This window comes from Diabrotica virgifera, chromosome 9 (assembly GCF_917563875.1).
Source record: "Diabrotica virgifera virgifera chromosome 9, PGI_DIABVI_V3a".
Classification (NCBI taxonomy): domain Eukaryota; kingdom Metazoa; phylum Arthropoda; class Insecta; order Coleoptera; family Chrysomelidae; genus Diabrotica; species Diabrotica virgifera.
Genome location: NC_065451.1, coordinates 97,343,544 through 97,415,632, shown reverse-complemented (window position 1 = coordinate 97,415,632; position 72,089 = coordinate 97,343,544). Strand labels below are relative to the sequence as shown.

At 31.4% G+C, this 72,089-nt stretch overlaps 1 protein-coding gene across 1 annotated transcript; it reads right to left on the bottom strand.

The window, feature by feature from the left end:
- Positions 1–32,714: 32,714 nt before the first annotated feature.
- On the bottom strand, positions 32,715–44,363 carry LOC126891159 (uncharacterized). Its single transcript, XM_050660341.1, has 2 exons — positions 44,303–44,363; positions 32,715–35,323 (listed from the first exon to the last, which is right to left on the bottom strand). Exons 1-2 carry the CDS (start codon positions 44,361–44,363, stop codon positions 32,715–32,717), a joined length of 2,670 nt encoding a protein of 889 aa, XP_050516298.1.
- Positions 44,364–72,089: the final 27,726 nt, after the last annotated feature.

Sequence of the window (72,089 nt, the reverse complement as noted above, 5' to 3'; positions counted from 1 at the left end):
CGTTTATCGTTGACAGACTGTCTCCTTGTCTTACTTCAAGTTCTATTTTGATGTCATTTGTATCGCCCTCATTTGTTTTAACTTTTGCTGTTGAGTCTTTTATTGTCATTCTAGTTAGTCTTATTAATTTTGCCGGTATCTCCATTTTTTTCATTTCTTTTAATAATTGTTGTCTGTATATGCTGTTGAAGGCCTGTTGGAAGTCGATGAATAGTATGTGTAATTCTATGTCATGTTCATAGCTTTTTTCAATTGTTTGTGTCAGTACGTGTATTGCATCTATTGTTGATCTTCCTTTGATCTATTGTTCTAAAACCCTGTTGATATGGTCCTATAATTTTTTCTGTGTATTGATTTAGTCGGTTTCTTATAATTGTGGTCAATATCTTATACGTTGTATTTAGTAGCATAATTGGTCTGTAGTTGCAGCACTTAGTTGGATCTCCTTTCTTAAAGATTGGTGCGATGTGTCCGTTTTTCCATTCTATGGGCATGCTTTCGTCCTTCCAAATTGTAACCATTAACTTGTGCATTCGCTTCGTGAGCTCCTCTCCGCCGTTGATGATCAGTTCGTTGTTGATTTCATCTGGCCCTGGCGTTTTGTTTACTTTTAGTTGTTTTAATACCTCCATGAATTCCTAATAAGTACGTGCGACTTCCTCTTCATCTCTGTTATCTCTTATATCCTCATCCTCTGAATATGCCTTATTGTCGTTTTTGTATAGGTCCGTGAAATGTTTTTCCCAATCTTTTTTGTTTATTTTTGTGACAGATTTTTTGGTACTGTGTTGTTGTTTTATCTATTCGAACAATTTCTTGTTGTCTTTATTATTCGTTTCAAATTCTTGCATTTGTTCAGAGATCCATGTATTCTTCTTTCTTCTATAGAGTTTCAATGCTTCTTGTTTTTATTTTCTATATTGGTCCAGTTGTTCCTGTTCGGCACTTTGTAGCCATTTGTTTCTTGCGAGGTGCTTCAGTCGACTTTTTTGGTGACATTCCTCATCAAACCATTCTTTCGATTCTTTGTTTTTTTGGAATCCTATTATTTGTTCTGCTGTCTCTATTATGCTGTTCTTTATGTTTTTCCATTCTCCTTCTATTTCTATGTGCTCGTACTGACCCAATTTCTGTTCCAGTTGTTCTGTATATTGTTGCTTTGTTTCTTGGGTTTTCAGATTGGCTATATTCCATTTCCTCCTTTTTCCTTCCTTATGATTATTTGCTTTGATTATTTTCATCTTAAGTTTTGCTATCAACAATATGTGGTCAGTGCCTCCATTTGCCCCTCTATATGACCTTACGTCTTGTACTATTTGTGTCCACTTTTTCGAAATTAGAGTATGATTTATTTGGTTTCCATCCATTCTTCCTGGTATCATCCATGTTATTTTGTTTTCTTTTTTATGTTTATGCCCAGTACTAACTATATATGTATTTGTTGCTGCTGCTAGGTTGCAGATTTCTCCTCCATTATCATTCGTAGTTTCATGAATGGTTTCTTTGCCAGCTACATTACGATTATAGTCCTCCTTTCCGATCTTTGCATTGAAATCACCCAATATTATTAATATGTCATTCCTCGGAATATTTTCACAGGTTTCTTTCAGGATGTCTTAGAGTTCTGTTTTATCTTCTTGGTTTGCTTCTTCGGTGGGTGCATAGCAATTGACTATCGAGATGTGGGCTTGTTTATTTTCTTATGTAAGATATCCTTTCATTAACTGCTTTGAATTGTATCAGTTTTTCCCTCATTTTTTTGTTCACCATAAATGCCGTACCATTCGTTCCCTGTTTGTTTTCTCCCGAATAATACATGCTAAAGTTTTTCTTCTCAATTTTTCCTTCTTTCTTCCATCGTATTTCCCGTACGGCTAGGATTTCTAGTTGGTATTTTTTCATTTCAAGAGCTATTTCTTGCATCTTACCTGCTGCCAGCATGGTTCTAATATTCCAAGAGCCCATTCTAATGGGTTTTGTTATTTTCTTCTTATTGAAATTCTTTCTTTATTTTGTGTGCGTTATTTTGTTTTCGTTAACCGTTTGCATTTCCGAGTCTTTTTTTGCCATGTCAATATCATATTTCAGCCGCTGTTCTTCGTTTATTAGTTTTTTGAATTTTCTATCAGCTGTTCTCTCTCTTCGTCCCATATCTAGATTTTGCCATTCACTATTAATTTCTTGTAGCCGATTTTCGTTTGCTTACCTTTGCTTCTTTCGTCCTTTGCTATTTTAGTTATTTCCTTTTGTATTTCTTTTTCTTTCGATGTCCAATCGTTGTTTATATAGATACGATCTTTATGCTGTTTTAGTTTACGTTTCTTGTTTAGGATTTCCATTTTATCCGTGAGGGCTTCTGTTTCTATTGCGCATACTGTTTCTCCTATTTTTTTTTGCACTTCTTAGTTTTATTTGTATTTGCAACTCTTGGGCTCTGAAATTTTCCATTTCTTCTTTTAATTTCTTATAATTATTTGTTTCTACTTTCAACCCAGTTACGATCAAGCTTTTCTTTTTGCTAAATTTCTCCAGTTGCTAAATTCATTCATGTAGCTGTTTTACTTCTTTTTTTAATTTTTGTTTCTCTGCTTTTACACCCATTAACTCTTTATTGGTTTGTTGTTATTCTTTCCTTATTTGTTTTATTTCCTGAAGCATTTCATCGTTTTTATTCATTAGCTCTTTCATTATTGTAATCATAACATTTTCCATGTCTTCCTTGTTTTCGTTGCCTGCTTTGATTGGTGACCGTTTTTTAATTTTACTTCTATTAAAACAATCATCCAAGTTTCCTCTTTTGCGTTTCGTTTCATCATCGGTTTCACTTCCTGTGACATTTTTTCCATTTTCTAGGAGTGCAGCGCTAAATACCTGGAATACCGATATTAGATTATCAACAATACTTAAAAAATGAAAGTTACCAATTCACCGGTAGTTAATGCGTTATTTAAAAATTACCTGCGCACCAGAGTTGCCAGTTGGTCGTCTGTAATTAGGATGGGGATTAAAATAGATACGAATTCACCGGGACCCGGAAATATGCACACCCTGATATTCTAGTTACGTAAGCTCGTCCGATTGGCGCATGACGTTAACAACAGAGTAAAGCATAGTTCCGTCTATGCGTTCGTAATACGAACGCGAATGAAATTTGAGAATAGTACAAATGAATGAATTATGACTAAAAGAAACTAAGTGATTTTTATAGTTTAGAGGAAAATTATTAAACTATTTACTTTTATTTAAATTGATTTTCAGTTATTTGTAAAGTTCCCAGTTTCTTGATTATATTGGTATCCGGAAAATAAAAATATTCATATAATCGATATCTACTAAAATTATTATATTTCGTTAGTTGGCAAAAATTGATTAGTGGCCTACACATTAGTAAATATAATTTTTACCAAGGGGAAGAAAAGCCCCAAAATAAAACCATAAATTTAATGGATTGATAAAAAAACAAAATTTTTTACTTTTTAAATAATGTATTTTATCAGATTTAAGTAAGAGGCTTGGAAAGACAAAAATAAGTTTTACAGTTTTCATGCCATGCACTTTATTTAAATTTTGTGCATGTGAAATAGACGTACATACAGCAACTATGTAGCAGTTTTCATAATTTTTCTTTTACGCAATGTCAGGTTGTTAAGAGACTTGTTTAATTCTTTAATTCGGAAGTACATCAGAGACCTAAAAAATAACTTGTTCGCTTTGTTAGAACAGTCTACAGTTACACTTTTGGACATAAGGTTTTCTAAATAATTTTTAGTTACCAAAATGGAATCACCATTCATGTGGAAGGAAAAATTGTCTCCAGTTACTTAATATATGACAAGAGAGTGTCTGATGGTTTACATAAACCACACTTACTCAAATGATCAACCCACGTGTACGTTGAAACATCTTCGGATTGAATACTGGAGTCCTTCAATTTATGGCAGATATAACCAGCCAAATTCTCCAAACCATCATACTCGAGGTCACTAATGTTTTTTCATTCTAACTCTCATTGAAAACTTGAAAATCCACAACTGTTTCGTTGTTAGAATCCAGCCTTTGGATCAATTGTCCAGAAATTGGTAAATCTGGGATGTCGTCTGTTTAAACGTTCGAAAATTCGTTCCGTTGTCTCTCCTACCCGTATATAACTTTTATAAAATAAAATAAAGCTTTTTGTTAACACTTTAAAAAATTTTTAATGGGTTTTCCCCGAAAAGAGCTTCATTTTTTGGTACTATGTATCACGTTAAAATATTTGATTTGGAATTTGAAGGATAAGATCGTCTTTTTATGAGCTACAAATTTACTTTTACTGGTTCTATAGACTAAGAATATACCATTTTTTCGTTTTTTTATATGCTACATTTTTTCCAAGAATATTTTTTCGATATAATACTTACTTTTTGAGTATTTGCGAAAAACCGCCGAAAATCGTGTTTTTTTTTTGTTGAAAAGTAAATATTTCTAGTCGCAAGTGACTCTAGTACCTACTACTAAATTAACCTAGTACCTAAGTTAAAAAACTCTATAGAACAAAAGTTGCTTAAACTTAGTCAGATCTGTTTCCGGACTTATTTTAAACGTATATTTTTTCACCCTCCAAGTAAAAGCAATCAACGGCACAAATTCAACTTTGAAGTGGGGGATGGGTAGAATCTAAATCCAAATTTTCATGCAATTAGGAGTTGACCCTGAAAATTATGTGTGTTTCTTTTTATCTTTTAAATCATTTTACTTAATAGTAGATTATACCACGAGTCAATAATGATGGCTATTATTCCCGAGGAATATTTACGAACCGAGCCGCGTTAGCGGCGAGAGAATAACATTCCGAGGGAATGAGAGCCATTATTGCGAGTAGTATACTCTACTTTATCTACGACAAATTAATTAATTTAAGATTTTTAATGAACAACTTTATTTGTTAAAAACATTAAAATTAGTAATAGTACAATTAATAAACTGAATTGGTTGAGAATCATCATTAACTTTAGTAGAGTTTTTAATACAAATATTTGGGATCTCGATTGCTGTAGAGCAAGAAGATGGTACATTACTGTTTATCTCTTTAGCGATAGTATCTGCTGTAGTTGTCTTGTTTCCCATAGACTGATCAATGTATCCTTCAGCTACCTGTGTTGACTTCCAGCCCCCATGTCGCTTTAATCCAGTTAAATCGCCTCCTCCATCAATATACAGAGTGGCAGATGATCTGCGATAACAAAGGCCGGTATAACTTTGAGGATTTGGCAAGTTTAAATATTTGGCAATCTGCCTACCAATATCTGCAAATTTGTTCTTTCCTATACGTTGTATTGTACATTTAGATTTTTGATAATTTAGAAAGAATGAATTTATTTTCACATATGACGGACGGAGATCGATGTATTTTTATACGGTTTATATTTTGCACTTAATTCAGCGAAATAGGCCAGCAGAACATTTTCGGAAAATGATTTCGCGTTGTTTCGAACACGCCATTCGTTGAAGGTTGCGTACGTTTTATTATAAATGGATTTCGATGTTTCAGGTATTAAGGTAGATGCTGTTGCTGTAGGTAGTTCTACAATTTCTGGTGGTGTACAATTAGGCATTCCAAATCACGTGATATAATATGGCTGCTGGATGGCAAAACTGTCATCCATAGGCGTATCCAATTATTAAACCACTTCATATTTAATTTGCTATCACAATTTCACAGATTTCGCTACACAATTAACAAAAAACAAAACCAAACAGGATATTCTTTACAAATTTGTCAATATTTAATGTAAACATTAGATACGCGATGACCACCCCCCTTATCTATGTCTATGGCCATGTCAGTTTAGCCATCCACCGGCCACCACTGACAGTTCATTGGAATCCCTAATTAAAAGATTCTTCATGTTCGTCCATCTCAACACAAACTGTCAAATATACTATTCGTTTGACAGTGACACTTTTTGAGGTTGATTATTTTGTTTCCGTGGTGAATTTTGTGATTGTTGTGCCAGAGGGATTAATAGCTATTAATCCCGCATTATTAATCCCTAAGGGATTATTATATGGCATTATAGTGCAAACACCACAAGTATAATACATATATTATGTATCAGTCGTAGATAAAATCATTTTTTAACTATCAAATAATAATTACATATTTAGTTATTTTATTTTTTAAACTTTAACAATATGTATAAAAAAATTTACTTTCTTGTAATGTATTTTTAAAACAAGCAATCATTTAAATAATTATTTTGTAACAATTTGTATTATTTAAGAATATAATAATTACATTTTGGTTTCGTAGTAAGTGTTTTTTTAAGAATATTAATGTATAGTTTTAAAATATTGTATTGCAAATAATTATCATTATTAAATGGTTATTATTTGTCAAGTATTCTTTTTCTTTTTTCACACCCTTATGTATGTAATAAAACTAAGGGACTTTCTGAAAGGTCAATGGTAGACTTTAAAGACACAAAAGAAGCGATACTTAAAAGTTACGCCCATTATATATCTTTATATCGTGGGAAATATACAATACAACACGAGCTCCAACCGATCGACTAATACTCTTTAGAGCTGGCATCAGTGTGTGATCTCGCGTTGAACGGTAAATATCTCAAATTTCGTATATAAGTCCTCCCCTTTACTTTTCAGCGACGGATCTCGTTTCGCTGTAAATTTATCAGAAAAATTTAAGTACAAAAATCTTTTCCCCTCTAAGTGTGCCATGATTAATATGTTAATTATAAAGATACTTATGAACAATATACTCCAATAATTAATTTCCTATTGGTGGATCTCGGGTTGTCCTCGATTTAGTCGGATCTCGCCTTGATATGAAGACGTATATATATATATATATATATATATTGCATTTGCGTCCCTCGTGGCTTCTGTATAGTTTTGACTCTTCGTGACTTCCGATCAATATACAGCGTGTATATTAACAAGAATTATTTCATACAGTTAGCGCTCGCTTTGGCATCCGTTATACTGGCAACAATGTACTTATGGTATGAAGTAAAATATTTAACCTTGGTCGTGTTTATGTGAGAATTTAGTTGAAGAACCCAGACAAATTCTATTTATAACTTTTGCCAACTAGGTGGTTTTGCTCGGATATATGATAAGGATTTGCTGTAAATTGTTTGTTTTCGTTTTTATGCTCTTAAATCAGGTTAGAAAAACTTATTTCTTGGGTGTAGTTATGGATAATGTATTTTCTAAACTTTTAAATTGTCTATTTTATTTCGATGGAAAAAGATTATGGATCTCGGAAGATTCGATGGAATAAGTTATAATGTAATATACTTAACAATACCACTATATACCCTTGACAAATGTTTATTTTTTAAAGTTAAATTGTTTGATGAGCCTTTCGATAGGTTAGGTTTATTATTAAATTTTATTTTTTTATTTTGATAAATAATCGGTAATGTTTCTCTCCCTCTCTCTCTCTCTCTCTCTCTCTCTCCTCAGCGCATCCTTTTCTGTTTTATTCTTTCGAAATTTGCTATACAAGTATTTTCCATTGCTCTCTGTTTCTCGCTCTCTGTTTGACTTCTCTCCATCTCAACGCCAATTCTTTCATGATCTCTTGTTACAGTTCTTCTCCAGCTATTATCAGGTCTTCCTCTTCTTCTTCTTTCGTCTGGTTGGTATTCGAGTGCTTGTTTGGTTATATTATTTCGATCCTTCCTCAGAGTATGTATAATCCATTTTCATTTCCTTCTTTTAACCGTGACTGTTATTTTCTCTTGTTTTGTTCTTCTCCGTAGATCTATGTTTTTTATTTTATCTGGCCAGTATATTTTTAGGATTTTCCTCAACTATTTATTTATAAAGGTTTGTAATTTTTTGCTAGTTGTCTCTTCCTCTCTCTAAGATTCTGCGCCATACAACAATATAGTCTTAAAACAGCTGTTAAAGATTTTGATTTTGGTTAATTCTGATATATCGCGTGTGTTCCAGATTTTCCTTAATGCATTATATGATTATACAGGGTGTCCCGAAAAGAATGGTCATAAATTATACCACAGATTCTGGGGTCAAAAATATGTTGATTGAACCTCACTTACCTATATACAATAGTGCACACAAAAAAAGTTACAGCCCTTTGAATTTACAAAATGAAAATCGATTTTTTTCATATATTGAAAATCCTTCGAGATTTTTCATTAAAAATAGACATGTGGCATTCTTATGGCAGCAACATCTTAAAAAAAAATTAAAGTGAAATTTGTGCACCCTTTAAAATTTTTAAGGGGGTTTTGTTCCTTTAAACCCCCCCAAACTTTTGTGTACGTTCCAATTAAATTATTATTGTGACACCATTAGTTAAACAAAATGTTTTTAAAACTTTTTTGCCTCTTTGTACTTTTTTGATAAGCCAGTGTTTATCGAGCTATTTTGAATATTTGTCGAATCCACCATATATTTGTATATGGTTAAGTACGATTATAGAGGCCTGTTAATGATCTGAAAATGTATTTATAATTTACATTTTTAGGTATATTTTGAAAAAGAAACCATATCTCGATAAAAGGTGATTTGTCAAAAAAAGACTTAAGAGGCAAAAAAGTTTTAAAAACACTGTGTTTAACTAATGGTATCACAATAATAGTGTAATTGGAACGTACACAAACATTTGGGGGGTTTAAAGGAACAAAACCCCCATAAAATTTTTATGTAAATATATTAAAAAAGAAGCCGCATCTCGATAAAAAAATTTTTTATTGAAAAAATACTAAGAGGCAAAAAAGTTTTAAAAATGTTGTTTTTAACTAATGATACCACAATAATGAATTAATTGGAACGTATACAAAAGTACGGGGGGGGGGTTTAAGGGAACAAAACCCCATAAAATTTTTATGGGGTGGACAAACTTCACTATAATTTTGTTTTAAGATGTTACTGCCATAAGAATGATACATGTAAATTTTCAATAAAAAATCTCAAATAGTTTTCGATATATTGAAAAAAATCGATTTTCATTTTGTAACTTCAAAGGGCTGTAACTTTTTTATGAGCACATTTGTACTAAGGTAAGTTAGGTTCAATCGAACTATTTTCGACCGTAGAATGTGTGGTATAATTTATGACCAATCTTTTCGGGACACCCTGTATAATGAGTGCATATTGTGCCTTTACTATCCTTTTTTCTACATCTGATCTACTAGCGCCTTTTTTTCCATAATTGATCCCAGATATGTAAAGTTATCTACCTCCCGTATTTGTCTTCCTTTTATTTTAATTTTAGTTTATTGGTTACTGTTTTTTTAAGTTTTGTTTTTTTGTCTTTATCTTCAGGCCCATTACCTTGGAGTATTTTGCAAGCGTGTCGATCTATTTTTGCTTATGGCTGCTATGTTCGGTTAGGGGACAAATGTCATCTGCGAACTACAAATCCTCCAACTAGTTATGCAATTTCCATCTAATACCTGTTTTATTATCGCTTACTTTCTGCATGATCCAGTCCGTTATTATTAGAAATAATGTCGGGAATAGCACACATCCTTGTTTAACTCCGCTTTGTATAGCTATATCTACATACTACCATTTTTCCCGCATGTTCTAGTCTGGCTCTATATTTCTTGTAAAGTAGTTTGATTAAGTTGATGTATTTTATCGGTAGTCCATATAGTTTTAGAATCTTCCACATTTGTTTTCTGTTTATACTATCGAAGACCTTTTCAAACTCAAAGTCAAAGTAAACATGTTTATATTTTTTTGCCATTCACTAGCTTGTTCCAAGATAATTGTAGAGTACAAGAGATACAGCGGTACAGGTACAAGATACAGAGGTACAGATAGAGTACAAATGTGGTTGATAGTGGAGCGTTTTGCGCGAAAACCTTCTTGGTTGTTTCTTAGTCTTAGTTTCTTGTCTAGTTCTGGCTTCAGTCTATTCAATATGATATTTGACATTATTTTGAATGTGGCACTTAGCAGTGTTATTGCTCGCCAATTCTAGCATTTATTTAAATCGCCCTTTTTTGGTATCTTAATGGTTACACCCTCGTTCCATTTCTGTGGGAGCTCCTGGTCGGCCCATATCTTGTTAAAGAGTTTGTGTAATATTTCCACTGATTCGTTTGCGTCCGCCTTTATTAAATCTATCGGTAGGTTGTAGCTTTCAGCGGCTTTGCCATTTTTTAGTTGATTCAGTGTGTTTTGTATTTCTTCTTTCGTAATTTCAACTGTTCTAATGTTTATTTCCTGTATTACATTATCTTCGTTTATATCTGATGTTTGGAGTATATTTCCTCGCAGTGTTCTTTTCAGCTTTGTATTATTTTATGTTCTGATGTAATTATATTTCCTTGTTTATCTTTGATTTGTTTATTAATGTTTAGTGTTTTTGCCCTGTCAAATTTCGGATGATATTGTACTGTATTTTCAGGTCGTTTTTTTGCGCAGCTTTTTCTGACGTTTTTACCATATGATTTACATAGTATCTTGTCTTTTCTGGGTCGCTTTTTAACCGCTATATCTTTTCTTTGTATTTCCTTTCTACTGCTTTTCCTTCTTCGGTTGCTTCTTTTTGTAACATTTCTTCTTTAAGTTTCTTTCTTTCTTCTCTTAGTTAGTTATAACATTATAACATTACTACTATTACATTATAAATACAACAATGCCCGTCAGAGTTCGGACGAGAATTTTAGTTATTAACAAATAAGGGTCAAATATGACAGTTTTTTCGTTTAAATCGCTACAGGTAAAAATAAGGTAATTAAATATCTTATTTAGATTATTCATTTCTTAGTAGATAAGCAAAGGTTTAAAATGGAAGTTTTTAAATTTTGATCCGATTATTTGTTACTTGGGAAATTGCAAAATAAAACTAAATTTCGAAAATAAAAAATTGCTATAACTTTTGCAAAAATGAACTTAAGACTTTGATATTGCATGAAATGTTGAGTCAAATGGTCCACATAATGCACAAAAAATTTCCAGACGATTTGTCAATTAGTTTAAATTTCATTCGATTTGTTTATCACAAAGAGCTTTTTTTGCAATGTTTGTTGTTCATAAAATAATAATGATACAGCAATTCTGTGAAAACCACAGGAGAGAAGAATACTTATATTTTCAACTTATTTAAAAAATCAATAAGAAGTCATTTTTACCATTCTGACAACATTTTACGAAAGTAGAATCATTTTTGGCTTATAAACAATTTGAATAACCATATTAACATATTGACTAAATCTGCGTTGGGATTTGAAAAGCTGATATTTTTACACGAATTTTCAAAAAAAAAACCTTTCGCCTAGGTTAATTACGAGCAAAGTTAGCCACGTTATTTTTAAAGATATATTAACCACTATGTTCAAGTTTACTCAAACTTTTACACATAAACTATATACATACCTTGAACTTCAAAATAGCGATAGTTAGGTTTCTTAATTGTTATGAACAAACTAGCTGTGAATTAAATAAAAAAAAGTGGCTAACTTTGACCGTAATTAACCAAGGTAAAATTTTTTTTAACATTTATGTAAAAGTACACATCGAAAACAATGTGATAACTACAGGGGTATTTCCGTTACACCAACAATCAGCAAAATATACGGAAGGATCTTAAAAAACCGAATAGAAGACGAATACAAGGAAATGGAAGCAGAAGAACAAGCAGGATTTAGAGCCGGAAGATTTACAATTGATCACCTTTATGCAATCGCACAAGTCATGGAAAAGTAAACAGCGATTAACCAAGAGATTTATTTCGTATATTATATTGATCTGAAAAAGGCATACGACAGTGTACCTTTGGTAAAGTTGTGGGAGGCAATGGTGAATACAAATATTAACATAGAAACGTGAAAAGTGAAAACTACCCCTAATTGTAAAAAATTATAAAACAACATTTTATACTTTAATATTGTCAACATTTGGTTTTTATTAGGTACATAATGATCGTTTTATGCTTTAAGATATACTATCATAATATTTCAACCCTTAAAACCACCCTTCTTGGAGCTATATATAAAAAATTTACTTATCCTAAAAGAGTCATTTCGGCTTGCATCGATTTACATAAAAATTTGGGATTAGGCCATCTCACCCTGTACTTCATATTCTATATCATGCTTAAGGGCGTTGATTATTTTAGGGGTGTAACCTACCCCTTATTAACAAAAATTATATAAAAACATTGTAAATTTTAATATGGGTAAAATTTGGTTTTGATTGGTTAACTAATTATTGTTTTATACTTTAGGATAAAATATCATAATATTTCAACCCTTAAAAACCACCCTTAATAACATCACAATTTTTATAAGTAGATAATTTAATAGATCTATACAGAAAAAAAGTAGAATTAAAGAATTACAAAAACATTTATTTACACAAAAATACGAATTTACAAATATGTACAAATACAAATACAAATAGTTTTTTAGTCATCTTCTAGTATACGAACCGGTTCTGTGGTATTATACATACATTGAAAATGATCCATAAGTGGACTATTCCAATTTTTCAAAAAAATATTGGTTTTCTAAACATAGCTCCTTCATTTTTGGCGATAAAAAGTTTTTTCAAAAATAATTTTGTAGGATTTTTAAAGAGTTATAAGACTGTGAAAACTAAATTCTGTAAGAGCTCTTAGTTTTAATTGGGGTGGGTTTAAAAGAATAAGGGGGTGTTTGCTCGAAAATAGAGGTTTTAAATAGCTATAGTATCTCGCTAACTGTTCACTGTAATGAAAATCTATGCAGAAGGGAATTTTACTTATTAAATAATAAGCTACAATTTAGTAGTCCATAATTTTTTTCGTATCTCCAGTATTCGTTACTCCAATTTTTCTAAAATTAGGCCTTTTAAATAGGTCAAACTTCTTGGGTATATTGATAATACGAATATAAAGGGAATGACAGAAAGGTGAAGACCAATTTTTAATTAGTAGGGTAGTTAGGGGGTTGTTTTCACTGATTTTTTCATAGAGAATAGCAGGTACCGACTGTTTTCATCATAAGTCGCTTAATTTTCATACTAGAGGAGCTTCATATTATTATTTTTTGAAAGGTCTAACAGTATACTTGAAAAAAGATTATTTAAGTTTAATTTAATTTGTGTTACTAAAAGATACATTTTTGATATCTACAGTTTTTTTTATTAAATGCATATTTTTCGAGGTATTCTCAAAAAACCCTCTAAAAAAGGCGATTTTTTCGTCGAAAAACTGTTACTTTCAAGCGCGAATAACTCGAAAAATATTAGTTTTACGAAGAAAATTTAAAAAACATTTTTTTTAGAATTACTTTTTACATCGATTTACATGCAATAAAAAAATTCCCGTCCCCGAGATAGGGTGGCAACCACCCCAAGTTTTTAGCGTACAGCGGCATGATATAGAAAATGATTCTTGTACTATTCCCTACCTTCTGTGAAAATTTCAAGTAAATCCATGTTGGACGAAAAAATTGCGAGCCAAAATGCTTCACTACCTCGACTATAGAAGGAGGAGAAACAATCAGTAAATGTTACGAATATAAATACCTGGGTATAAAAATCACGAATGATGGAACACTGGACGGAGCCATTAAAGAACGAAATACTCAGGCCAGGAAAGCAATTAGGCTCCTAAACTAAGTACTCTGGGACAAGCAGATAAACAACCAAAACAAGAAAAAGATCTATAACGCCGTAGTGAAAAGCATTATAACATAGAGCTGAGAAGTATGGCATATGAAGGAAAAATCAAAACGAATGTTAGATGTCACCGAAATGGACTTCTAAAGAAGAGCTGCAGGAAGATCAAGAAGAGAACATGTCACCAATGAACGGATACGAGAAATAATGAAGGTTACACATACAATAAATGACGAAATCAACGAAATACAACTACGATGGTTTGGTAACGTACAAAGAATGCATGAAGACAGAATCACAAAACAAGTGCAAAACTAGAAACCGCAAGGTAGAAGAAGAAGAGGTAGAAAGAGGAAAAGTTGACAGGCAGGAATAAACAAAGTCATGGATGAAAGAGGTCTGAAAGTAGATCAGTGTGCGGACGGAGAGGAGTGGCGAACGGGTATCGGAAGACGGAGAACGTTATAAACCGATAATACAATAATAATGTAAAAGTACCAGCCTTTTAAATCCTAAAGTCTAGGGATGGCGGTTGTTGAACAAAAAACCGGTTTTCGGTTATACCGTTTTTTTTACTTACGGCTTAACCTGACGGTTAAAACCGGTCAAAAACCCGGTTGTTCCAAAAACCGGTTTTCGTTTTTTTTATCAAAAGCAAATACTCAATAGGTTATAATGTTACATTTATATTGCACTTTAGTTTGCTCAATTTTCCTCCCGAAAAATTCCCCAACTAATTCAACCTATACAAATTTTCCCAGGCGCTTTCAAATTACCCTAAAAATGGATGAAAGTACCCCAATCTCTGATTCGTCGCTCGTTGTAGACGGCGTCGGCGTATATTGCGTTGTCAATAATTGGGATATTCCCAAAAGTGATGATCCTACCGATCTACCGAAATGTCCCTTGGATCTATCAGGTTTAAAAAATATCCAAATGACATATTTTACTTAAAAATAAATTCGATAAACCAATTCATTATTTACTTCTCTATTGCCATCAAAAAATTTCAGTAGGTAATATTTTTTAATACGTTCGTATAATACCTACCTTTTATATCCTAAGAATTATTTATTGTTTAAAAATTACATAATGGAGGTTCCTAATCGGTTTTCGGTATTCAAATTTCTTACAAACAAGAGTCTCAAGTCTCAAGTACTCAAGTATAAACAATTTTTTAAATGATGGTTGGAATATCAATTTCAAGCAGATCACTTACTTTTTTATGTAAATATATTATCATCTAAATCTAAAAATAACTATTCCCAAAATTGTTTCATAAAAGCTGATGTGACACTTTCGTCCAGTTCTCTATTAGCAAATAAAAGTTGAATTATGGTTGTTTGGGTTAATTACTTCGCATATTATTTATAACGCATATAATATGATTGAGATCGAAAATAGATAGAAATTTTTTCATTTTTCTCTAAATAAATTTTTTTCCACAGGTAACTTTTTCGGTTTTTCACCGGTAATTACTTTAAAAAGAAAAAACCGGTTATAACCGGGACAAAAAAACAACCGGTAAAACCGGTTGCATCGAATTAAAAAAACCGGTTTTAGGTTATAACCGGTAGGTCTTTAGCATCCTTAAGTCGATTAATTTAGTTTGCAGTCAATTCTAACAAAGTTATTCAAATTGTTTATAAGCCAAAAATGACTCTATTTTACTAAAATATTTTCGGAATGATAAAAATGACTTTTTATTATTTTTTTAAAAACTTTGAAAACATAAGTATTCTGTTTTCATGTGGTTTCCACAAAATTGCTGTATCATTATTATTTTATGAAGAAAAGTATGCTTCATCATTGCAAAGAAAAGGCTTTTTTTTATAAACAAATTGAATAAAATGTAAACTAATTGACGAATCGCCTTGAAATTTTTTGTATATTATCTGGACTGGACATGGACTGTTCGACCCAATATTTCATGTAATATCAGTCTTAAGTTTATTTTTGCAAAAGCTATAGCAAATTTTTTATTTTCGAAATTTAAGTTTTATTTTGCAACTACCGAAGCAACAAATAATCGTACGAAAATTCAAAAACTGCCATTTTAAACCTCTGTTCATCTACTAAAAATGAATACTTACTCTATCTGATATAAGATATTTAATTACTTATTTTTACCTGTAGCGATTTAAACGAAAAAACTGCCATTTTTGACCCTTATTTGTTAATACTAAAATTATCGTCCGAACTGTAACGGACATTTTTGTATTTATAATGTAATAGGTATATAGTGTCCAAAAAATCCATTTGAAACCTGGCCGGTCAAGTGTTCCGAACGTATATTTTTGATATATTTCTCTGGAGTACAATGTGTTTCCGGTTATCCATTTCTTTTCTCTTTTTTTCATCCCTATAATTTCGTTTGCAGTTTTTGCATAATGTCCTTGAAGTTCTTCCATATTTCTTCCACTGTTTCCTCATGTTGGGACAGTGCTGTTTGGTTTAATTTCAGTCTTTTTGTGAATTCGATTCTTGTGTTTCTTGTTTAAGAGCTTCGACATTGTATCTTCTTCTTGTGTTTACTTTCCGGTTTTTGTCTTTGACTAATTTCATCTTTATTTTGGCCCTTACTCGCATGTAATATTTAGTATTCGCCATAAGTGTCTCCACTTGACCTTGTCGAACGCTTTACGATAATCTATAAAGCATATATACAGTGGAATATTGAATTCCCTAGATTTTTCGATTATCTGTCTTATATTCAACAGGTGTTCTCGAGTACCTCTACCTTTGGTAAATCCAGTTTGCTCTTATGGAATTTCTCTTTGAAAAAATGTTTTTGTTCTCTCATTGATTATATGTAGCATTATTTTAATTTTAATGGCATGTGATATAAGAGAAATAGTTCTATAATTGTCGCATTTATGGAAGCTGCCTTTTTTATGAATCGTTTTTATTGTAGATTTTGTCCAGTCTTTAGGCCATTGTTTAGAATGCCATATTTGGTTACAGACTCGATGAAGTAATTTTACGCCAGTTTCTTCTGTGGCTTTGAGTATTTCTGGTGTTATCATATCTGGACCTGGTGCTTTATTATATTTGAGCTAAATGATCGCTAGTCTTACTTCATTTTCAAGTATATCAGGTTCTTCTTCTACCTCGTCAAAGATTTGGTTAACAGGTTCTTGGCGTTGATCATCTTTATATAGGTCCCTGCAATACGATCTCCATGTCTCTGCTATATCTTCTCTGATTGTTCTCAGAGTTCCAGTGTTGTCTTCAATGGCCCAAGTTCTGGCTTTGAAGTATCTTGTTAAGTAGCGTATTTTTCTAAATAGATCTCTCGGCTGATTATTCTGATCATGTCTCTCAATTTCTTTGCATATATTTTGATAGTAGAGTTTTTTATCTGCCTTGAATCTTCGCTTTGCTTCTTTATTGAGGTTTCTTAAACTAGCTTTTTCCCTTTCACTATGCATACCACTTTGACAAAGATTTCTTCTATTCTCAATGATTTGAAAGGTTTCATCTGTTATCCAGTGTTTCCGTTGCACAGGATTATTTATCTTTGGATGATCAATTGGTGTTGTTACACAATGTTTAAAAGTCTCCCATATTTCTTGTGATGTTCCGTGACGAATAGAGGGCATTATTTTATGTACTTCCTGGAGAAGGTCGCCCTGCTTTCTTAGTTGTATCTAATGATCTATCTGATTCTATCTATGATAAAGGTGGTGACATCATAATTGATATATTATTATTATAGTATAAGAATAGAAAAATTATATAATTAAAAATATTGTAATAAAGAATTATATCTATATATCTATAAGCGAGGTTCCTATAGCCTCTGCTACTTCTCGCATTTCGACCGCCATCTTTTTCTGTCCATCCATTCGTCTTCTTTGATGGCTCTATCTCTCATGATGTGCTGTACATGTTCTTCCCAGGTAACTCAAGGCCTTCCCCTTTTTCTTCTTCTTTGTTGTGGTATATAATTTAAAGCTTTCTTTGGCCATCTATCTTTATTCATTCGTTTGACGTGACCATACCACACTAGTTGTCTCGTTTTAATTCTATCTACTCTGGAATATACAGTTTTTGTCCTCCTAATATCTTCATTCCTGATGCGATATTTTTTGGATATACCACACGCTCTCCTTAGATAATCCATTTCTACTACCTACTTCTATTCTCTTTCTATCTTTTTTCGTGATCTGCCAAACTTCTGCCCCATAAGTCATAATAGGCTCTACCAAGGTACTATAGATTGTCGTTTTTTGTCTTATCTTTTTAGACCATAGCTAAGAGCTTAGAATGTTTACCGCTATTTTGCCCTGCTGTGTTCTGTTTTCGATGTCTCTTTTGCCTTCTTTAGATATTATAGATCCGAGATATTTATATTCTTTAAATGTGTTTGTGGTTTTAATTTCTAAATCGGGATTTTATAATCAAGAATTAAGAACTAAAACACTTCTATAATATGTTACAATTGAGCAATTAGACCACCAGTTTCGGCAACTGGTTATGATAAATTCATCAATTTTAATGAACATACTTTTTAATTTTTTTTATTTTTGTAATAAAAAAATACATTGTTAATTATACAAAGAGAACATCATTAATCTGTCACAACAATAATTGTTTTAACATACTACAATAATCATTTATAAAAATATCCGAAGTCTAAATACCAACATTTGAGGTGGCAACAGCGTAGTAGAAGCCATGAGGACATAAACTGAAATATACGGATTCCGCGACAACCTTAAACTGAATAAATATATATTTGGACGTCACCAAAACCGTTAAAGTGATTTTAGATATACAGCAAGCGAACGTGGCGCGCCTGATGGCAACTGCTCCAAGTAATGTGTATATTATTATACAGATAATGTGTCTGAGGACATCCGGCCAATATTTTGTTCAGGCATTGTAGGAAGTGGTACCTTTCACCGGCGATAAATTTTAGAGAAAATCCTCGTGGCAACCGTATATCGGAGTCCACGAAGACCTGGACGCCACGAGAGACTACAGTTTAACATGGGGGGACGTCATGAGAGGCTAAAAATAAATATATATATATATATATATATATATATATATATATATATATATATATATATATATATATATATATATATATATAGATATATATATATATATATATATATATATATATATATAAATATATATTTATATATATATATATATATATAAAAAGAAAGTCAAAGACAGTAACGGGTTACTGGTAAAACAAAGACAGTTGAAGGTAACCGGGAACGACCCAATACTAAGGAAGCAATAAAAAACGGGTGCTTCTAAGTGAGTGTCTTTTATTAAAAGTCAAGCTTTCGCCACATAATTTTGGGCTTCATCAGAACTTGCTGGAATGGAAAAACATTCTTTACAATCATCATAAATTAAAGATGTTATTTTTTTTTTTTAATCTTACCTAAATGTTGACACTATGTCTTAGTGCATAATAAAATTGATATGAAACCACACATTGTCACAAAAACAAACCAATCACATCTCCCAACTGGAGGAAAAATGGCAATCAAAGCCTTTATTAAGTATTAAAATTCATTTTTTAAATCACCATGTGGCCGGCATTTTTGACAAGTAATTGTTAATTAAGTCATGTGTCGTTTCGACTGTCAATTATCGAAACGCCACCTGTCTTAATCACTTCTTCTTTTTTCCAGCATAGGACATTAACTTTATTAAGTCACATATTAGACACTTTTTAAATTTCACACAAAATACTATAGAAATATAGGTCCCGTTCTATATAAACATATCATGTTAAATAAATTATGTGGTTTGTATTTAGTGTTGGATATAGTAGTCAACACTCCGATGAGATGTACGTATTACATACCTTTTGTTAAAGAAACAAGTATATCAGTGATGTTGATAGATGAAAAAGTTAAATCTTGTTTACAAAAGGGAAATAACACATCCGTGTAGGTGTTAGTAATGTAACAAGTAATTTCATTGTTGTCTTTTTACATTTACATTCCTTTATGTTAGTGGTATAAACATAATATGTCCAAGAAGGGTTTGACATTAACAAATTTTTTTAAAAATTCAAAATTTGACAAAATTGTCTGGTTGAAAACATAAAAATATAAAAACATGGTCTGTACATGAAGTTAAGTTTTTTTTAAAAATTGTTTTAAAATTATTAACAATTGACTTGTATATTAAATTGAATTCAGTACACATGTAGTGCAGGCAACCATCAGAGTCACAATAAGTAGAAAATGACAACAGTACAATTCAGTGAAGCGTGGAGCACAGTATTATGTGGATCTAATATAAGAAGGTGGTAGTTTTTTATTTTTAGTAAATTTCTGTTGTAAAATGTAAGTATAGATGGAACTTAAGTTATCAACATCTTTTTTGTAGTTTAGTGAATTGGAACAATTGTTAATATAACACATCTCTAAGATTTTTCGGTGAGATTCTTTTTCAGCTCTATCTAGAATTATAGTCTCATCATATAAGACACGATGGTCATTATCGTTGACATGAATACTCAAACTTATTGCTAAGGGTTTGCGTTTGCAATCACTTTTGTGAAGGGCTAGGCGCTTACTGAGTCGTTGACTTGTGTGGCCTATGTATATTTTGCCACATTCACATGGTATACCGTAGATTACGTTACAGTTTTTATCTAGTGGAACTGGATCTTTTAGTTTAGAATAGAACAAATTGAGTTTTTTGTTGTTATAATTGGCTATTTTTATGTTAAATTGGCTGAAAAGTCTAGTGAGAGATTGTGTCAAACCTTCTATATATGGTAATGATCCATACTTCACCTGCATGACGTCATCAGATGCTGACCGACTATGACCAGACATGTCGCCCCTTATACTACGTTCTGTGTGTGAGTACAAAAGTTTATTGAGTAAATTTTTTGGATAATAATTACATAGTAATGTGTCAAACAACAGTTTCAAATTCTTTTCAGTAAAAGAAGTATGTGAAATTTTTAATATTCTATTTTTCATTGCTAGAACGGTGTTAACTTTCTGTTTCATAGGATGATATGAGTTAAAGGGTATATATCTACCTGAGTTAGTAGTTTTTCTATACCAATCTAAACAGATGGTGTTATCTTCCGTTCTAACAACTCTTGTATCAAGAAAGGGTACCGAAGAGTTTGACTCCTCCTCAACTGTAAATTGCAAATGAGTATTAAATGAATTAAAAATTGTAAGTGTATTCTGTACCTCATCTTGTGGTACTGATGTTATTAAATCATCTACATATTGGTAGAGAAAAGGAAATTGAAAGTGTACGTGTTGATGTACAAAATACAACAATTTATTCATGACGATTTCAGCTAAAATTGGTGAGGTTGCTCCACCCATCGGTAATCCTAATTTTTGTTTGTAAAATTTACTCTCAAATGAGAAGTAGGTATGATTATACAAAAAGGCAATAATCTCTACGAACACTGTCTTTGGAATATTGCAATTCGGCTGTATTAGGTCAAAATGTTCTTCCATAATTGAAGTTATTAAGTCTAGAGGTATATTAGTGAATAATGAGACAACATCAAAAGACACCACTACGAAGTTGTAGGGTATAACTGTGTTATTAATTTTTTGTGCAAAATCAAAGGTATCTTTTATTTTAAATTTATTAAACGAATCAAAGGAAGAGGACAACACCTGGGCTATCATTTTGGCTAATGGTTGAATAGAAGATTTAACACAAGATACTATAGGTCTAAGAGGTATCTCTGGTTTGTGAACTTTAGGTAATCCATAATATTTAGGACAAATGCCATTATATGTAGTGATAGATTTAGCTGTTTCTGAAGAGATGTAATCACTTTCTTTGAGTCGTTTAACTAGTTTATTGCACGCAACCTCCATTAAAGTGGTAGGATCTTTATCAATCAATACATATGTATCGCGATCATTCAGGAGGTCCAATGATTTCTGAATATATGTGTCTTTATTCATAATGACAGTTACATTGCCTTTGTCTGATTTTGTGACTAGAAGATTAGGATTATTCTTAAGGAAGATTCTAGTTTCTTTTTCAATAGCAAAAGAAGGTGACTTAAGATGTTTATTGTGTTGTATAAAATTAGTAATATGATTTGTCGCTAAACTTCTGATAAAATTCTGATCTTTCTGTGGTGTCCAAGTGATAATGTGCTCCACTTCACTAATTAACTTAAAGATGTCAATGTCTTTAGGTGTCGTAGGTAAACTAAATTTAGGACCTAGTGCTAAAAAACCTAAAATTTGAGGAGGTACCTCAATATTGGAAATGTTTTTTATCCATTTATCATTGGAACTACTGTAGATGTTATTTTTAGTTTTTATTAAGTGTTTAAGTTTATTAATGTTAGCAATTTTTATTTGATTGAATAATTTATTATAGGAATTATTTTGCCTGAACAGAAAATCATCCAATATATCATTTGGAAGCAGAAAACTAAGTTTGTCTATGCATTGATCAATATTTAATTTAAGTTTAGAAATATACCGGATTGTGTCGTTAATGGTTATATTCTGGAGTCTACTATTTACCTGGTGTGTAATGTTTTCTAATTGTGTGATGTTCGTAGTGCCTAGGTGTTGTGGCGTGCTCCATATGTTTTTGGTGTTATTAGTGATGAATTTTGGTATGACCTTGTTTCGTCTGCATTCCAGGAGGAAAATCCGTCGGTTTGTATGAGAGGCTAGCTTACGGTGTAAGGTTGCTAATTGTTTCATTGTGACCATGGTCTCTGTTCCATATCGTGAATTGATGTTGTTGTAGAATGTTCCCATTGTAGATATTAGACTATAAAAAGAAAGTCAAAGACAGTAACGGGTTACTGGTAAAACAAAGACAGTTGAAGGTAACCGGGAACGACCCAATACTAAGGAAGCAATAAAAAACGGGTGCTTCTAAGTGAGTGTCTTTTATTAAAAGTCAAGCTTTCGCCACATAATTTTGGGCTTCATCAGAACTTGCTGGAATGGAAAAACATTCTTTACAATCATCATAAATTAAAGATGTTATTTTTTTTTTTTTTTTTAATCTTACCTAAATGTTGACACTATGTCTTAGTGCATAATAAAATTGATATGAAACCACACATTGTCACAAAAACAAACCAATCACATCTCCCAACTGGAGGAAAAATGGCAATCAAAGCCTTTATTAAGTATTAAAATTCATTTTTTAAATCACCATGTGGCCGGCATTTTTGACAAGTAATTGTTAATTAAGTCATGTGTCGTTTCGACTGTCAATTAAGACAGGTGGCGTTTCGATAATTGACAGTCGAAACGACACATGACTTAATTAACAATTACTTGTCAAAAATGCCGGCCACATGGTGATTTAAAAAATGAATTTTAATACTTAATAAAGGCTTTGATTGCCATTTTTCCTCCAGTTGGGAGATGTGATTGGTTTGTTTTTGTGACAATGTGTGGTTTCATATCAATTTTATTATGCACTAAGACATAGTGTCAACATTTAGGTAAGATTAAAAAAAAAAAAATAACATCTTTAATTTATGATGATTGTAAAGAATGTTTTTCCATTCCAGCAAGTTCTGATGAAGCCCAAAATTATGTGGCGAAAGCTTGACTTTTAATAAAAGACACTCACTTAGAAGCACCCGTTTTTTATTGCTTCCTTAGTATTGGGTCGTTCCCGGTTACCTTCAACTGTCTTTGTTTTACCAGTAACCCGTTACTGTCTTTGACTTTCTTTTTATAGTCTAATATCTACAATGGGAACATTCTACAACAACATCAATTCACGATATGGAACAGAGACCATGGTCACAATGAAACAATTAGCAACCTTACACCGTAAGCTAGCCTCTCATACAAACCGACGGATTTTCCTCCTGGAATGCAGACGAAACAAGGTCATACCAAAATTCATCACTAATAACACCAAAAACATATGGAGCACGCCACAACACCTAGGCACTACGAACATCACACAATTAGAAAACATTACACACCAGGTAAATAGTAGACTCCAGAATATAACCATTAACGACACAATCCGGTATATTTCTAAACTTAAATTAAATATTGATCAATGCATAGACAAACTTAGTTTTCTGCTTCCAAATGATATATTGGATGATTTTCTGTTCAGGCAAAATAATTCCTATAATAAATTATTCAATCAAATAAAAATTGCTAACATTAATAAACTTAAACACTTAATAAAAACTAAAAATAACATCTACAGTAGTTCCAATGATAAATGGATAAAAAACATTTCCAATATTGAGGTACCTCCTCAAATTTTAGGTTTTTTAGCACTAGGTCCTAAATTTAGTTTACCTACGACACCTAAAGACATTGACATCTTTAAGTTAATTAGTGAAGTGGAGCACATTATCACTTGGACACCACAGAAAGATCAGAATTTTATCAGAAGTTTAGCGACAAATCATATTACTAATTTTATACAACACAATAAACATCTTAAGTCACCTTCTTTTGCTATTGAAAAAGAAACTAGAATCTTCCTTAAGAATAATCCTAATCTTCTAGTCACAAAATCAGACAAAGGCAATGTAACTGTCATTATGAATAAAGACACATATATTCAGAAATCATTGGACCTCCTGAATGATCGCGATACATATGTATTGATTGATAAAGATCCTACCACTTTAATGGAGGTTGCGTGCAATAAACTAGTTAAACGACTCAAAGAAAGTGATTACATCTCTTCAGAAACAGCTAAATCTATCACTACATATAATGGCATTTGTCCTAAATATTATGGATTACCTAAAGTTCACAAACCAGAGATACCTCTTAGACCTATAGTATCTTGTGTTAAATCTTCTATTCAACCATTAGCCAAAATGATAGCCCAGGTGTTGTCCTCTTCCTTTGATTCGTTTAATAAATTTAAAATAAAAGATACCGTTGATTTTGCACAAAAAATTAATAACACAGTTATACCCTACAACTTCGTAGTGGTGTCTTTTGATGTTGTCTCATTATTCACTAATATACCTCTAGACTTAATAACTTCAATTATGGAAGAACATTTTGACCTAATACAGCCGAATTGCAATATTCCAAAGACAGTGTTCGTAGAGATTATTGCCTTTTTGTATAATCATACTTACTTCTCATTTGAGAGTAAATTTTACAAACAAAAATTAGGATTACCGATGGGTGGAGCAACCTCACCAATTTTAGCTGAAATCGTCATGAATAAATTGTTGTATTTTGTACATCAACACGTACACTTTCAATTTCCTTTTCTCTACCAATATGTAGATGATTTAATAACATCAGTACCACAAGATGAGGTACAGAATACACTTACAATTTTTAATTCATTTAATACTCATTTGCAATTTACAGTTGAGGAGGAGTCAAACTCTTCGGTACCCTTTCTTGATACAAGAGTTGTTAGAACGGAAGATAACACCATCTGTTTAGATTGGTATAGAAAAACTACTAACTCAGGTAGATATATACCCTTTAACTCATATCATCCTATGAAACAGAAAGTTAACACCGTTCTAGCAATGAAAAATAGAATATTAAAAATTTCACATACTTCTTTTACTGAAAAGAATTTGAAACTGTTGTTTGACACATTACTATGTAATTATTATCCAAAAAATTTACTCAATAAACTTTTGTACTCACACACAGAACGTAGTATAAGGGGCGACATGTCTGGTCATAGTCGGTCAGCATCTGATGACGTCATGCAGGTGAAGTATGGATCATTACCATATATAGAAGGTTTGACACAATCTCTCACTAGACTTTTCAGCCAATTTAACATAAAAATAGCCAATTATAACAACAAAAAACTCAATTTGTTCTATTCTAAACTAAAAGATCCAGTTCCACTAGATAAAAACTGTAACGTAATCTACGGTATACCATGTGAATGTGGCAAAATATACATAGGCCACACAAGTCAACGACTCAGTAAGCGCCTAGCCCTTCACAAAAGTGATTGCAAACGCAAACCCTTAGCAACAAGTTTGAGTATTCATGTCAACGATAATGACCATCGTGTCTTATATGATGAGACTATAATTCTAGATAGAGCTGAAAAAGAATCTCACCGAAAAATCTTAGAGATGTGTTATATTAACAATTGTTCCAATTCACTAAACTACAAAAAAGATGTTGATAACTTAAGTTCCATCTATACTTACATTTTACAACAGAAATTTACTAAAAATAAAAAACTACCACCTTCTTATATTAGATCCACATAATACTGTGCTCCACGCTTCACTGAATTGTACTGTTGTCATTTTCTACTTATTGTGACTCTGATGGTTGCCTGCACTACATGTGTACTGAATTCAATTTAATATACAAGTCAATTGTTAATAATTTTAAAACAATTTTTAAAAAAAACTTAACTTCATGTACAGACCATGTTTTTATATTTTTATGTTTTCAACCAGACAATTTTGTCAAATTTTGAATTTTTAAAAAAATTTGTTAATGTCAAACCCTTCTTGGACATATTATGTTTATACCACTAACATAAAGGAATGTAAATGTAAAAAGACAACAATGAAATTACTTGTTACATTACTAACACCTACACGGATGTGTTATTTCCCTTTTGTAAACAAGATTTAACTTTTTCATCTATCAACATCACTGATATACTTGTTTCTTTAACAAAAGGTATGTAATACGTACATCTCATCGGAGTGTTGACTACTATATCCAACACTAAATACAAACCACATAATTTATTTAACATGATATGTTTATATAGAACGGGACCTATATTTCTATAGTATTTTGTGTGAAATTTAAAAAGTGTCTAATATGTGACTTAATAAAGTTAATGTCCTATGCTGGAAAAAAGAAGAAGTGATTAAGACAGGTGGCGTTTCGATAATTGACAGTCGAAACGACACATGACTTAATTAACAATTACTTGTCAAAAATGCCGGCCACATGGTGATTTAAAAAATGAATTTTAATACTTAATAAAGGCTTTGATTGCCATTTTTCCTCCAGTTGGGAGATGTGATTGGTTTGTTTTTGTGACAATGTGTGGTTTCATATCAATTTTATTATGCACTAAGACATAGTGTCAACATATAGGTAAGATTAAAAAAAAAAAAATAACATCTTTAATTTATGATGATTGTAAAGAATGTTTTTCCATTCCAGCAAGTTCTGATGAAGCCCAAAATTATGTGGCGAAAGCTTGACTTTTAATAAAAGACACTCACTTAGAAGCACCCGTTTTTTATTGCTTCCTTAGTATTGGGTCGTTCCCGGTTACCTTCAACTGTCTTTATATATATATATATATATATATATATATATATATATATATATATATATATATATATATATATATATATATATATATATATATCCTACTAATATTACGGACTCTGCATTAAGGATTTGACCATACACAACGGACTCTAGCGATTTACGGACTCAATATACGGAGGCCGTAATGTTTTTCATGTATTTCTTTAAACGGATGGACATTTTCTACCAAAGTTTTGTTGAATTAGAAACTAGAGACCTCTACCTACTAAACAAATATGTTACAAATATTGTGGGTATCATAGGATAGCTGCAAATCTTAAAACAAAATGAGTCCGTAAGGTCGCTTGTAATTCAGCCATTTGCCGTTGGATGGCGCTTTTATGAGTATATTGAAGGTGTATATCGTTCATATGTAAAACTAAGAAACGACACTATAGACTCCGCTCAGCTGGCAACACTGTTGCCTGGATATTGTATCATCCGATCTGGCGCAAATTGCTGGTGCTGTCATCGTTAATTTTTATGTGTTGAAGAATGTAATGGTACGTGGTACGTGGTATATTATTAATAGTACCTAATAAAGGAAGATATTTTGTTTCACAGACATTTCTTCCACACGTTTTGATTTTGAAATTGCATAATAAACACATCTTTTTATTTATAAACGAATAAGCTATATAATTTTGTAATTCAGAATATAAGTGTAACTGTTTATAAATAAAAATAAAATATAGGTCTGGATCCCGCGTATGAAAAAAAAAGTTGATTAATAGCAAGCTGAAAATTTGTTAATAGCTTAAGGGTGTCTAGTCGGGCAATCTTTAATATATGGGAACACTGGAACAAGGGAAGTTTTAATTGTGGAACAGGTTAAAAATTTGGAACGGTCAGACCACGAAAACGTCACATGTATTTTGTCCAACAAAACTTCTAATTGATTTGTTACCCTTTCATTAAATTCTCATGCAAAAATCAGACCGCTATTTATCACCTGTCATAATTACTGTCATTTGACATTTTCTACGTGTTCCACTCATTATAATGCCCATTTGGTGATAAATAGCAGCCTGATTTTTTACTTGAGAGTTTAATGAAAGGGTAACAAATCAATTGGAAGTTCTGTCGGACAAAATACATGTGACGTTTTCGTGGTCTGACCGCTAAAATTTTTTAACTTGTTCCACAATTAAAATTTCGCCTGTTCCAGTGTTCCAATATATCAAAGTTTGTCCGACTACACACCCTTAAGCTATAAACAAATTTTCAGCTTGCTATTAATCAGCTTCTTTTTCATACGCGGGATCCAGACCTATTAATGGCTCCGTACATTTAATACTTGTTTGTAATGTTCATTTCTATTTGTAAGAATGTAGGTACTTAGTTTATTATTGATTTGTGCCAGTTGTGTTGATAAAAGTAGATATACATTTCTGTTTTAATCTTGCATCATAAAGCATAGAAATGTACAACATTAATTTTGTACCTACTCATTTTGTACGCAGAAGTTCAAAAGAGTTCATTTTCGTTTTGTATACTTTCAGTAATTTTTGCTTTATGCCTAGCATCAGATGATTGCCGATTCTTATATTATTTATGTCTACCACAACAATAACTGCGGATGTTTTTGGTATTGCATTTACCACCTCTTGGAAATCTTCACATAAAATTTCTCTCTGGCTTCTGTGTGTGTTTTTTTTTTCTTGTCATTTCAGAAATACTCATATTTTTTTGATCATTTATAGATCATGACCAGTCTTAAAGACGATAGGTACTCATTTCACCATAAGAAAAAATGATTAAAACATATATATATTTTAATTTTTCAAGAATTGAAAATGTTATCGACCAAAAAAATATTAATACTTTCAATGAATTACTTATAAACAAGGCGGAAATCACATTCGTGAGACTTCCCAGAATAAGGTTCAAGAAGTCGCCCACGAGAAAAGTGAGCCAATTTTTTTTAACAATTTTTTTAATCAAATTGCAAAAATCAATATTTTTGGCCCGGACTAATTTTTTTAGGTTTTTTTGGACCATTCTGGATAAAAAAGGTCTCTTATGATTTTTCTCTAAAGTTGATCTTTTTCGAGTTATAAGCAAGTTCAAATTTGAAAAACGCGAAAATGGCCATTTTTAAGACTTAATAACTCGGTCAAAAATTATTATTTTGAAAGTCAGAAAGTGACTAAATCAAAGTTTAAAGTCGCCGTTACATGATCCTGAAGAAATCTGTGTCATTAATTTACTACTAAGCTGTTATTTTTAATTAATAACAATGAGTGGTTAGATCGTATTGACGCTGCTGTAAATGTGAGTGCGAGTAAGATGCACAATTGGACTACTGGAATAGCTTCTCTCGCGCACTCAGCATTTTCAGCCCCGCACACGTGCATGGCGCTTATAATTATTACTTAAAAAAACAGCTTAGTAATAAAACAATGACAAAAATTTCTTCAGGATCTTGTAGGCTTTAAACTTTGATTTAGTCATACATTGACTTTCATAATAATAACTTTTAACCGAGTTATTATTGAAAATCGCCATTTTTCGTTTTTTTCAATTTTAAATTGCTTATAAGTCAAAAACGATTAACTTTAGAGAAAAATTATAACAGACCTTTTTTGTCCAGAATGGTCCTAAAAATTAAAAAAAAATGTTCGGGCCAAAAATATTGATTCTTGCAATTTGATAAAAAACAATGTTAAAAAAAAATGGCCCACTTTTCACGTGGGCGACTTCTTGAACCTTATTCTGGGATGTCTCACGAGTGTGATTATCCAAAAAAATCTTATGGTAATATTTTTCCCTTCGAACCCGCCGTTTTCGTCATATATTTTTGGGGAGAATACAGGGAACAAGCCACAATAATAATATTACATATTTGCATATTATTTTTGACGTTTTGGGCTCCAAACCAGAATTCATTTTCAATGAATATACAGTCGGAAAAATGAAAGAATACCAATGAACGAACATATAAAACACGCTGTATTTTCCTGTCACCGTGTCACAAAGAAAATTGCCCAGTGCAAGTAGGTACATGTAACAATAATTATTACATGTACTTGCGCTGGCCAATTATTTGTGTGACACGGTGACAGGAAAATACAGGGTGTTTTATATGTTCGTTCATGAGTATTCTTTCATTTTTCCTACTGTATTTATAAAAATATTTTACAAACTGTAAAATCAAAAATACGAGGTGAAACTTCTCTGTATACCTTTTCTTTTTACCTCGCATATGAAAAGATTTTGCCTCACACTTTTGAAATAACCGTTTGTAAAAACTTTTTTTACAGTTTGAAAATGAATCCGACGCTAATTCCCAAAATATTTCGGTATGCCGCAAAAAACCAGCTTTAGAAAATTGACTATAATTTACCTATTACGACTAAATAAGGATAAATATTAAGTTTTCATCATTAACGGCCAATACTTAAATCACCTAAGATACGCTGACGATATCATCCATATAGCTACAGACAAGGAACAACTACAGATAATGATACAATAACTAGACCAAGAAGCCAGTAAAGTTGGATTAAATATGAATTAAAACAAAACAAAAGTGATAACAAATCAAAAAGATGAGTTGAGAATCGTAGTTAAATAAAAGCAAATAGAAGAAGTGAATGAATATATATACTTGGGACAAATAGTAAAATTGAATAGAGACAACCAAACGGCAGAAATAAAGAGACGAACGAAGTTAGCGTATGTCTCGTTTGGTAAGTTCAGCTTCATATTTAAGAATAAAAAATACCCTCAATATCTAAAAACAAAACTCTGCGACCAATGTATTCTTCCGGTCCTCACATATGGATGTTAAACACGGACATTCACAAAAGCGAATATGGATAGAATTGCGAAAACACAAAGAGCAATGGAAAGACAAATGATCAACATAAGATTCAGATAGAAAAAATGGATGATATAACAAAAGTTAAGGGTGCTTCTCGTCAAACAGCTAAACTAAAATGGATATTCGCCGGTCACACTATTAGACAAAAAGACGAAATATGGAATAAAGTTATTACAAAGTGGAAACTATGGACATACAAACGAAAGAGAGGGACACCACAGATGAGATGGATAGATGATCTAAAACATCAAGCAGGATCAAAATGGATGCACATGGCTTAGGATAGAGAAACATGGAAGAGCGAAGAGGAGGCTTATGTCCAATATTGGATGTTGCAAGGCTGATAGAGAGATAGATACATAGATATTTATATTTTAGAAATACTGATATTCTTTGGTTGTTCGCGGTATACATAGCGACCAAAGAATATAATAATCATTATATTCAAAATTAAATATGGTTCATTTCACGAATATACGGCTGTTTTGGATTATCGCGACAACGAATATTTTAGTCTACAACATAAGAAGTACGAAAGTAAATGGCTCTAATAATTATTCCAATAAACAACAATGTAATTTGCAATTTACTTTCGTTCTTCATATTTTGCACAATAAAAAAATATTCGTTGTAGAGATAATCCAACACAGTCGTATGTTCGTGGAATAGGGTGTAGTTAAAATACCTATGTTAATTTTTTTTGTCTTTAACATTTTCAAATTTTGAGAGTAGTCAATCGAGATCGACAAAAAGTATGAATGTTGTCCTGAAGCTATTTTCTTGCGGCATCTTATGCAATTTATTATTTTAGTTGGAAATATGCCACAAGTTAAGGTTTGAAATTAAAATTATTTGACGTATCGACTTCGGAAATCCTTATGAAAAGTCAAAACATTAATAATTTGTTCAATTTATTAGTGTTTTGTATTTTAATAAGGATTTCCAAAGTGCAAATCGAAACGCCAAATAAATTTAATTTCAAACCTTAAATTCGGGATGATTCGGGATACTTAGTTATAGGAAGAAGGCAAAGGAAAGGAAGTATTATAATTAATTTTGCACATTAAAATTTTTTGCAATTTACTATTTTAGTTGGAAATAAGACATAATTTAAGTCTGACATTAAATTTATTTGACGTTTCGATTTCCATTCAGGGAATCCTTATTAAAATACAAAATATTAATAAATTGAATTAAATAAATTCAATCATTTCTTAATATTTCGTATTTTGATAAGGATTTCCGAAGTGGAAATCGAAACGTCAAATAAATTTAATTACAAAATTAAATTTGAAATTAAATTTATTTGACGTTTCGACTTCGGAAATCCTTATCAAAGTACAAAACATTAATAAACTGTTATTTATTAGTGTTTTGTATTTTGATCACGATTTTCAAAGTAGAAATCGAAACTTGAAATAAATTTAATTTCATACCTTAAATTCGGGATGATTCGGGATACTTAGTTATAGGAAGAAGGCAAAGGAAAGGAAGTATTATAATTAATTTTGCACATTAATATTTTTTGCAATTTACTATTTTAGTTGGAAATAAGACATAATTTAAGTCTGACATTAAATTTATTTGACGTTTCGATTTCCATTCAGGGAATCCTTATTAAAATACAAAATATTAATAAATTGAATTAAATAAATTCAGTCATTTCTTAATATTCTGTATTTTGATAAGGATTTCCGAAGTGGAAATCGAAACGTCAAATAAATTTAATTTCAAATTTAAATTATGGCTTATCTCCAACTAAAATTGTAAATTGCAAAAAATATTAATGTGCAAAATTAATCATAAACTTACTTCTTACTTTTGCATTCTTCCTATAACTAAGTACCTATATGATTTTATTGAAACAGCCTTTAATAATAATTAAAAAAAATTTATTTGAATCTTATAAAACACACTTTGAAATAAAAATTAACTATTATACAAATCAGAAAAAAATATAGTATAAAGTAAATATAAAAAAGTAAGCTTACAGGAAAGAAAATCAAAACAATTTCATCAAATCATGGCTTTCTTGAATACTGATTTTGGATAAAAACTTTAATTTTTAACCAACTTTTATTTCTGAAAGTGTCTGGATATTTTTCAATTAAATCTTCACATTCTCTCCTGTTTGGAGCTTTTCTTTTTTTGATATTCTTTGCAAAAAATCTTTTAGCAAAAACTTTTTGATCCTCGGTCCATGGGACTAACGTCCTTTTTTTAGTGGTTGACGTGACAATGGCATTTTTAACATTTTGTGGTTTCGATTTCTCAGCTTCTACTACCACTACATCTTCTTGGAAATTTTCGTATTCCTTGTCTTCTGGTTCGTTTGTTTCAGTCATTATATTTTCATCCATATTTAGTTGAATATCGTCAAGGCTTTTGCCTTTAAATGACTCACCACTTCCAGTTTCCATAACCAATAAAAGTTTTGCTAACTTGGCAGTTTGGTAAACATCATCTGGTAACCTATAGGATCCTCTGTGGACACCTACTGTATGACCCATGAATAATGCAAGTTGTTCAATATCGGCTTCCGTCATATTAAATGATTGACTTATTGTAGCCAAGTGTTTCCTTAGTCTGGTTGATGAAATAGCGTCAGGATTTTTGGCTCCTGATAATCGGGCATATTTTCTTAAGATTTTATATCCACTTATCTCATTCCTAGAATTTGGTTTTCCAAACAAAAAAATATTTTCTTCAGGAACGATATTTGGTCTGGCTCTTATCAATAAATTAATATTAGATTGTACATCTTTACTGAATAACACAGGTACACCCCTATGTCTTTTTCCTCGTATCACAACTCTCTTGAAAGTTTTGAGTAAAATTTGTTCAGATGGGCTGGTAATGAGCGAAAATTCTTCATACGTACTTTTATCATTAGTACAACTTAAATATGTATCCAACTTCATTCTTTGAAGTTCTCCTGGGCGCCTTCGGTTCAGTAGAAGAACTTGGCAATATGATGTTTCGAGTAGGGTATTGTATGCGGATACTTTGTTGGTATTAACTTGAAGTTCAGCCGCTGCTTTTTTAGACAAGTCTATCAAAAAATCTTTCATGATTTTGAGATCATTTGCTAAAGGGACAATTGTAATCTTGTTCCACCTCTTTAGATTTAAATTGTTGGCTGCTTGACTGGATATCTCATATCTCCAATTCGTAGTGAATAAGTGGAGCATTGTTCTAAGCTGCGCTTCCGCTTCTGCGGCTGTAATGGATTCGTAGTTTGCTTTTTTCTTAATAACAAAGTTAATGGCAATGTCACAGCATTGTTTAAAAGAATTTACTATATTCATAGCATAGGAAGGAGCATCAAAGCTGTCATTTGAAGATTTATATCCTGAGGCAATTTGTGTTGCCTGAACAATATTATCAAAATATTTAGGCTGTAATGCATCAAACAATGATTTTATTTCAGGATTTATTTTTTTAAGTTCAATAAGTATCCTGGCTAACTCCCTCATTTTCCGTGACGTCACTGTGGCAAAATGATGTTCTCTATGTACTCGCAAAAAGCGAGAGCCAAAAGCGCAAATTAAAGCATCTGTCTTTGCTTCTAGAGATATCTTGTCTGCGCGCATACGTGGAAAAATTTCTCGTTTCAATCTTTCATCAACTTTGATGTGACTTGCCAATACATTTTGACCAATACTTTGCGCTGGCCCTGATTTTCCTGAGCATTTTTTTCTATGTCGGTACAATAACTTCGAAGAGAAATACCCTAAGCAATTATCACATGGTAACGAAGATCTGCCCAGAACCGTGGATCTTCTTACTTTTCTTGGCCCATCATCTTCATGTTTGAGATAGTTTCCTTTGTTTCTTAATTTCGCCAGTAAACGCTTTCTTTCTAAACTGTTCACCGGTTTAGAATTTAGTTGAATGACACCTAGTTCAGCTGAATGATGCACAGTTACGTGTCGTGCAAAATTGGTAACATCAGTTTCGCAGTAGTAACAAAAATTTTTCAGTTTTTTAGTTTTGCCTTTACTTTGAATCACAACTTGTGATTGAATTGGCGCTGCATAATTTTCACAGCTATCATCACTATCGCTTTTTGAGGGATCTCCTTGTAGTTGGTTTGATGAAGCATTATCCTCCTTGATGGAACAACTTTTTTTAGTTTTGCCTTTACTTTGAATTACATCTTGTGATTGATTTGCCACTGCATAATTTTCACAGCTATCATCACTATCGCTTTTTGAGGGATCTCCTTGTAGTTGATTTGATGAAACATTATCCTCCTTGATGGAACAACTTTTTTTGGTTTTGCCTTTACTTTGAATCACATCTTGTGATTGATTTGCAGCTGCATAGTTTTCATAGCTATCATCACTATCGCTTTTTGAGGGATCTTCTTGTAGTTGATTTGATGAAGCAATATACTCCTTCATGATACTATTTTTTTTAGTTTTACCTTTACTTTGAATCACTTGTGATTGATTTGCCGCTGCATAGTTTTTCCAGCTATCACCACTATCATTTTTTGATGGATATCCTTCTAGTTCCTTTGGTGAAACATCTTCCTTGATGGTACAACTTTTTAAAACAATATCTGGGATGGCATTTCCTTCTTTTTCCAATTTGTAATTAATAGAAGTAGAAGGTTTATCCTTATCTGCAAAATGAAAGAAAAAAACCTATGAATATCAAAAAAATAATAGGACTTGAATTTTACAAAAACAAAGCAAATGAAGTTTAATAATTGATCAGAAACATTTAATTAATACTCAAAATATTTCATCCTAAATTAAAACTAATCTGAAAACTAAAACATTGAAAAAATTTGTATGTTTACATAAATTTTCCACAAATTAAATTTAAATATCCATGAAGACAAATAAAATAACTTAGTACTGCCTGCAAAAAGTAGACTAAAAGTATTATATTTTAATTCTAATCAATCTGCCAATGATTATGGGAGTTAATTAGCTCTTCCATCGTGTGCGACGTTATTTCCTGTTGAAAGCCCGTATAAACCTACCAAGGTACCAAGAGTAGAATTAGAACGGCTTAGAAATGATAGTAAGTATCGGAACCGGACCGTTATTCAAGAAACGAAAAAAGACAAAGGGCCACAACAGTGGTTAGGCGAATACCTCCTCATATACAGCAAAGTTCCCAAGAATAATAGAGCGAAGAAAGGTAAAGGTCTAATAATAAGATAAGAACTAGAGAATAGAATCGAACATGTAGAATAAGTCTCAGATCGAATGCTGTTGGTCTATCTAAAACCAGAACAACAACGACCATAAACCATAAGTGTATACGGACATTAGAACTGAAAACCAACATAATATAATATACCATAGTTAAATTTTATGAAGATCCCCAAAAGGTGGTAGATACAATACCAAAAACATCTGATTTATATATCATGGGGGACATGAATGCAAAAATTGGCAACGACAATACTAGTCATAAAGCAAAAATTTAAAAAGTATATAAAATTAAAATTAGAATCCCCCTATGAACTTCTACGTCCAGAATTGATACAGAACTAATAATACATATTTCAATCACAAAGACCAATACGGGTATCCTTTACTAACACACGGGGCCAATGACTGACTACATTCTTACAAACAGAAGTAAACATTATAAACAAGAATTGTATGAAAAATGATCAAACAACAGAAATATCTAAGGACCAGGATTGAAATAGCAAGAAATGCGTTAGAAAAAATTAAAACAACTCTCTGCAACAAAGACCTTAGATTAGAACTGAGAGTAAGGGTCGCCCGATAGTAAGAGCTTTGAGATGCAACGTGTTCTCGATATGGACTTGAAATCTGGACATTGAAGCAAGAACACATAATAATAAGCTACAGTCATTTAAAATGTGGTGTTAAAGAAGGATAGTTAGAATAGCATTGACATGAGTGTTAGAATCAGCAAAGAATGCGAAATAATAAAGACAATAAAAATAAGAAAGTTACAATATCTGGGATACATAATGAAGGGAAAACGATATAAAATTCTAAGACTGATAATACAGGGACAGATAAGAGGCGGAAGGTGTATAGGAAGAAGGAGAGCGTCATGGTTAAAGCATTTGAGGGACTGATTTAAACACAGTTCTACAGAATTCTTCAGAGCAGCGGTAAATAGAGTAGGGATAGTGATGATGATATCCAACCTCTGATTGAGAGAAGACACTTAAAGAAGAAGATTGTATGAAAAGGAACCAAGCAAAAGCTAATTTTGGGATTAATTTATTTTAATATGATGAAATAATATGAGAAAACCACCAAAATTAGAAATCAAAATTATGTAATATGAAAAAATTGTATGATCATCCGACAAAAAGCTATATCAAAGTAGGCTAGACCTGGAAAAACTAATCACGTGGAAAGAAGATATTGAAATTGGTTGGAGAAAAATAAAACTAACATAATAACAAAATAAACAAAAACATAAAATAAAATGCATCCCTTCTGGTTCTCAAAAGGTAAAAGTAAAATGCCAAGAAAAAATAATATTTATCTGAAATATAAAGGAGGTCATTCCTGGAAGTCGAAAGTAAATAAGGTGTAAAATTAGCTCTCATAAAAATCAAAATATCAGTAGTATAAAAAAATAATAAAATTTTAAAAACCAGACAAATAGTTAAATGAAAGTGTAGTCAAAGACACAACGCAACAGACTAAAAAACTGTAAGTTAATGCATGCCTTTGATTACTTACATTCCATAAAATCAAAAATTCAGCAATATTTTAACATACTATCAAAAACAAATTAAAATAAACCCCAAAAAGAAGCTAGTTGAAACAATAAGGATACGGGTATTTACCTACAATCCCACTAGAATGAACAATACAACGAGTAAACGTGAACATGATAATTCATTTGACGAAGAGGAAGTATTTCAGAAAAGTTAGTCGACCATAAGAACGCCCCAAAAAGACAACAAAGAAAAACAAGAAATGAATAAAACATAGAAAATGTTAGCAGAACTACATAAGGAGATTAAAAAAGAAATAAATAGCTTAAAATAGAAATGAAAGAGGAAAATATGGAGAAAAGAAATACAGACCAAAAGAACTAAAAGAGGAAATTAAACTAAATAATGAAAAAATAAAAAACTGAAATACAAAGAATGAAAAATGACTGGACCAAGAAAAGATAAGACTTGATAGAAGGAAATGAATTGATTAAAAAAGAAAAAAAAAGATACGAGAAGATATAATAGAACGATCGATCCAACGAACAATAGAAATAATGGATGAAGACAAAAGGAAAAATAATTTATTTATTCTTCTTCTTTTGGTGCCTATTCGTTTCGAATATTAAAACAACCATCGTACGGAACAAGAACAAACTAAAGAATGTTGAACCCGAGAAAATATGGATAACAGAGGACCTCACAAAAGGAGAGAGAGAGAGAGAGAGAGAGAGAGAGAGAGAGAGAGAGAGAGAGAGAGAGAGAGAGAGAGAGAGAGAGAGAGGAAAAATCAAATCGTTGACACAAAGCAAGGGAGATGGTAGATAAAGAAAAAACAGTGAAAATTGGGTACTACAAAATTACAGTGGACACAAATTTACAAATCAAAGTATGGAAGACAAACATACGTTTGTAGAGGAGGACAAAAATGGAAAAGTTTTATAGATTACACAGTTTATACGAAAAATGTAGAAGATAAAATACATTATGTCGTAACAGAATAAGAATAGGAATCGGAATTACCTACACAGCATAGGATGGTTAGGAGGTGGAAAGAAAATATTAACAAAGAATAAAAGTCAATTAGCTCAAATTAGAACATTACAAAATAGAAACAAATCGAAGATTCATACAAATAGAAATCCAAAAGGCACTGGAAGAAAGATTGAACGCCTTTAAAGTAGTGATAAAGTCTACAGCAACAGGAATATGTGGAATCAGAAAACATAATTAACACCATAAAATAGCGAGGTAGTGGAACAATAAGGCAGCAGTCAAGAAAAAGAAAATAGCATGGAAAAAATACATTGAAACCGAGCTGGAAGAAGATAAAGAAGAATATAAAAACCTGAGACGAGTAGCGAAAAGCATCATAAGGCAGTCCAAAGCAAAGACGTAAGAGCAGTTTGGAGAATAATTACAGAAAAACTGTGTAACAAATAATAAAAACTTTTGGACAACAATCAGACATATTAGGAAGAAAAACATAAAATAAATAATTGCAGTAAAGGATACAACAATTCAAACTTAGCCAAATGCAGAATATATAGCTATGTAAAGTATGGAAATAATACTACGAAAATAAATTTAGAAATGAACCAGTACACAACAGATATTAAACATATCAAGATAAAGAGAAGAAAGAATTAGAGCCAATAAGTAGAGAAGAATACAGAACAGAAGTACTAAGTACTAAGGAGAGTACAGAACAGCAGAGAGATATATATTGGATTCCATCAAAATAAGAAAACTTCAATACTTGGGTTATATAACACGTGGTGGCAGATATGAACTCCTAAAATTAATTATGCGGGGAAAGATTCAAGGAAGGCGCAGCATAGGTAGGAGAAAAATGTCCTGGCTGAGGAATCTCAGAGAATGGTTTGGATGCAGCTCAACTGAACTCTTTCGGGCTGTAGTGTCAAAAGTGAGAATAGCAATGATGAAGAAGTAGAGAAGAGGTAATACAGGAAGTATCAATGTTGTTCTGAAGCTATTTCCTTCTGGCATTTTTGTAAACAACTATTCCAAATGGGAAATAAGGCACAATATAATTAAAATAAAAATGATTTTATTAACGTTTCGACGTTCACATCGTATGTGAATGTGGACGTTGAAACGTTAATAAAATCATTTTTGTTTTAGTTAAAGTGTGCCTTATTTCCCATTGAGAATAGTTGATTAGGAAGTATTAAGCATAAAAACAGGTAAAGCTGGAGGGGATGATGACATAGACCCGGAAATGGTAAAATACATGGGAGAAGAAGGGATTTCTGGCTATGGAAAATATACAAAGAGGCATGGAAAAAGCAACAAATCCCACAAGGCTGTCAAAGAAACCTTGTAGTGCCAATATACAAAAACGGAGAACAGGTAAACTCCGAAAAATATAGAGCAATATGTTTGTTATCGGTATGTTTTACACGAAAATAGTAGAAAAGACACTAAGACAAGAGGTAGAAAAAGAACTGGGAAAAGAACAAGCAAAGTTTAGACCAGAAAGACAAACAAACGATAATAGAAAAACATCATTAGAAATATAATAGAAAGAAGTATTGACTCGGATGGAAAGCTCATTATGGCGTTCATAGATCTAACATCAGCATTCGACTCTATAGAAAGAAAATTGCTTGCAGAAAATGAAAGTACCAATTACGCTGATATAAATGATTGAAAATATTTACAGAGTATTAAAAGGGCATGTACAGATAACAAGAGAAAGATCTGAAAAATTCGGAAAGAGGTATCTTATAGCAGATTCCATGACCAAAATTCAAAAACTTATAAACATATGGACAGAGAAAATAGAGAAATTAATAATGGAAACTAACATCTAGGAAAGTAAAATAATGGTGATCGGTGAATAGGAAGAAAATAAAATAAATATATAATGCAAAAATACTCAACTGGAAATAGTTACCACATATGTGTACCACATATCTTGGAAGTATAATTACCAATTTACTATTTCGACAACGGCCTCCGAAGTGGAAGTCGAAAGTCAATAAAATCATTTTTCAAGTTAAATTGTGGCTTAATTAGAATAGTAAATTACATAAATGCCACAAAGCCATAGCATCAGAACAAGAATAATTACCAATGATGGGTAGACCTCGAAGTAACAAACAGAACAAAAAAAAATTAAAACTATACTACGAACTAGCACTAGTTCTGAGAAAGAAAGAATTGTCCCCAGAAACAAAAATCAAAAAATATATATATATATATATATATATATATATATGTAATAGGATTGTGATACCAATGATAGGTACATACGAGTGAAAATTGGACTTTTCAAAAAAAAAAAACATAATGGTAGGATAAACTCAATGGAGATGAGACATCTACGAGCTATAGTTGGAAAGACCAAATGGTATAGATTTATAGTATATAAAGAAATGAGACAAGAGAAAATATGAGGGATAACCAAGCAGGAACCAATAATGAACAACATAGTAAAGAGACAATTAAACTGGTATGGATATCTGATGAGAATGAAACACAGTAGTAGACCAACGAGAAAAATTCACGAGACAAGAAATATCACAAAACCGAAAAAAGCTTACAGAGAAAAAAATGGATGCGGGAAAGATTAAACAGAAGACGCTTGGAGAAATGAAAATAATAGCACAAGACAAAAAAGAATAGAAGAGATGGGAGGGTATGTAGCTAAACTAAACAGAAATCTGACACCTGAAAGAGTATAAAGAAGGGGAGAAAGAAGGAAAGAAATGTAAATTTGAAACAACGCAAGAGACTTATGAATCGGAAAGCAGAAAACCAAAACAGAACAGAATGAAATATGAAAGACAATAAGAGGACAACGAATACAATAAAAATGAGTTAATACAAGTCACATCTACAAAATAATAAACATAGTATAAACAAAATATTGTATCACTTTAAATTAGCCCTGAAAAAATCTCTAAGGCAGTAGTAGAAAAGTAGAAGAAAATAATACACACAGCAAAGCAAGAATTGATGAGTACTGAATTACTTCTACTCCTATATAAAAGAAGAACGTAAACATGGACAATATAAAACAATAACACATCACATACGTAGTAAAATAAAAATGGAAAACAAAACAAAAAAAAAAAGATATGATTTTATTAGCCTTGAAGAAAGCTTTAAAGCAAATAGATGGGAGGGAAATACAATATGTAAAACATAGAGAGATGCAAGATAAAATCAAGCAACTTATAAATAAAAGAATATACAAAAGTAAATCCGAAAAATACAAAGCAATTAATAACGCACCCAATATATAGCAAAAGAGTGGCGAAAAAAAATTACATAAATGGAACAAATTCTATATGATGTAAATTCAACGAGAAAGAGAAAAACATCCGGTCTAGACTAGCTATCATCGAAAGTCCTTATTGATGAAGAGCATATTCATATATTTATAAAAATATATTTAACAACATTTATGAATCAGGAACTATACCACAGAAAAGGCTGATATCACCCTTTGTAACCATACCGAAAAAAAAAAATGATCTAAATACTACCAAGAAAGAAATTATAAATTTGTGCTTTATTGAATATCAATTTGATAAAGTTCGCAATGCTCATCTGAAATAATAATTGAGACCATGAGAGCAAGAGTGGTCTAACTGATAAGAACATTACTTTAAATAATCAAAGAAAATGATCAAATCTAACAATGTCCGATTGTTTTAGTAATAGTAATTGTACGTTGACCAAGAATCATTCTTGGTCAACATACAATTAATAAAATAATCGGACATTGATAGCTTCTGATCATTTTCTTTGATTATGTAAAGTAATATTCTTATAAGTTAGGCCACCCTGGCGCTCATGGCCTCAATTTTTATTGAGAAAAAACCTGGTTACAAGAGATATCAACATTATTTCCAATCTCTATTGTGGTTAAAGAGCTATAGGATAAATAGATAGAAAGAATACTGAAGTTAAAAAAATAACAGTTGTGTGCTCTCGCTAATCCGTTTTAACATATACTCGGAAGACATTTTGAACAAAGCTTTGGATTTTCTGAGTTATCGCATTAAAGTTCAAACAACAATCTGAGATACGTAGACGACAGAGTACTAATAGCGGAATCGCTTGAAGACCTACAGGCCTTTGTTAATGTAAATTGTATTAGTGAAGAATTTGGTCCTTCCTTAAACACGAACAAAATTAAATTTGTCCTTGCAACAAAATCGGTCAGAAGTACCGAAAATATATGCATACTATACATACATCAAAAGCTGATTGCAAGAGCGACAAAATACAACTATTTAGGTATTATTTTAACCAAGCTGTTGAAAACTTTCAAAAAATGAAGATTAGCATTAAAAGGTCTCAGGGACATTTATAAAACTTGAAAGTTTTCTACAGTCTAGATTTAAGTCTAGAATTAATTACACGGCATATGATATGATATGTGATGTACTGCGGCGTGAAATCTAGGACACTAAAGAAGACGTTAACATTATAACATTAACAAAATAGAAACATTTGAGTTCTGGTTGTATCGGAGAATATTATCTACGAATTATTACGAATTTCATGGATACATAGAATGACCAATACAGAGGTGTCAGGGTTATTAAAATTGATAAAGAGATTATAATAACTATTAAAAAGAGATACTACAGTTACAGTACTTTGGACACATTATGAGAGTGAGCCGGTATAAGCGGCTTCAACTCATAATGCAAAATAAAATCAGCCGAAGGAGATCAACAGCACCACGGTAAAGACATTCATGTCTGAGAAATCTGCTTGATGGTTGAACACCTTGTTGTCCAAAGTAGAGTACAAATAGCCTCGATTTAATATTAGAAGCACTTAAAATTGAAAACCAAATAATAGAACAAGTAATGCAGTAAAAATATTAGGGAATAAACTATTGGGCGATAATAACATTGCAGAGGAAGTAAACATTAAGAAAACCAAAGTACCTCACTGAAAAACCAAAACATACCTCAACTTTGCACAATAAACGGGCTTATTTTAGAACAAGTCAGTAAATAGCAGGAGTGTTGGATAGATAGCAGCCTCAATTTTGATCTAGAAATAAGAGAATAGAACAGGCCAGAAAATCGTTCGAAAAAATCGAAAGACTGCTGAATGTAACTCGAAATTCGACTACGTTTATCGAAATGCTACGTCTGGTCGTCGACTCTTCTGTATGCAGTTGAAACGTGGACCCTTAAAATATCAACTGTAAATAAATTGGAGGCCTTTGAAATGCGGATGTGGATCTACCGGAGAATCCTTAAAATTTCATGGACATTGCATACCTCAAACGAAAAATTGCCCCATAGAATAGGTAAAGAACGAGAAACATCAGACCTAGCCAACATACTGAGAAATAATAAGTACCAATATGCTCAACTAATAGTGAAGGGAAAGATCGAGAAAAAGAGAGGAGTAGAAAGGAAAAGACTATTGAAATAATCTGACACACAAATAAACACAGATAAACACACAAATAGGTAATCTGACCTGTCATGACATATTCAGCAAAAACACTATTAGGCAGATAAATGGGCAATGAGATTAGAAACCTATTCCAAAAAAAAAACAGCATGGAACAGGTACATCAGCAAAATGGAAGAGAACAGCATAGTTAGAATAGTGCAATGTGCTTAGAAAAAAGCATAGATTCACCACGAAAGAGACGGGATAGGCACTTTGCCCATATAAAAGAAGAAGAATTCTAATTACAATTTAAAAAAATCGTCATTATACATTAATCAGAAATATTCTTAAAAATATATATTACTTATTATAATGAATAATATTATATTAAATTAAGTTAAATTTGCTGTTATTAACCTACCTATTTCTTAAATAAATTTTAAATGCAATTTTTTTGTAGAAGTCATATTATAAGTGTTTGTTTAAAATTGTATCAACTAATAGACTACTCAAATAAAATATGATATTACTTACCTTGAACTTGAACGACTTTTGCCGCTTTTAAAAGCGCGTAGCCTCGTTTGGAAGTGTCCATTACTTAATTGAAATGCGAACAATCAATTATTTTGAAACTAATCACACAAAAAAATTTATTCTTCTTAACGAGAGTTGGACTTTAAATTTAAATAAAATGAACCCGAAATTGCGGCTGGCTAATATTTATAGGGTCATATATTGTTTCGGGGTTTCCTCTACCTTTTGAAAAATCACAGAATTACAAATCTTCGGGGATTTCACTATTAAAAACTAATTTTTAAATAGTGCACAATTGCGAATCTTCCTTTCCTTTTAAAACTAATTTTTAAAATGTACATAGGTAATTGCAAATCTACAGGGATTTCCCTAGAAGTTGAGTTGGTTGAGGTAATTAAATGTATTACAATGTATTTATTATAAAAACGTCGTAAAATTACTACTGCAATTTTTTTGAGGGTAACAGAAATAAAACATAATTTTTTGTTATTAGTCCAATCTTTCAAGGTAAAATATTGTAAAACTTCAAAATTCTAAAGAACCCGAAACATGTCATATGCGAAACAAAAAAAAGTTTGTTAGGGAGTAGCAATCCTTCTCGCCAGTGAAACAATATAACCTTTAAATAACTCCAATTTGATAAAGTTTGAAATTATTATTCTTCAAGTTATTAATGTACAAATTCACCATTTTTTATGTTTATTGCGGCTATAAAACCCAAGTTACAACCTGATGAAGGTAAGAGTTTAATTTGAATTAACCTTCAATGAAAACGTTTATCATTAAATAACGTAATAATTATTTTACTAACAAGTGCAGAAAGTCATACTTTTCCGCACGCGACTGCAGTTTGCCGAACGACGCGAAGCGGGAGTTCGGCAAGCAGTCGAGTGCGGAAAAGAGACTTTCTGCAAGAGTTAGGAACAATTTTTTTCTAAGAGTCTTTAAAAAATTACCAAATCTAATCAATTAATTTAATTAATATGAAAATACATACACAAATTAATTCTTTGACAAGGTTGTCAAAACCAAACTTTCAATATAATTAGTTAGCATGACGACGATCTTGGTTTCCATGACGATGACTCAAAACGACTGTTATTGTCTACCGATTTGACTTTCGAATATTATGTCAAAATAATTTTATTTCATCGAATTGTCGCGTTAATTTCATTAAAACAGGAACACAATAAGATATATTTGAAATAAATTAGTAAATAATATCTAAATATTAGTTTATTGCATGTATTATAATTACTTTAAGGCCATATTAACATATCTAAATTAACACGCGTGCGGAAAAGTAAAAACCGCGTGCGGAAAAGTAACACGCGTGCGGAAAAGTGAAACTTTCTAAACTAAAATGCGTGCGCGAAAGTAGACATTTTTGCACTCTCGTAGAATAAAATAGTTGTATCAAAAAAATGCTTACAATGTTTTTAAAAGTATTTTAATGAAATCTTTAAACTGAGCTAAACCATAAGTAATTTGGATGAAAACACTACGAGTTTACAAAGACGCTTATCTCATTAAAGAAAAACGAAAAAAATAAGTAATTAAGTTGTTGGCTTTTCCACAAAAATGAAAATTAATTTGCCTAAATTTAAAATAAACAAGTTAATATTTAATTACATTTTGAAGTTTAATAAAGTTTTTGAAGTTTTTCTAAATTAGTGTGAAACTAAAAGAGTTATGGAATATGTGCACGAATACAAAGATATAGTGGATCCCAAACCCTTTTTTCAGTGCGTCATTAATTTTGATATATTGGGATTTTAAGAATGTCGCAAGTCATTACATGAATTTTTAGTTAAATCTGATAGTTGTCAGAATATACTCGTATTTATATTTATATAAACATCAATATTTATACAAATATTTGAAAGAATATTAATATTTAAAATATTTTGCAGTAAAAATAAATAAAAATTAAATCAAATTTCGCTATACAATGTCCGAATATACCAATGACATAAAATATTTATACTTACGTCGCTGAAAAATACTAACCTAGAAATTGCAATTGCCATTTTACCATATGATATTGTGAAAATACTGTGACGATAGATTACTTTTGTGTCAAATTATCTTTATTCGCATCATTGATTGGTTATCTATTTAGAGTATTGTAATCGCCAACCAACTATACATCTATAAGTATAAGTCCGTTTTAATGTGCAATTACTCGTCAAGGAATACATAATTTTCTAAGTTAAATGTATAATAATCACTAAACTTGGCTCTCAATGGAAGTAAAGCTTTTTATACTAGGTAGGTATGTAGGCTGGTCATGGGCAGTGTCTTTTATTACCAGCTGGGAAATATAACGTCATGCATCTTGGAGTTTCACAGCTTTTCCCGAAGTTGACAGTTGGCATTGAAGTTCTGCAACTCAGCCAAACTTCCTTTGAAAGTCGGATTCCAACACTTGTGCATCTTAAATAGCGGTCAGTATTGTATGGGCCAGTGAGTAGTCATCTATAAGTGGCAGATCTTGGTTTTCTTCAGTGACAACATCATGTTTTGCTCTATTGGTACCTCCATAGGCATTTATGGATTCATCAAACATGAGGTTACATACTTCTTGGACTTGGTTTATTTCCACTTCTTCACCTTTGACGTGGTCTCTTTGAATTGACGCCAGCCGGTTGTTGTGTAGATACTATCATCCGCCTTCCCATCGGAATTTTGCTTATTCGGTAGATAACGTCGTTAATCTACTCCATACTTAAGGACGGACCTTGTCAGACCTTGGGAGATTGTCAGACCTTGGGAGAACAACTCGGTTCGGTTTACGAATCTCCATTCTTCTTCGCAATCCATTCACATAAACTTCACCAGCTACGTCTTATCCATCGACATCCAAACTCTAAATCACAAGGTACTCACATCTGTAAGTCATTGCGAAGAACGGAAGTTACGGATATCAATTTCGCTGCTGATTGGACAATATATTTATTAAATGCTTCTCAACTGCCCTATTTATTCGCTCTACCATTCCATCCGATTTACGAGTAATAGCCTGTAGTTTTTATGTTCTTTAGTGAAGTAATTCAATACGATCAATATACAGCGTGTCTACTTGAGTTGGAAACATATGGGAAACTTTTTTATTATTAATTTTACGAAAAAAAGTTATTCTTTATAAAAAGTTCTGCATGCCCCAAAACCTAAAATTCAATCATCAGATATCAAATTTTCTGAATATTATACGAGGTATGTCAAAAAATATGAATTTCGTTCAAGAGTAAAGTACCTTTATTTCTCTCAATATCGAAAATGCTTATTCTGAAAAGTTGTTTGGAAATAAAAACTAAGCTCAAATATGCAATTACATGCTTCTAATTGGAAAAAAATATTTTCCAAATTTTTCTCAAATTTATTGATACTAACTTCGTTTTGATTCATTACACATACGATAACTCTTATTATTACTTTTACGAAAAAAAGGTATTCTTTATAAAAAGCTCTGTAGGTCATAAGGCCGAAGATGCAACCAACAGATATCACATTTTATTAATTTTATACGAGTTATGTCAAAAAATATGAATTTCACTCAAGAGTAAAGTACCTTTATTTTTCACAATATTGAAAACAGTTATTAAAAAAGTTGTTTAGAACTAAAAACTATGTGTCAATATGCAATTACATCCTTCTAATTGAAATACTGTGAAATATAAAGGTGCTATAATATTGAGCGAATTTCATATTTTTTGACACACCTCGTATAAAATTAATAAAAGTTGATATATCATGGTTGTGTCTTAGATTTTAGACCATGCAAAGCTTTTTACGAAGAATAACTTTTTTTCGTAAAATGAATAATAAATGAGTTATCATATTTGTAATAATTAAAAACAATGTTGGGTATCCTTAAATTTGAGAAAAAATTTTTTTTCAATAAGAAGCATGTAATTGCATATTTGATCTTAGTTTTTAATTCCAAACAACTTTTTATCATAAGAATTTTCGATATTGAGAGAAATAAAGGTACTTTACCCTTGACCGAAATTCATATTTTTTGACATACCTCGTATAATATTCAGAAAATTTGATAGCTGATGATTGAATCTTAGGTTTTGGGGCATGCAGAACTTTTTATAAAGAATAACTTTTTTTCGTAAAATTAATAATAAAAAAGTTTCCCATATGTTTCCAACTCAAGTAGACACGCTGTACATATATCTGCTTGCATCCATTTTCGTTTTCTTTTGCTTTCTCTCAAACGGACATCTAACATTGTATTGCCTCGTAGGAGCCTTCCTTTTCGATAAGTTCCAGTACTCGTGGCACGTTAGTACATTCCTTACACCATTTCTTTACATCGTCGAAACTATTGATATAATTAAACCGTTCCCGCATTCTCTGAAGGGTTTTATTTACTAGAAATGTCTTCATGATGGACTGTCATGTAACATGTAACTAACGAAATACTTCGGCTCTTCTCTGCTCTTGGTAATCATCAATTGTGTTCTCCTCGCTATACCATCATCATTTTCCAGTACTCGTTTAAGCAAGCTGTTTTTCATTATAAAGGAGTTCCACAGGGCCCAACACCTCTTAACTACTTGAGCTTGATATTTCTTGACAAGATGGTTGACGATTTTCTTCTTTCAATTTAAGAATTTTCTGTAAAATTGGATCTTTCCCTTGTTCGACCCTGATCTTAGTAGGCGTCCACTCGTCGTCGACCACCGTTGTTTTTAGCTGTACTCCTTTCTTTGATTATGTTTTGTTGCAATGGGTACGGACTCTGCTGGGTACTAACTTCTAGAAAGAGAATCGGCGTTCCTGTGACTAATTCCTGCCCGATGCTCAATTTTGAAATTGTATCTTGGAGTCGTTCAATCCATGTGACCTTCTGGGATCTTAAACTGCCTTAACCTAAGTGGTTGAGGCATGGTCGGTTCGGATTAGAAACTTCCTTCCTTAGAGGTATTGATAGAAGTATTCTACTGATTTCACTACTTCTAGAAATTCATTTTTCGTGACACAATACTCTCGCTGGGGTTTTGAAAGCACTTTACTAAAATATCCAAAAATACGTTTCTGTCCCTTTGATCTGAGATAGCACTCTGCAAATTCATATTTTACTTGCATCTGTAATCTGTATCTAAGATAAACTCTCCTCCTGACAGTGGATACTCTTTTAATGCTGTTGTGATTAAATACTTCATTAAGGTTTCGAAAGGAAATTTGGCAGTCTCCATCCCAATTGCATCTCCAACTTTTTAATGAACCTTAGATAGTAAGTATATAGTCAAATAAAACTTCTCATTTGATGTTTGTCAGTGGGTTCTAGTCATTCCTTAATGGAATCAATTTTTCCCTTATTCACAGCCACTACTTCTTTGCTGACTATATGACCTAGATAATTGACTTTACTTTGAAATAACTGGCCCTTGTTGGGGTTTAACATCAATAGGGAAGCTTTCAGTCGATTAAAAACGTCTTCTAAATTCTTCAAAAGAGTCTCCACGAAGACAATTGCGTCGTCACAAAATACCAGGCACGTTTTCCAAGATAACCCTGTCAACAGGTTTTACGTAAAGCTCTCAAAATGCCGCAGGAGTATTACAGAGTCCAAATATCATAACGTTGAATTGCCACAATCCGGATATTGTGGTAAAGGCTATCTTTTCCTTATCCACTGGGTCTATTTCTACCTACCAATATCAAGACTTTAAGTCCAACGTAGAAAATAATTTTCTTCCAGCCAATACATCCAACGTATCATTGATTCGTGTTATAGGGACAGCTTCTCAAACATACGGTGATAATTGGCGATTTTGTCCACTCGCGTAGAAAAATAAGTGGAAGCGCATTCAGTGAATTGTGTTTCTGTTGAATGCGCTTCTTAGGTGGAGCCTAATATCAATGGGCCAAGTAGTATGACCGTATATTTGACAAACTGTAACTATCCTTTTGGTAATATTGTTTAACAAACGGTAATCCACACAGAACCTCGTAGTTCCGCCTTTCTTCTTGACCATAACTAACGGAGAGATCCCTGGCCTGGTAGAAAGTTCTATCACTCCGACTTTCTTCATTGCCTGAACAATACTTTCACTTTCCTCTGTTTGACGTAAAACAGTTCTGAGCTGTTTGACGAATTGGTTTAGCGTTACAAGTATTACTTTTATGTTTAACAAGGGTAGTTCTTCCTGCCTTTCCTCCTTCTGGTTCAAGGATGCAATGTTATCGCCAAAGAAATTCCCTTAATCTCTTTTTCTCCAAATAATTTATAGACTGACCAGCAACTGCAACCATTTGGTCGAACCTCTCGTTATAACTAGTCGATGTTGTCATCTCACAAATTGTGGGCGTCACATCTACACAGATTCCTACTTTCGTATCTTTTTTTATGATCACTGGGTAGTCATTGACCTTAATAAGTCTTACAGAAATTTCTTTAGTAGAAGTCACCAAGTCCTTTCCAATTATGATTCCTCGGTTAACGTCCTCATCGTGGTACCAAGGCTCCATTATAAGAGGTGTTCCTTCTTCCAAAATTACCTGCAGGGCGCCATTAAAATCGTTTCACTCCTCTCAGGCATAACTGGATCCATTAACAATCCATTAGGCATCCAAGCAAATTCATTAAGTCCATTTCTAATATAAAATCCTCTTCGATGTCAGCAACTTTGACAGTATGGACGACCTTTTTTCCCAATTCTTAATTATATCTGCGTTTCTCCGTGGGTATTAAAATTTTACCTGTGGCAGTCCGCAGTCGCAACTTCGTTGGTAAAAGTTTCTTACCACTATTTATAACTGTCGGTGGTATAATGGCCCTGATAGCTCCGGTATCCACCAACAATGTATTTCACTATTACATATACATAATACGACATTTCACGACATTTCAAAGAAGCTATTCTTGTGACGAGCTATTCGCAGTATTCGCTGTATTCCATGATCCTGAAGACCTTTAATAATAAATGTTTGAGCTTCCAACTTTCCCATCATGTCTTTGAGAGCTGTTGTATACGTATATTGTGCTAACCTGGCAATATTTACCTTATATTCTTAAAAAGCCTCATCTCTTTTTTTCTTCGATTTTTAAACTTCGACATACTCAAAATGTGCGTGACCCTATCGCCATTTTTAATCTGTTCTTAAGCTTTTCGAAATCATCTCTCTAATGGCTATGGTCTGAAGCACATCCAAGGCATTTCCTCGAAGTGCAATAGATATAGGTTTTCAGCCTTTTTTTATTCGGACCATCCATTCCCTATTACAGCTGATTTGAACTAATTCATGTAGTTGTTTCATGACGACTTTCGGTCCGAAATTGGAACTTAATACGAACAGGACCTCCGCTCCCGCCAAATGTCGAGACCGTGACTCCAATTTACATTTCACTTTATCGTCTTTTATCTCTGCTGAAATGAGTTCAATTCCTTTGTCTATTGTCCCTGCTTCCTCTATTAACTTTTCTATCTCTTTCATATTTTTTTGAAAGACAAAATATCGACAGGAACTTGACAATAATGACGATATTTTAATGTCGAAGTCAGAGGTGACCTCAGAGATGTTAATAGAAACCTTGTTTTCTAGAGATGGGATATCACCAGAAACTTTGGCCACATCGGAAGAAATTTTCGAAATATAACAAACCTTATTTTCTATGTGGAAGAAGAATTCATAGTAGAGTTCCTTTCCTCAAACACAAGTTTCCGGATCGAAGTCTTTTGACGAAGTTTATTTGGATATTTCAATTTTGACTTCGAAAAAAGAATGGATCTCGTCTATTCTGAAAACAGGAAGCTGTTAGACATGGGGGAGAGTAAGGCCCCTATTACACATCTTTATTTATTTCTCTACGATACAATCTAATTGATATTTTGACATTTTAACTTTGAACATAGTGTAAAAAGTTTAAACACTAAAGGCTTCAAAAAAGTTCAACTTTCAAGATCTTATAGTACTTACTCATAATTCAGTATAATAAATTATAAGTTTTCGATCAATGAAATATTTTTAGAATTCAAGAAGTTACAGTAGAAAAACTGTATACCTTTTCCTGTCAATTTTTTGGGAGCGTATAAATACCTCCATTTCAACTATTTCCGAGCAGCAAAATACTCACAAATTCAGTTTATTTCAAATCTAGACATTTTAAACTGGATACAATTTTAAGACACGTTGTTAATACATAAGTAAAGCTAATTATATGTGAAATAGGAATAATTTTCATTTTTGTGGAGAAACCGATAATATAATTCCTCATTTTTTTTTATTTTTTTTTTTGACATAATCGTGTTTTTTGTTAATAACTCTGGTGTTTTCCATCCGAATAACGTATAGCTTAGCTTGTTTTAAAGATCTTATCAAATACTTTTAAAAATGTGAGAATTCTTGGAAAAACCTCGTATTATTTACGTAATTTGATAATAAAAGTTTGGATTAAAGGGTAATTTAAATAAACCCTTACCTTCATCAGGTTTTAATTCGGCTTCTATAGATGCTAATAAAAATTTAAAAAAATTAATTTATATTTTTGAAAGGTTTCTTTTTGACTTGTATTTTATGGCTTTTTGGTTAAAATGTACTGTTTGCGAGTTATTTTTGAAAAACCACCCAAAACATGCATTTTTAGGTATGACATCAAAAATTTCCAGCTTGAATAAAAATATTAACTAACCGAGAGAAGTGTGTATAACATTTTTTGCTATGAATTGAATTCTCCATCGATTGCCTCAGTTATTTAAAGATTAAATATTTTCACCCTCAAGAATGGGTGATATTCCTCCCTGGCATACAAGCGCATATCGGCAATATAAATATAGTTTTTTTTCTTCGAAATGTTTCCTATGCGCATTTCAGATTTCATGTCAATCTAAGCGGTTGTAATCTTGAGCAAAATCTGTGAAAGAATGGATTGAATTTATTTTAAAGTAAAATATAGTGTATTATGACATTTTTTGCTCAAATCGGTATACAAGGGGTATTTCGGTAGATAGGTACAAAATTCGGTAGATCTGCCGAAAAGTCGGTAGACGGAACATCACATGCGAAATAGCTTCGTTCGATTAAGGGGAACGGAGCAAAATGCAAAATTTTAACGCATGTCAAAATTTTCAATGTGTTTTAAATGAAGGTATTCATTTTTTTCGAATCCGGAGAAAACTAATAAGTATTTTTGAAAAATTTAAACGCAGAATGAAAGACTGCTCTATTACCGAGGGTAGAAAGTCCCTTAGAATAAATAAAATGTTTCTTTTGAATGAAATATTTGCAACTAAAAATCACACTAAATTTTCTCTTTTATTTTCATCCCTGTAACTTATTAAAAGGAATATTATAGAAGTTTTCAGGGACTTTCGGCCCTCGGTAATAATGTAATATTTCGTTCTGCGTTTAAATTTTCCAAAAATGTTAATTAGTTTTCTCAGGATTCGAAATAAAAAGAATACATTTAAAACACATTGAAAATTTTTATGTGTCAAAATTTTGCATTTTGCTCCGTTTCCCTTTAAGACGACTAGTTACTAGTTGATATTAGGAAATATCCTTATTGAGCGATAATAACACTGCAGAGAAAGTAAGGGAACAAAAAATGCTAAAGGCAAGCAGAATCTCAGGGTGTCTTAAAGGCACGATATAGAGAAACATGCTTGAAAATCGAAGCAAAAACGTAATTATACAAATCTAAATCCGAACTACCATGACATAAGTATAAAGCAAAAACAAGGTACGATAAGAAGATATTTGGAGAAGAATGGTATGAGAATAGTAAGAAGCATAACCGCAAAACACTATTAAACCTATGCAGAATAAACAACATTAAAAATGAGTTCAACAAACGAAAAAGAGAATGGAACAGCCTCATCAGCAAAACAGAAGAAGATAGCATAGTACGTAGTACGAGATAAGTCTCCATTTTAAAAAAGGACAGATTCACCATTAAAGAGATGGGATGATAATATTACACTTAAAGTAGAAGAATTACAATCAAACTTCACGAAATATCCTCACTATAATATATTAATTAGGAATTTTAGATTACTATCCGACGGAAACTAAACGACAGAAGAACAAATATTGTTAAAAAAGTATTGCGCTAACTTAAATTCATCATTCCTTTGAATAAAATATCATGTTCAACTTTTTAGAAATCATAAAAATACTTTGTCATTTATACGTGTTTGTTTAAAATATAGACTACTGAAATAATATACTGTTTTAAAATATTAATTACTTAACACTCGAGAAATGCAAAATAACTTCGTTCGCTTAAACACCAAATTGAAAGGGGAAACCCCGATTTATCTAAATAGGCAGTGAGAGAATTGACAACATTGTATGAGTCTGTAAGGTGGTGTATACGAGGCCGTAATACCAGAATCCTGATAAAAATTATACTAATGAGGCTGTAAAAATAGAACGTCGTAATGAGGTGCTAATGAAAAAAGAACCGAACGGAACAGTATATATTGAATTTAATCTTATCAAAATGAAAATTTGTGCATTTAGAATGTTTTGTCACTAGATTCAATATATTCGATATCTAAAATATTATATACACCTCTAAAGAGGAGAGGCTGTAAGGTTGCGGTATGGTTTGAGTCCATAGGAATAGTAGGATGTAAATATATATATATATATATATATATATATATATATATATATATATATATATATATATATATATATTGTAACGATATCAGTATGCCCTAAAACAGAGTATGTCGAAGATCGATCAGAGAACGTAGTATCCGATTAAAGTGTTTAGAAACCAAAATGGACTGAAATGGCGATTATAGATGTAATTTATAGAAAATATACCATAGAATAGTATAAAAATTATTAAAGATCATATCATTTACATGAGGACATTAAAAATTAGCATAAGAAATTTATTAAAACCTTATGTAGGGACTTATATTTGTTTTTTTTAATAATTGAGATAATGTAAATAGATAAATGGACATTTCAAACAATAATTATAGGTTAAAATAATAATATTTAACATTTAAGATGTTAGTTTTATACAGAAGTAATAATTCTGATCTGAAATGCCTTAAAATCAATTAAAATAAATAATAAAACAAAAAGAACTCTATAGGATGGTGGATGACATACTAATTTGACATAGTATGTTAAAAAAAGAAGGAATTGAAGTTTTCTATTTGTCATAATGTTTTGTTTTTCGTTTGGAATGTTCTGGAATAAAAATTGGATAAAAAGAGGTGTCACAATGACAAAAGAAGGCAGTCAAGAAATTAGAAATGAAGCTATAAATTTGATAGAGAAAAAAATTTGAAAATTAACAGAAAATACAATAATTTAGCATAAACATGATAAATTTGGTATAATCGAAAAGAAATTAGATAAATATTTGAAGAAAACTTACTTATAATTTGGTAAAGTATCCTTTAATATATAAAAATACTATGTATCCTGAATTTGAACCAGCATAGTGTGGATAATTTATTAGAAATATAAAGAAGAATTTGTGAAGTATCCATAATTGTAAATATTAATAATTTTGAGACAATATATTAATAATAGTATCCTGGTTCCTGATCCTGGAGTTGAAAGTTGAATTAAAATATTGAGAAGAAAGAAAAGAAATATTTTATTTGACAGTTTTGACACTGACAATTGACCTGGTCTTACATCCAATAAATTTTCAGCCATCCAACAATTCAAATTTTATAAAATATTAATGAGAAGGCATTCAGTGACAGAAATTATAAGGTACTGGAATTTGTTTTATTTAATTGTAGGAAGTTTTTCAAGTTACAGTTATTGTTTTTCAAATTTAGATTTCTATTTTTTTTGTTATCACATTTAAACATTCAATTTTATGTTCAATTTAGATTATAATAAAAACATTTAAAAAACTATTTAACAAACTAATTCTTTCAGAACCGCGACAAAAACCCTATTTCACAGTAATATCCATTATAAATATCAAAAATAATATATCATTACAAATTTGGCGCCCAACGTGGTGCCTCCTAATTAAAAGAATTAGTTTGTTAAAATAAATGATTAGAATCAATTTTATATTTTATTTTAAATTGGATTTTAACAAGTAAGATCTCAAAAATGTCTCAAGGAAGGAAAGGTTTAAGAAACAAAAAGAACGAAGAAGATGTGGAAGTGGAAGAAAATGTGGAAGTGGACGGAGAAACTCAGCAGGCGGAACAAGAGCAGAGTGTAGCTCAAGTTCTACAAGAGACAACAGGAATAACACAAGAACGAGAGGAAAATGTCAATATGACAGCATTGATGTCTTTAATGATGCAGATCAACAAAAAACTGAAAGAAAATTCTAAAGAAATCAAAGAAGATATGAAAAAAATGGAATATAACATGGAAGAGAAGTCTAAAGAAATCAAAGAAGATATGAAAAAAATGGAATATAACATGGAAGGGAATTCTAAAGAAATCAAAGAAGATATGAAAAAAATGGAACAAAAATTGGAAGAGAATTCCAGAAAAATGGAAGAAAATAATGCTAAAATTGTGAAACGATTAGAAAAACAGATGGATGAAAAATTTGATGCTTTAGAGAAAAAATTAGCAAGTGCAATAAAAGATATACGTAATGACTAAAAGAAAATAATAGAAAATGAAAGGAAAGAAATAAATATGATTATTAAAGATAATATAGATACGGAACGGAACATAGAAATCCAAAAATATAACTTAGAAGCAAAAATTTACGAAGAAAGGAGAAAAACTGAAGAAAAATTAGATGATATGCTACAAAATATCCAAACAAACAACCATCAAATAAGGAATGTAGAACAGAGAATAGAAGACATTTCACAAATAAGAGACATAGGGAGACCTTACTTGCAGTTAACAAATGAGACAGGTATAAAATTCTCTGGTAACATAAAAAATTTACATCCTAGAGTATACATAAATAGTTTAAAACATAAATTAAGATCAGTGAATAATATTAATGATATAAAAGATTATATTAGAATTACATTAAGTGACAATGCAGCAACCTGGTTTGCCAGCATTGAAAACGATTTAGATAATCTGCAAACATTTGAAAATAAATTCTTAAATTATTATTGGGGTGAATTAGAACAAGCTAGATTTAGGGAAGTTTTATATTTTGGAAAGTATAATCGCAATTTAAGTTTAAATATGGTAGATTATGCTTTAAAATTAATAACTGTTGCAAAATATTTAGAACCGCCACTTAGAGAAAACGAAACAGTTTTGAATGTTTCTAGACACTTTGATGCGGACGTTGTGCAAACAGTCACAGTACAAAACATTCAAACAGTAGACAGTTTTATTAACTTTATTCAAAGAGTACAAATACAAATATTCAAGAGGGAAAATCAACGGAAGATGCAATCTGTACTCTAACAGCTAACATCTACAAAGCTCTTGATAATGCAAAACCATCTCTTTGTATATTTGTCGATTTAGCAAAGGCATTTGATACGGTTTCACATAAAATACTGCTGAATAAACTTCAAAAATATGGTATAAGAGGACTTGCATATAACATCCTAGAAAGTTATCTGCTAAATAGACAACAACATGTTTCTATAGATGGAGAAATCGGTAAAGGAAGAATTATATCTTACGGAGTACCACAGGGAACAGTCTTGGGGCCAATTCTCTTCAATATTTATATTAATGATCTATTTAGACTAAATATCACAGGTAAGATAATAAGTTTTGCAGATGACACAGCTATTTTCTATGATGCAAATACATGGAATAACTTAAAACAAAAAGCTGAAACAGATTTTGCTACAATTCAAAAGTGGTTTCAGTTTAATAAACTTACCTTAAATGTCGAAAAAACAAAATATATGCCATTTACATCATATGTTAATAACCTTCCAAATCTTGGCCCGTTAAAAATTGATGCAAAAAATGAAATTCCACATACATACGAAATTAAATATCTAGGTATAATAATTGATAAGCATTTACGATGGAACACCCAAGCAAATAATATAGTAAATAAATTAAGAGGACTCTTATCAAGATTTAAATTTTTAAAACAATTTTTAGGAATAACTCATTTACGAATTATTTATTATGCACTTATACAATCTCAACTCACATATGGTCTTTTAGGATGGGGTGGAATACGCAATAATTACTTACATTCTATAAATATTATTCAGAAATGGATAATTAGAATTATATACGGGAAAAATTTAAGATATTCTAGTGAGCTGTTATATAACGAAAGTAAATTTTTAACTGTACGTAAATTATTCTGCTATAAAGCCCTTATACATATACATGAAAAAAAGATAATATTAAATTTTAACAGTCATGCCCATCAAACTAGATATATAAAACATAATGCAATTCTACCAAAATGTAATAAATCCATCCTCCAAAGATATGTTGGTTACATAGGGCCCAAATTGTACAATTTACTACCGGATAATTTAAAACAATTTAAAAATTATAAAAAACATAGGTATAAATATGAAATTAAACAATGGATTGGGAGCAAATAAACAAAATTTTGCGAAGAACTTATGAATGGAAAATTCTAATAAATAAACTTAAGTATGAAATAAATATCGAAAATAAAGTTTACATCTATAGAGATTTTTATTATCAACTGCAACATTCCTTGAATTGATGGACACATTTATATCACAAATTACATATAGTAAAATTAGTATATTTTTATTTTTTTCTTATTTAATGTTAGAGTTTTTAGTATTTTTATAAATTCCCATATAACTGTATACATTTATACAATTGTTAAATATTTTTTGTTTTTGTTTATATTGTAAGTTAATATATTATATTTTTAAGTCTCACGCACAAGGGGTGCTACTTTTGTATGTATATTAATAATATATATACAAGGTAGCTCAACTTCAGTGAGTTATTTATGTTTATTTAGGTAGTACTCATTATGCTTTTTATTTTTTGTAAATCTTTATTGTTATTCCTAAATAAATATTATTATTACAAAGAGGTTATATTACAAGTAATAATAGTAAAAATAGACAATCATATAACAATAATAGGTATGGTAGTAGTTCTCAAAATTTTAATAACAACAATAATACTAATTATGAGAGACAAGGTAATAGAGAGAATTTTAATAATACTACTAATGATAATAGACAAGAGAGACAAGGTAATAGAGAGAATTTTAATAATCATATTAATTATAATAGGCAAGATTTTAACACCAGGAGAAATGCACAAAGATATAATTACAACAGACAGGTAAATTATGTAAGGGGTCAGAGCTGCGAAGACAGTCAACGGAATAGTACATGGCAAGAAAATATGAATAGTAGAAGTGAAAGCAGTGAAAGACATAGAGAATTAGATCCAAATGATCAGACACAATCTGACAATCCTAATAATCCAAATTTTATGTAGAGGACTTTTTGAATTTCAAGTTGGGCCATTGTCATTATGAAAAACCTTCGGAATTTATTTCTTTACATGAATATAAAAATTTTGAATCTATTAATTTATTTTATATAAATGCTATGGCCCAAAATAACATGATTAAGGTTATGATTGATCCTGGTTCAGAAAGTACTCTAGTCTCGGAAAATTTTATTTTTAATACATTAAAATTAACAGATATAATCAAGATTCCAAAAATTAAAATAATAGGTGCAAATAATAAGAAGCTGGGAGAAATTAATAAACTGGTTAATTTTAAAATTGATATTCTTAATAAACAAATTAGTATGCAAGGATTTATTGTCAAGGACTTATGTGTTGACATTTTAATGGAAAATGACGAACTGGAAAAGAATAAAGTAAAGATAGATTTTGAAGAAAAAATGGTAACTTTGGAAGGGCAAAAAATAGGGTTTATGGAGAGAGAAGAGTTGGAACAAGGAATAAGAGTTGATGGTATAATATTACAAGAAAATAATTATGTTGATGAAGAGAAAATGTATTATGATAGGGAAATGTCCAATGATATTAAAAAGATTAATAATTATAATGAATATTTAAGGAATGGTAAATTTGAGCAGAAGGATGCCTACGGAGCGGAGTGCGTAAAATTGGAAGGAAGGACTAATGATTTTATAATGAAAAATAATTTTATTTGTAAAGAAGAAGAAGTTATAAAAAGTTTAAGTTGCCCTGAACAATATAAATTAATAGTCGTTTCCATATTGCGGCAACACAAGGGGCTTATCAATAAAGAAAATAGAATTGCACAAAATTATACCCATAGTATAAAGGTTAAGGAAGAAAAAGACTTTAAAATAAAATCATACCCAATACCATATAAATATAGAGAAGAAGTAAACAGAGAAATTAAGAACATGCTAAAAGATGGCATCATTTAAAAAGCAGATGAATGTTTTAGTTTGTTTATGAATTTTTTTTTTAGTTATTTTATTAGATTAATATTAGATTTAAGAATTTGCATAGAATAAAGGAAAATTAATGTTTGAAAAAATTTTAATTACATTCAATTTTTTTAACATTATTTTGGGGTAATTGTAACGATATGACTATGCCCTAAAACAGAGTATGTCGAAGATCGATCAGAGAACGTAGTATCCGATTAAAGTGTTTAGAAACCAAAATGGACTCAAATGGCGATTATTGATGTAATTTATAGAAAATATACCAGAGAATAGTATAAAAATTATTAAAGATCATATCATTTATTTGAGGACATTCAAAATTAGCATAAGAAATTTATTAAAACCTTATGTAGGGACTTATATTTGTTTTTTTTTAATAATTGAGATAATGTAAATAGATAAATGGACATTTCAAACAATAATTATAGGTTAAAATAATAATATTTAACATTTAAGATGTTAGTTTTATACAGAAGTAATAATTCTGATCTGAAATGCCTTAAAATCAATTAAAATAAATAATAAAACAAAAAGAACTCTATAGGATGGTGGATGACATACTAATTTGACATAGTATGTTAAAAAAGAAGGAATTGAAGTTTTCTATTTGTCATAATGTTTTGTTTTTCGTTTGGAATGTTCTGGAATAAAAATTGGATAAAAAGAGGTGTCACAATGACAAAAGAAGGTAGTCAAGAAATTAGAAATGAAGCTATAAATTTGATAGAGAAAAAGATTTGAAAATTAACAGAAAATACAATAATTTAGCATAAACATGATAAATTTGGTATAATCGAAAAGAAATTAGATAAATATTTGAAGAAAACTTACTTATAATTTGGTAAAGTATCCTTTAATATATAAAAATACTATGTATCCTGAACTTGAACCAGCATAGTGTGGATAATTTATTAGAAATATAAAGAAGAATTTGTGAAGTATCCATAATTGTAAATATTAATAATTTTGAAACAATATATTAATAATAGTATCCTGGTTCCTGATCCTGGAGTTGAAAGTTGAATTAAAATATTGAGAAGAAAGAAAAGAAATATTTTATTTGACAGTTTTGACACTGACAATTGACCTGGTCTTACATCCAATAAATTTTCAGCCATCCAACAATTCAAATTTTATAAAATATTAATAAGAAGGCATTCAGTGACAGAAATTATAAGGTACTGGAATTTGTTTTATTTAATTGTAGGAAGTTTTTCAAGATACAGTTATTGTTTTTCAAATTTAGATTTCTATTTTTTTTGTTATCACATTTAAACATTCAATTTTATGTTCAATTTAGATTATAATAAAAACATTTAAAAAACTATTTAACAAACTAATTCTTTCAGAACCGCGACAAAAACCCTATTTCACAATAATATCCATTATAAATATCAAAAATAATAATATATCATTACAATATATACAGTATGTCCCTGTAAGTTGTATCCATATTAAAAACTTTTTTATTATTAACTTTACGAAAAAAACTTATTCTTCATAAAAAGCTCTGTATGGTCCAAAACCTAAGATTTAACGATCAAATATCAAATTTTTTGAATATTATACGAGGTATGTCAAAAAGTTTGAATTTCACTCAAGAGTAAAGTAGCTTTATTTTTCACAATATTGAGAATTGCTATTATGAAAAGTTATTTGGAATTAAAAACTATATTCTAATATGCAATTACATCTCTCTAATTGAAAAAAAATTTTTTTTGAAAAATTATGGATAACTAATATTATTTTCAGTTATTTCAATTTTGATAACTCTTTTATTATTAATTTTACGAAAAAAAGTGATTCTTAATAAAAAGTTCTGGATGGCCTAAAAACTATTATACAAGACGATGAAGACTTTGAAATTTACATTTTCGCGTCCGCTACGGAAAAGATTTCTTCTGTATACCAGAGAAATCTTTTCGTTTAATTCATATAGATGTCGTACCAAGTGTACTGAAGTCTGGTTATTTTATTATTACCAGAAAGGCCAAAAGCATTTTGTTACACCTCGACCATCCACCTAGATGTTCCTGACGAGGGCTTGACATGAGCTCGAAACACGTCGTGTAGAATATCGGTGGTGGTCGAAGTGAAATAAAATGCAATCGCCGTTTCCTTTCATATCACGGTTTTTCTCCGTTATTGACGAATGTGTAGCGAATAACGTGGCTTTGTAGACAAATCTGTGACACAAAGAGGTGTCTTTTGTCGTTCATCGTCTTTTATGAAGACTTTGAAATTTACATTTTCGCGTCCGCTACGGAAAAGATTTCTTCTGTATACCAGAGAAATCTTTCCGTTTAATTCATATATATATATATATATATATATATATATATATATATATATATATATATATATTGTTATATTTCTATTTGATATGAAAATTAAATTTTGATAATTATAAACAAAATTCAATTTAATATAAAATATTTTCAATTTTCTCAACCACGGGCATATAAATTTAGAACAACCTGTATACAACAAATTGTTACATTTAATTTTAAGAAGTGATTAGAAGAAGCTTACGAAACTCGGGACAATGCGCTTAGAATAAACAAAGTGAATGGCGCGTACCATTATCGTTTTTCGCGGAAGGTTCGATCATTAGCCTATGCTAAATAAGACTCAGTGGAAATCGATAATAGGTCATTATCGTTGTTCGCGGAAGGTTCGATCATTAGCCTATGCTAAATAAGACTCAGTTGAAGTAGATAATAGGTCATTAAATTTTGTAAATAGTAGAAAGTAATTTTAGAATGGGAATTAACTTTTTTTTGAAATCCATTAAGCATATTTAGAAAGATTAAAAATTGGTTTTGAGGAAGACTGCGAATGAGAGTTGGTGGTGGAAGGTTGATTTGTGAATCTGGAAGGGATATTTAGAAAGTAGGGGAATGAATGACAAATAGAGATGAGAATGTTTTGAGCTGTCGAGAAGTGAAGTCTAGTAGTAGACGGTAGTGTACGGAGAGTGAGAGAGCCGGTGTAGTTCCGTGAGTGTGGAGATCTATCGTGGAACGAGAGGTAGGCCAGGTTGAGAGTAAAGAACCTCCTTGAGCCAAGAGTGTCCCGGTAGCTGATTGCAGTTTCGAAAAAGGTAGAACACAGCATCACGACAGAAGCAGGAACGAGAGCTATACGAGCTAATCTTCAAAGGAGAACATTACTGAAAGCCAGGACGAGGTTTTGATCGCAGCCAAGGATAGCAGGAAACGGGTCTTGTGTGAAGACATTCTCAGTTCACCAGAAAAAGGTCAGTCTCATTTGTTTGGACATGAATGTATGGGTTTTTCGTATTAAATACCACATTATAAATTGAAGAACATAATCCATAATATCAGAAAAGCTTCATCAAACTTAAATAGAATTGTTGCTAATAAATCCTAATAGTTAAAGGTTAATAAAAACTTTCAATTGGAAACCAAAAGGAAATAAGATTCCCATTTGTAAATGTTATGTTTAAGAATAATAAGATCTAGCACATATTAAGCAGTGATTGCCATTTAAATAAAATAAACATTATTTTGATTATAATTGTAACCCATATGTGTGTATTATTTTACTCTTTTCTTTCCTATCCCGATTAGGAACCATTGAGAAATACTGAGAAGCCACGTAAGTAAGTAATTAATTTTATAAAAAGCCCTGAGATTGAAAACATATTGATATGTGATCTGGTAAATTAATTAGATTATTATTAATGCATTGATTAAATTAAATGACATATAAGAATATTATCTCATATCAATAATCAAGATCACATCAACTGGCGCCCAACGTGGGGCATGGAAAAGTATTTCTAGTGGCAAATTTGAAGGATAGAAAGAGTAAAGCCGGTATTTGAAAATTTATATGCCTGTGGTAAAAAGTGAGATACTTACATTTGATAACATAAAATTTTAGATCTCTTTAGGTACAAATTTACATAACTGATTTAATATTTTATTTTTACGATATTTACATTTGATATATTTATTGACAATTTATAATATTTGGGTGAGAAAAAGTCGTCTTGGTAACATACTAGTAAAATTTCATATTTGGCGGGGATAGTACTTCTTGAAAACAAATGTCTATGACAAGAAGCCAAAGCAAGGACAACAAAAACCAAAAAGAACATTCAGATCAAGAGGAAAATTCAGACCAAGAAGATATTTTAGACACAACAATCATGGAAACAGGAATAGATAAACTATTACAACTGATGCAACTCCAGTCACAAAAACTGGATGACAATCAAAGAGAAACAAAACAAGCAATGGATGAAGCAAAAAGGACAATGGATAAAAATCAGGAGGAAACAAAACTAGCAATGGATGAAGCAAAAAGGACAATGGATAAAAATCAGGAAGAAACATCAAAGAAAATGGATGAAACACAACAAAAAATGGCTGAAACACAACAAAAATTGGATCAAAAAATGGATGAAACACAAAAAAAAATGAAACAAGCAATAGAAGAGAACAACAAGAAAATGGAGGAACGCATAGGAAAGTATGAAAAGGAAGTAAAAGGATGTTTAACAACAATGAAAAACGAGATGAAAGAACAAGAAATGAAAATTCAAAATAAAATGAAGGAGTTAACGAATTGCCAGAAAAAAGAAATGGAAAGTTTGGAAAACAAGTTGGAAAATGCTATTCAAGTAGACAGAGAAGAAGTGGAAAAAAGAATCACAGAAAAAAGAAGAGAAATGGTTATACATAGCACAGTGCCGTTCATAAATAGCCTAAAAAAGAAAATACAGCACATCGGAAATTTCGAAACAGCAAAAGAAACTATCAGAAACCATCTCAAATATGAAGCAAGCCTATGGTTCGATAGTAAAGAAGAAGAATTCGGCAATTGGCAACAATTTGAACAAAAATTTTTGAATTATTTCTGGGGAAAAGTCCAACAATTGGAAATTAACAAGGAATTGCAAAATGGGAAATACAATGATAGGATGGGGGTATCAGAAAGGACATATGCTTTACAAATTTACAATAATGCAAAGCATTTACAATATAATTACTCATCGGAACAATTAGTCGAACTGATTGCAAGACATTTCGAGGAAACGCTGGAAGACCATATCACATTGCAAAATTACAAAGACATAGATAGTTTATGCCAATTCCTACAAATAAGAGAATCACGTCTAAGAGAAAGAAAATCAAGAAGGTCGCGAGAAGATTACAGGCCCCGAGAAACACAAGATTACAGATATAGAAATCAAAATAGGAGGGACTATACAAGACGAGATTTTAATCCCAGAAGGGAAAACGAAAATAGAGACAACGGAAGAGGAAATTATGAACAAAGAAATAGGCAATGGAATGAGGATAGAAATCGAGAATACCAGAATAGAAACACCACACGCTCAAATCAAGAAAACAGAAATAATGGTAGACAAAATGAACAGGGATATCGAGAAAACCGAAACAGATCCGACAGACCAAGAGAAAATAGAAGAGAAGTAAATAATACCCAGACAGATGAATATGACGGAGAGAGACATTATGACGAAAATATAAACAACGATGAGCAACCGGCGTCTTTTCACGACGGCGCTCACTAAAAACCAAAAATCAAACAGGAATCTTTTGTCACCCCAAGGAGTTTATTAAATTGGCAGGAAACAACGAAAAGAAAAATGGAGTTAATTTAAAATTTGTGGATGGATTTATCAACGAGAAACCAATTAAAATTATGATAGACACTGGATCTGAAATAACATTGGTCAACAGAAAACTAATAGAAGAAGTTAACTTAACAAATTTAATTTACAAAATACCTAGGGTAAATTTAGTGGGCGCAAACAAACGGACATTGGCAACTATAAATGAAGGCATACGAGTAATGGTACGACTGGGTAAGAATATGTATGCACTACAATGTGTAATAATGCCAAACATGTCACATGACATGATAGTAGGAGTTGACGAATTGGCAGAAAAACATGTAGTGATAGATTTTAAAAATAATACGATGAAACTAACAGAAGAAAAAGAAAAAGAACAGGACAAGGAACATGAGAAACAAAATACGGACGAATCAGGTAAAGAACAAACAGTGGAAATGAATTTGGCAGCGAAGCAAGGACAAAGAAAAAAAAGGAGAAAAGGTCAGAAAAAGATAAAAGAAAATGAAACCTGTGGCTCCTCAAAAGAAGAGTTGAGCCCAGAAGAAGAAAATTTGAGAGTATCAGAAACAAAGGAAACCTGGGATTCCTCAAAAGAAGAGACGAGCTCAGGAGAAGAAGAAATAAAGCTAGAAAATGAAAGTGAAAAGAATATGATTGAAACAGTGGTATTTGAAGAGGAGGTATATGCAAACGAGGATGCAGAATGCACGGTAAACATGTGTGAAGAATCTGAGAAAAAGACAGAAAATTGATATGTGGAGAAGGGAAAGAAAAAGAATTGCGGTTGATGTTAAGAAACTACGAAAATTTGATCAATGAGGAAAACAGAGTGGCTAAAAAGTACGAACATTCATTTGAGGTGAAAAACTTGGGAAATTTTCGATCAAAGACTTACCCGATTCCATACAAGTATCGACAAGAGGTGAAAGAAGAAATAAATAAAATGTTGGAAGATCAAATCATCGAAAGATGTGATTCACCGTATGTTAACCCGATTGTGATAGTAAAGAAAAGCAATGGAGAATTGAGATTATGTTTAGATGCCAGGAATATCAACCAGCACACTGTATCACAATATGAATCACCTCTAAACATCGAGGCCATTTTTGGAAGAATCACCGGGTCACACATATTTTCGAAAATTGACTTAAAACACAGTTTTTGGTTGATACCGTTAGCTGAAAAGTGTAGAAACTACACCGCTTTTTCTGTTGATGGTATTGTCTACCGGTTTAAGGTAGTGCCATTTGGATTGCAGAGTGCTTGTGCTGCACTCGTCCGAGCTCTACATACCATTTTGAATCGCCATGAAGATTTCATAGTTCATTATATCGATGATTTATTAATTTTTTCACAAGATACTCAGAGTCATCTGGAACACATAGAAATAATTCTGGAAGAATTGGACACAGCGGGATTGAAATTAAACATTGAAAAATGTAAATTTTTTCAAAAAGAAGTCATTTTTTTGGGTTTTCAATTGGACACCAAAACAGTAAGATTAGCCGAAGACAGAGTCAAGCTCATAGATGAATACCCAAGACCAACGAATTTGAAAACATTGAGAGGTTTTCTTGGCAATATTAATTATTTTAAAAAGCTGATTCCCGATTTGAGCCAAAAGGAAATCCCTCTGATAAAATTGCTTAAAAAAGGAATAAAATGGAATTGGAAAGAAGAACAGGAGGAAGCTTTCGAAACATTAAAACGAGAATTCGCAAAAGGAATTAAAATATACCACCCTATTTACAATTTACCTTTTATACTCCGAACTGATGCGTCCATACAAAAATTTGCAGGAGTTCTGTCTCAAATACAAAACGACCAAGAAGTGCCGATATGTTTTATATCTCGAGTGACTAAAACACATGAGAGAAAATATAGTGTTACAGAATTGGAGTTTGCCAGTGTACTATATTGCGTAAACAAATTGAGGTTTTACTTATTGGGAGCAAAATTCACAATCGAAACAGACCATGCAGCTTTAGTACATATCATGAAGAATAGATTAGTAAATAATAGAATACATAGAGGCATTCTATTATTACAGGAGTATGATTTTGAGTTCCGATATATAAAAGGAAAAGACAACATAATAGCCGACGCTCTAACACGGGATGAGGACACCGGAAAAAAGGAAACAATTACTCTAGAGGTGGGACTAAATAGATTAATACAAGAAGAAGGGATATATTCGTTAAATGAGATAAGGACAAACCAGGAAGACCTAGAGGAAAGAGAGAAAAGAAGAGCGGAAGTAGAAAATAACATATATTTTAAGAGAATAGACGGAAAGGAACTATATTTAGTGACACAGACATTGGCCGAAAAGATAATAAAGAAATTACATGAGGACAATGGGCATATCGGTAGCAGAAAAGTTTGGCTCGTTTTTAGGGAAAATTACATCAGCCGACAGGATTACCGCATTGCAAAGGAAATTACCCAGAAGTGCGATGTATGTCAAAAATATAAGAGTCGGAATTTCAAAAACGAAAATGTTGCCAAAAATATTGAAGCCCGAAACAAACTAGACATTGTAGCAATAGATATGTTAAGCGATCTAATTATGACCACTAAAAGGAACAAACATATTCTGGTAATGGTGGATGTGTTTTCAAAATACGTAAAATTATATAGTTGCCGCACCACAAAGGGGGAAGAAATATTAAGAAAAATCGACAATTTTATAGCCATAGTAGGAACACCAAAAAAGATTCTACTGGACAATGCAACGTATTTCCGAAATGATCGTTTCAAGGGACAACTTCGAGAACGAGGAATAGAGACAAATTTTGTCAGCATCAGGCATCCACAGAGTAATCCGTCGGAACGATTCATACAGGAAGTGACGAAATTTCTTCGCATTGCAACAGATGGTCAACATCGCCACTGGGACAGGAAAATGGCGGAAATAGAAAGGTATCTAAATACAATTCCGAGCACAGTAACAAAAGAGACCCCAGAATACATCATGAAGGGTGTACTGCCGATAAGGCCATGGGAAGACCAAGAGCCAAAAGAATATCAACAGGTGATTGAAACCGTACAGAGAAGATTACGGCGAAGCAACGAAAAGTATATCCAAAGACAGGAACAAAATAGAAAAAGAAGACCAGTGACTTTCCAAAAGGGTGAAAAAGTACTCGTGAGGGCATTACGAGTATCAAATCTTCCTGGGGGCATTTGCGCAAAATTGATGCCTGTTTTCGAAGGCCCGTACATCGTAAATAATGAAAATGGGATAAATAGTTATGAGTTGAGGCACAGGAACTCGGAAAAGATCCGAGGAATTTATAATATTCACGATGTATACAAATATCACGAATAAAAGACAGAATTACATGAAGTAGATAGTAAGTTAGGATATAAGACGTAGATTAAAGTAAGGAAATATACAGGGAGTTGGTTTTGCCTCGAGAAAATTTATTTAAAAATGCAGATAAATTTTATCGAATACAAGGCGGGGATTTGTTATATTTCTATTTGATATGAAAATTAAATTTTGATAATTATAAACAAAATTCAATGTAATATAAAATATTTTCAATTTTCTCAACCACGGGCATATAAATTTAGAACAACCTGTATACAACAAATTGTTATATTTAATTTTAAGAAGTGATTAGAAAAAGCTTACGAAACTCGGGACAATGCGCTTAGAATAAACAAAGTGAATGGCGCGTACCATTATCGTTTTTCGCGGAAGGTTCGATCATTAGCCTATGCTAAATAAGACTCAGTGGAAATCGATAATAGGTCATTATCGTTGTTCGCGGAAGGTTCGATCATTAGCCTATGCTAAATAAGACTCAGTTGAAGTAGATAATAGGTCATTAAATTTTGTAAATAGTAGAAAGTAATTTTAGAATGGGAATTAACTATTTTTTTTTGAAATCCATTAAGCATATTTAGAAAGATTAAAAATTGGTTTTGAGGAAGACTGCGAATGAGAGTTGGTGGTGGAAGGTTGATTTGTGAATCTGGAAGGGATATTTAGAAAGTAGGGGAATGAATGACAAATAGAGATGAGAATGTTTTGAGCTGTCGAGAAGTGAAGTCTAGTAGTAGACGGTAGTGTACGGAGAGTGAGAGAGCCGGTGTAGTTCCGTGAGTGTGGAGATCTATCGTGGAACGAGAGGTAGGCCAGGTTGAGAGTAAAGAACCTCCTTGAGCCAAGAGTGTCCCGGTAGCTGATTGCAGTTTCGAAAAAGGTAGAACACAGCATCACGACAGAAGCAGGAACGAGAGCTATACGAGCTAATCTTCAAAGGAGAACATTACTGAAAGCCAGGACGAGGTTTTGATCGCAGCCAAGGATAGCAGGAAACGGGTCTTGTGTGAAGACATTCTCAGTTCACCAGAAAAAGGTCAGTCTCATTTGTTTGGACATGAATGTATGGGTTTTTCGTATTAAATACCACATTATAAATTGAAGAACATAATCCATAATATCAGAAAAGCTTCATCAAACTTAAATAGAATTGTTGCTAATAAATCCTAATAGTTAAAGGTTAATAAAAACTTTCAATTGGAAACCAAAAGGAAATAAGATTCCCATTTGTAAATGTTATGTTTAAGAATAATAAGATCTAGCACATATTAAGCAGTGATTGCCATTTAAATAAAATAAACAATATTTTGATTATAATTGTAACCCATATGTGTGTATTATTTTACTCTTTTCTTTCCTATCCCGATTAGGAACCATTGAGAAATACTGAGAAGCCACGTAAGTAAGTAATTAATTTTATAAAAAGCCCTGAGATTGAAAACATATTGATATGTGATCTGGTAAATTAATTAGATTATTATTAATGCATTGATTAAATTAAATGACATATAAGAATATTATCTCATATCAATAATCAAGATCAAATCAATATATATATATATATATATATATATATATATATATATATATATATATATATATATATATATATATATACGTCTTCATATCAAGGCGAGATCCGACTAAATCGAGGACAACCCGAGATCCACCAATAGGAAATTAATTATTGGAGTATATTGTTCATAACTATCTTTATAATTAACATATTAGTCATGGCACACTTAGAGGGGAAAATATTTTTAAACTTAAATTTTTCTGATAAATTTACTGCGAAACGAGATCCGTAGCTGAAAAGGAAAGGGGAAGACTTATATACGGAATTTTAGATATTTACCGATCACACACTGATGCCAGCTCTAAAGAGTATTAGTCGAGCGACCAGAGCTCGTGTTGTATTGAATATTTCCCACGATATACAGACACAGAAGATAGATAATGTACATAGTGGGCGGAGACAATGACCGCAGCAACAGAGTTATCTCGAATTCTTTATGTAACTTTTAAGTATCGCTTCTTTCATGTCTTCAACGTATACCGTAGTTTTCTTTAAATTTTGAATTTATTGTGTATAAACTAGGTATATCTACTACCCTCTTCAACTATATAGATTTACCTTTCAGAAAGTCCCTTGCATAAGGATGTGAAAAAAGAAAAATACTTCACAAATAATAACCATTTAATAATGATAATTTGCAATACAATATTTTAAAACTATGCATTACTATTCTTAAAAAACACTTACTACGAAACAAAAATGTAATTATTATATTCTTAAATAATATAAATTGTTACAAAATAATTTAAATGGTTGCTTGTTTTAAAAATACATTACAAAAAAGTACAAATTTTTATAATGATTAAAATTTAAAAAATATAATAACTCAAGTAGTCCAGAGAAATAAGATTTTTCTCGTGACACATCTGCCTCCAGGCCGAAACCAAATTTTTTGAGTAGAATGGACATCTATATTAATAACCTATATG

Excerpts from the sequence above, each read along its gene's own strand:
- LOC126891159 (XM_050660341.1), bottom strand. The coding sequence starts at position 44,363 with ATGGACACTTCCAAACGAGGCTACGCGCTTTTAAAAGCGGCAAAAGTC. Across the intron at positions 35,324-44,302 it reads AAAAGTCGTTCAAGTTCAAG|ATAAGGATAAACCTTCTACT; the intron begins GTAAGTAATATC and ends TTCATTTTGCAG.